At 35.1% G+C, this 72,089-nt stretch overlaps 4 protein-coding genes and 2 pseudogenes across 5 annotated transcripts; 2 read left to right on the plus strand and 4 right to left on the minus strand.

The window, feature by feature from the left end:
- Positions 1 to 19,373: 19,373 nt before the first annotated feature.
- Positions 19,374 to 21,062, plus strand: LOC122278385 (glycine-rich cell wall structural protein 1-like). Its single transcript, XM_043088580.1, has 2 exons — positions 19,374 to 20,556; positions 20,683 to 21,062. Exons 1-2 carry the CDS (start codon positions 19,374 to 19,376, stop codon positions 21,060 to 21,062), a joined length of 1,563 nt encoding a protein of 520 aa, XP_042944514.1.
- Positions 21,063 to 21,660: 598 nt separating this feature from the next.
- LOC122278243 lies at positions 21,661 to 24,529 on the minus strand (annotated as a pseudogene).
- Positions 24,530 to 25,903: 1,374 nt separating this feature from the next.
- On the plus strand, positions 25,904 to 29,395 carry LOC122279688 (aminomethyltransferase, mitochondrial-like). Its single transcript, XM_043090465.1, has 4 exons — positions 25,904 to 26,188; positions 26,504 to 27,082; positions 28,062 to 28,180; positions 28,669 to 29,395. The coding sequence occupies exons 2-4, from the start codon at positions 26,522 to 26,524 to the stop codon at positions 29,213 to 29,215; spliced, it is 1,227 nt and encodes a 408-aa protein (XP_042946399.1). The 5' UTR covers positions 25,904 to 26,188; positions 26,504 to 26,521; the 3' UTR covers positions 29,216 to 29,395.
- Positions 29,396 to 30,794: 1,399 nt separating this feature from the next.
- On the minus strand, positions 30,795 to 32,290 carry LOC122280154 (probable F-box protein At4g22030). Its single transcript, XM_043091157.1, has one exon. It carries the CDS (start codon positions 32,258 to 32,260, stop codon positions 30,938 to 30,940), a length of 1,323 nt encoding a protein of 440 aa, XP_042947091.1. The 5' UTR covers positions 32,261 to 32,290; the 3' UTR covers positions 30,795 to 30,937.
- Positions 32,291 to 34,474: 2,184 nt separating this feature from the next.
- On the minus strand, positions 34,475 to 44,099 carry LOC122278386 (annotated as a pseudogene).
- Positions 44,100 to 46,982: 2,883 nt separating this feature from the next.
- Positions 46,983 to 53,754, minus strand: LOC122279752 (aspartic proteinase-like). Of its 2 annotated transcripts, none has more exons than XM_043090560.1 (14): positions 53,591 to 53,754; positions 52,323 to 52,700; positions 52,170 to 52,230; positions 51,499 to 51,593; positions 51,298 to 51,410; positions 51,038 to 51,206; positions 50,854 to 50,893; positions 50,654 to 50,718; positions 50,012 to 50,125; positions 49,816 to 49,880; positions 48,532 to 48,688; positions 48,325 to 48,444; positions 47,405 to 47,493; positions 46,983 to 47,252 (listed from the first exon to the last, which is right to left on the minus strand). In XM_043090560.1, the coding sequence occupies exons 2-14, from the start codon at positions 52,692 to 52,694 to the stop codon at positions 47,168 to 47,170; spliced, it is 1,545 nt and encodes a 514-aa protein (XP_042946494.1). In that variant the 5' UTR covers positions 52,695 to 52,700; positions 53,591 to 53,754; the 3' UTR covers positions 46,983 to 47,167. The 2 variants fall into 2 exon arrangements, with proteins under 2 accessions (XP_042946494.1, XP_042946493.1); XM_043090559.1 differs by having other exon boundaries at positions 53,587 to 53,754.
- Positions 53,755 to 72,089: the final 18,335 nt, after the last annotated feature.

Raw genomic sequence — 72,089 nt, forward strand, 5'->3', positions numbered from 1 at the left:
CATCACAAAATGTTTCAATATTTTTATTAACAAACTCTTTTCCCCTATCATTTCGGATACTTGAAATAGTATAGCCCTTTTCATTTTGAATTCTCTTGCATAACTTGGTAAAGGCATTATGTGCCTCATCTTTATGAGTAAGAAAGATGACCCAAGTATATCTAAGGAAATCATCAACAATAACAAATGCATAATATTTTCCTCCTAGACTTGCAACTCTATTTGGTCCAAAAAGATCCATGTGTATCAGTTGCAATGGTCTAGTAGTGGAAATATGTTTCTTAGTTTTAAAAGAAGTTTTTGTTTGTTTACCAAATTGACATGCATCACAAATTGTGTCTTTAAGAAAATATGTTTTTGGTAAACCTCTCACAAGATCATTTTTTGAAAGTTTGGAAATAAGTTCCATGTTGGTATGACCTAATCTTCTATGCCATAACCAACTAGTTTCATTTTGAGCTGAAAAGCAATTGTATCTTGTGAGGTAATTTCTTCAAAATCAATTGTATAAACATTATTGTTTCTAAAAGCAATAAAACAAATATTACAATCATGATCATTCAAAATAATGCATTTATCCATTTTAAAAGTAACTGTAAATCCTTTATCACATAATTGACTTATGCTCAAAAGATTATGTTTTAAAGCTTCAACAAGTAGAACATCTTCAATTATGAGAGAAAATTCATTACCAATTTTACCTATTCCCACGATCTTTCCTTTCGAGTTATCTCCAAATGTCACGTGTCCTTCTTCTTTAGATCTAAGATCAAAGAACTTAGTCTTATCTCCCGTCATGTGTCTTGAACATCCACTATCTAAAAACCATTTGTTTTTGCTTGTGGAAGACTTCATGCATACCTATAAAAACAATTAAAATGATTTTTCTTGGTACCCAAGTTCTTTGGGTCCTTTATTTATTAGTATTAGAAGAAATAAGATTTTTAGGTACCCATATGACCCTAATAGTCATTGTATGATTTCTTCTAAGAGGACAAGTATGATAATTATGACCATTTCTATTACAAAAATTGCAAATAGCATGTGACATATATGAAAAACTTGAATGATTATAATAATATCCCTTTTTGACAAAATTATTTTTATGAAAGGAATTTTGAATATTCGTCTTTGATGTAGAATGATTATCAAAGAAATTTTTATAAGATTTGTATTTTTGTTTTGGCATATATCTCAAACCTGCCTTGTCAAAAACACATCTTTGACTATCAAGAAGTTTTTCAAAATTTCTTTTTCCATTTGTAAAGTTTTCAACAATATTTTCTAAATCGATTTTCTTCTTATTCAATTCAAGATTTTCATCTTTCAAAATGAAACTTTCTTTTCTTAAAATTTCAATTTCGTTTGTTAAAGAAGAATTTTTCTTTCTCAAAGCAGTATACTTGATATCCAATTTTTCAAATTCCTCATATACCTCTTTTAAAACATTTTGCAACTCTTCATATGAAGGATCTTCAATATTATCAAGATTTGTTATTTCAATGTTATCTTTAGCCATAAGACAAAGATTTGCTGATTCTCTATTACTTGCTTCACTATCTGAACTACTTGAATCATCATCCCATGTAGCTTTCATTGCTTTCTTGCCCTTGTTTCGATCTTTCTTTAGCAGAGGACAATCTAGTTTGATATGACCAGATTTATTGCATTTATAACAAATTAAAGTGTCATTTTTACCTGAATCTTTCTTGGAAAACTTTTTGAAAGATTTCCTTGGATGAGTTCTATTTTTCTTCAAGAACCTCTGAATTCTTCTTGTTATCATCGCAACTTCTTCATCTTTATCTTCATTTTCCTCATCTTCATCACTTTCACTTTCATGAGGAACAGCTTTAAGTGCTAAGCTCTTCTTTGGCTTTCCTTCTTCTTCTCATCTTTTCAATGTGTACTTATGGGTGATAAGTAACCCGATGAGTTCATTGACTTCAAGTTTCTTGAGGTCTCTAGCTTCAAGAATTGCTGTCACTTTTGATTCCCAGCGTTTTGGTTGAGAGTTGAGAATTTTTCTTACTATCTCCACCTTGGAATAAACTTTGCCAAGAGCTGTCAAGCTGTTTATGATGTTAGTAAAACGAGTGTGCATACTAGAAATAGATTCATCATCATTCATCTTAAACATTTCATATTCATGAGTAAGAATATAAATTTTTGATTCCTTGACTTGCCAAGTTCCTTCATAAGTAACTTCCAAGTTATCCCAAATTTCTTTTGCCGTAGCACAAGTCATTATTCTATTAAACTCATTTCCATTGAGAACATTAAATAATAAATTCATAGCAGTTAAATTCAAAGTATAAAATCTATCGTATTCACGATCAAACTCTTCTTCTTTCTTTTTGACCTTTACTCCATCAACCACTTTTGTTGGAATATAAGGTCCATTTACAATACATTTCCAGATTTCTCGACCTTGAGCCTGAAGGAATATTCTCATTCTAACTTTCCAGAATGAGTAATTATCTCCACAAAAGAGTGGAGGTCGACTGCTAGATTGACCTTCACCAAACGAAGCTGAAATGTTAGCTATAAGATCTTAACTCAAAAGATAGTTAGTCTTATAATAGAGCTCTTAGCTCTGATACCAATTGTTGCCCAGATGACTAACACAAGAGGGGGGGTGAATTGAGTTGTATTAAAAAAAATAACAATTATAAATCAAATATATAATATAAAATATAAACAAAATATGAAATAACAATAAATATAAATAGTAAGGGTAAGAGAGAAGCAAACTCAGTATATTAACGAGGTTCGGCCCCACTGCCTACGTCCTCGCCTCAAGCTACCCCTTGAGGATTCCCAAATTCACTATTCAACCTCTTTCAGGTGGAGATAGAAACCTATTACACCTTTGACCAACACTGCTACAAAGGATCCGTGTAGAACACCCTCTACACTTGCAATCACCTTACACGTGGTGATTCAACTATTCCCCGTGTAGAATACTTTCTACACGCACAAGGGTTATACACACCCTTTTTCTGATACAAAAGCTGATAGTGGGTAGGTTATCAGAAAACACTCCTCAATGAGTGAAATAAGAACAATACAGCGCAAACTATATCTTTCAAAATGAACAAGGATTAATACTCAATGTTTAGAGAAGAGAGAATGAAAACTTTGAATGAATGTTGTATGCTCTTGGTGTCGTGAATGTGAAACTCTCAAATGATCTATTTATAAGCATATGAGACTTCATATTCAAATTTAAAAAGATTCACATGTCAAAGACAACATCATTCACTTTTTCAAAAAATTCAAATAAAAGGTTCTTCTTTTTCAATTGTCAAAGACAACATCATTTACTTTTTCAAAAAAATCAAACCTAATCTTTTACTTTTGACATATGACAAAATGAGCACACTTTCCTTTTTAAAAAATTCAAACCTAATCTTTTACTTTTTGTATATGACAAAATGAGCACACTTTACTTTTCAAATATTTCAAACAAAATCATCTACCGTTTGTATAAGTCTAAAAAAGCATCAATCACTTTTGAAAATATTCAAATAAAACATGCACATGTGAAAGATGACAATCAATCATCTTTAATATTTTCAAAGTTCAACCCTTTAATCAAGGCATGCACATGCAAAAGATGATAATCAATCATCTTTCAAAATTTTCAAATTTAATTTTCAAAAATATTCATGCACATGTAGAAAATGTATTTTAATGCTTTATGATAAAATATTAATTTTGAGCATTAATCCTAATTTCGAATTTTAAGAGATTTACAACATCACTCTATGACTTTAATGTGAACTTGTTTCCTTCTTGCTCATGCTTGGTTCTTTGATGTGCTTGATTCTATTGTGTGAACAACTTGAACTTGAAACTCCTTTATTCTTTGAATTCATTTGTTATCATCAAAATCTATGTGTAGATTTATAATCATATGAAACTTGAAACCTTGAGTTCAACAGTTTGCATATACATGAGGCCATTGCATATATATCATCACAGCCTCATGATCATTAATTCCCATTTGTTAAGGATTATGATCTCTCTATCTCTACCTCTAATCATGGCGAACACATTCCTGCTCTATTAAGGAACTTCGCCCATCATATATGTCACATGGTTACCATTCCCCCCTCCACAACCCCCCCCCCCCCCCCCCCCAAAAAAAAAGAATCTAATATTTTTTAGCAAGAGGCATGTATTGAAGAATGAATCACAGCAGTGCACCAATAAAGGAAAGGAAGTTGCGATCACATGAAGATTGTCAATTCTGCTGCTAGCATTCCCTTTTGTAATTCTGTTAATTTTTTTGCCTTTCATTTGCTGAGTAGTATATAGAGGGCATTACTGTCTTTCCACAGATTGAGTTAGTTAGAATATTCTTTCATTATTGTGTATATATACACGCACTGTTTCATTGCCAGATAACAGACAATACACAAGGAGGTACTCCTCGAGCACATCTAGATAGTGATTATGATGAAGAATCCACTGAATCCATGGCTCTCACCAAACGTTAGTACCAACAATTGATTGCCCTTTTTCATTCCAAGGACACCAGCTCAGCCATGGCCTCACTAACCATAGCTCAGCCCTCTCCTTCACCCTCAAATAATCAAGATAGTTCCTTAGGAGTTTCTGGTATGGCCACTTGCTTTTCTACTCACACACAACACTCTTCACAACCACACACCTCTCCTTGGATAATTGACACTGGTGCAATAGATCACATGATCTGTTGTACCTCTCTTTTCACATCTATAATAGCCACTGTTTCCTATCATGTCAAATTACCTAATGGAGAAGTTGTCCCAGTTACCCATATTGGTGTAGTAAGACTTTTTGACCATTTAGTTCTCAAGCATATCCTATGTGTCCGGCCTTCATTTCATTTTAATTTATTGTCTGCCAAGAAACTTTCCCAAGACAATTTCCGCTGCCTAATATTTCTGTCAAAATCTTGTTTTCTTCAGGACTTAGCATCTTGGACAACGATTGGGATGGGTAAAGTTAAAGGTGGTCTTTATAATCTCCTCACCTTCAGCTCTAGTTGCTGCTTTGCCCAATTTCCTTTAACCAGATTCTTCCACCTCTGCCTCTGCCACTCACAGATTCCATCTCTGATTTATGGCATTATCGACTTGGCCATACTTCCTTTTCAAGATTTGCTTTAATTACTGATCCCATTGTAAGCATCCATTTGAAATTCCATAATCATATACCTTGTTTTATTTGTCCTTTAGCAAAACAACATTGTTTGTCTTTTTCATCATCACAACATTCCTCTCTACATGCTTTTGATATTATCCACTATGATATATGGCATCCAAACTCTATTGTTGCAAGTGACGGATCTTCTCACTATCCTTGATGATTATTCTCAAACAACATGGGTTTACATGCTTAAAAATAAATCTAACACTAGGTCTTGGGTTGTCTCTTTTTGCAACTTAATTGAAACCCAATTCAACTCTAAAGTAAAGATCCTTAGGAGTGACATTGGCTCTGAGTTTCAAATGAGAGATTTCTTTCAAAATAAAGGAATTATTCATCAAAAGAGTTGTGTAGAGACTCCCCAACAAAATGGAAGAGTAGAAAGAAAAACACCAATACATCATGAATGTAGCTTGAGCATTGAAATTCCAGTCACGCATCCCCCTTACATTCTGGATTGACTGTGTTCTCACAACAGTCTATCTCATCAATCAAACCCCCACCCATTTTTAACAAAATAAAACCCCTTATGATATTTTACTCAATGTTCCACTAAAGTACAACCATTTAAAAGTCTTCGAATGCCTTGCTTATGCTTCTACATTATCTCATGGGAGAAAAAAGTTTGATCCTCGAGGCAAAGCATGTATATTCTTAGGCTATCATTTTGGTGTGTATATAAATTACTTGACCTCCAAGCTGGGCAAGTATTTTTGTCATGAGATGTCCACTTCCATGAATCTATCTTCTCATTCCAACTCACTCATTCTTCTCCCTCTACTACTTCCCTATCTTCTCCATCCCATACCTTGTCAAACTTGCCACATTCTATACTAGCTTCTAATTCATCACCTTCACCACCACCTACCACCATCATTCCAGACAGCCCTCCATCCACTCACCTTGATTCCTCTTCATCTCCCATTGTTTCTCCATCACCACCATCATCTTCTATTCCCAATCCACCACCCCTTCCTACCTTTTCTCCCATCCTACCTCACAGGTCAACTAGAATTCGAAGTGCACATCAGTATCTACAAGATTTTATCGTCAAAAATTGCACTAACTGCACCCATTTTGCACCCATTCTAGAGTTGAACAAGCAGCTACTATCCTCTTCAGGTAAGCCCTTTTCACTGCATGACACTCTTTCATATCATGTTTTTTCACCACCATATCAAGCCTTTTCAGCCACCATCTCCTCACATATTGAACCCAAGACCTACAAACAAGCCCTTAGGGACCCAGGATGGTGCAAAGCAATGGATATTAAGTTGGCTGCCTTGGAGGCAAACAATACCTGGCAACTCACTGACTTACCCCCTAGGAAAATTCCTATTGATTGCAAGTACATCTATAAGATCAAATACAATTCTGATGGGACTATTGAAAGATTGAAGGCACGGTTAGTAGCTAAAGGCTACACTCAACTTGAAGGGGTAGACTATCAAAAGACATTCTCTCATGTTGTAAAATTGGTCACCATGAGATGTCTTCTTGCAATTGTATCAGTTAAAGGCTAGTTTTTACATCACTTTGAAGTAAACAATGCCTTCTTACAAGGGGATCTACATGAAGAAATTTATATGACCAAACCACCTGGTTACACCAAAGGCTCTCCCAACCAAGTTTGCAAGTTACTCAAGAATTTGTATGGCCTCAAGCAAGCATCAAGGTAATGGTATTCAAAACTCTCCATTGTTTTGGATTGACTTAGGCTTCTCCCAATCAAAGGCTGATTATAGCCTTTTCACACAAGAAGCACATGGCATCTTTGTTGCCATCCTTGTGTATGTGGATGACATACTAGTGGCCAGCAATGACCTCAACTCTGTCCATGCCCTGAAGTCCCTTTTACACAGCAAATTTAAGATTAAGGACCTAGGCCAACTATGGTACTTTCTTGGCATTGAAATTGCCAGATCCTCCAAAGGGACTTATCTCTGTCAACGTAAGTATACACTGGGCATTTTAGTAGACTCAGGCAATCTCGGTAGCAACATAGCTAAGGTTCCCATGGAACAAAATCTCAAATTGACTTAGTCTACTGGCATTCCACTATCTGATCCAAGTGTTTACAAACACATGATTGGTTGACTTTTATATCTCACTATATCTTGACCTGACATTAGTTTTAGTGTCCAAACTCTAAGCTAGTTCATGGCCACTCCAACTGATGCTCATCTCCTGGCAACGTAGAAAGTGCTTTGTTACCTCAAAGCTGCCCCTGGTCAAGGTCTTTTCCTTCCTAGTTCATCATCATTTCAACTTGAGGCCTACTGCAAATCTAACTGGGCTTCCTGCCTAGATACCAGATGATCTGTTAGTGGCTATTGTGTGTTTCTTGGCTCTTCCTTAATCTCTTGGAAGTCCAAAAAGCAGGCTGTTTTTTCCTGATCCTCGGCAGAAGCAAGATATTGTTCAATGGCAACTACCTATTTCGAATTGACATGGCTCAGATTCATCTTGTTTGCTCTTCAAGTTCACCATCCATAAGCTGCTCTGCTACACTGTGATAACCAATCTGTCATACACATTGTTGCAAATTCCATATTTCATGAACGAACTAAACATATCGAGCTTGACTACCATTTAATTAGAGACAAAATTCAAGATGGCAGCATCTGCACTCGTTATGTTTCCAGCTCTGATCAGGTAATGACAATAGTTTTGTCATCTAAATTCCTCCATCTTCATTTATCCAAGATGAGAGTCGTAAATCTTTACGCTCCATCTTGCGGGGGGGGGGGGGGGGGGGGGGGGGGGGGGGGTTATTGAAGAATGAATCACAGTAGTGCACCAATAAAGGAAAGGAAGTTGCGATGACATGAAAATTGTCAATTCTGCTACTAGCATTCCTTTTTGTAATTCTGTTAATTTTTTTGCCTTTTATTTGCTGAGTTGTATATAGAGGGCATTACTGTCTTTCCATAGATAGAATTAGTTTGAATATTCTTTCATTATTGTACATATATACACGCAAGATAACAGACAATACATAAGGAATCTTTCCTCTGCAAATTCTTCTTCCTCTGTATTTTTTTTCTTTGCAATTCCCTCTGTTACAGCATGCGCAGAGCAGCTAGCTAGCTAGCTAGCGGTCATTTTTTAATTTGGACGTATAGTAAGCTGGTTTCTTTTGTCTTTTTGTATAGGCTGCATCGAGAGGTATCAATATTTGGTTTCATGAGCATATATATATATATGTATATATAGAGTACTGGAGTAGTACTTATAGTTTGAAGACCATGTCATAAATTTCTCACCTGCTGCATGGACGCAGTACTCATGTAATCTGGGAATATGCATGCAGGTCAGAAATCAATTTCATGCTCAATATAAGATGACCAAATGGTAAAATGAAAACGAATTAATTAAACTGGAGTCAGATTGATCATGATTTCACGAAATACTGCATGCATGGACGCGCCAATATGCATGGTTTTTGTTTATTTCTATTAATATTATTTAGTACGCGCGGTACATGCAGGCGCCTTAATAATTAATTAATTTGTTGTCAATTTAGAATTAGCTGCATGCATTCCATGCACCTAAAATTAGTAATAATCGAGCGTTACAAAATTAGTATCATCATAAATGCATTTTTTTCCTATTTGCAGTAATGAAATTAAGTAGCTGTCAACATATTAATTATGAAAGAGAAGAGTTACAGTTACAAAAAAATTATATAAAATTAAATTTATAAATTTATATATATGAACATGATATGATACGTTAAATCTATTTTATAATAATAAAACACTTTCAAAATCTTATATATATCACGTCAAATTACGTCAACTTGAAAATTTAATTTTATAAAATTATTTTGTAAGTAAAGCATTTGTCAATTATAAAATACTAAACGATTGAAAATTCTTGTATATTATTTATTTATTTATTTATTTTGAGTTCTGAGTTTTTTTTTTTCCTGGTTACTATGACTCCCCGCTTGCCGCCGCGATGGTGCGTGCCCTGTAAGACTCAATGATCGGAAAAAGAATTTAAAGTGGTTGAATTTTTTTTCCCCCCTCTAAAAAAAGCCAAAGAATATGAGCAAATCCAGGTTGCTCATCAACATGGAATTATGGGTCTCAGCTTTTTCACTAGTGGCAGCTGGCTCCATTTGCTGTGGAAGCGCGGATTATAGATTACAGTACTATGTCCTGCAAATTTAAGACCTTCACAACCGTCACCTTTCCTGATCACTTTGATCAGTTCCCAAATTCCTATATATTCTCCCCTTCCGAACCTCGTTTCTCATCATATATCTTTGGTACGTACGTACGTAGTATATATCTCGATCAGTAATGAAGGCTTCTAAGCTTCTTTTGGTGGTGCTTCTCGGTGTAGTACTTATTTGCACCAGTACTACTCATGCAAGGCATCTTACGAGTCAAAATGATGCGCCATATAATGAGGAGAAAGCATTCTTCCACAGCTCCCCTAGTTATGGTGGTGGGCTAGGTGGCGGAGCTGGTGGAGGGTTTGGTGGGGGTTCTGGCTTGGGTGGAGGTGGAGGTGGAGGGTTTGGTGGAGGTGGTGGTGGTGGTGGTGGCGGATCAATAGGTGGTGGCTCAGTTTTTGGAGGTGGAGCTGGAAGTGGTTTTGGGTCCGGAGTTGGAGGGCTAGGGGGTGGAGGTGGTGGAGGATTTGGCGGTAGCAATGGTAGCGACTTTGTTGGTGGTGGGCCTAGCGGTGGCTATGGTGGAGGAGCTGGTGGTGGAATTGGGGGAGGATTGCCTTAAGATCAGTTCAAGACCTTATATATATAATCCCCCCACCATTATTATTAATACTGCTAGCTGGTACTGATCATGTCAAGTTGTAAGGATGCTGAGATCGAGCTTGTTTATGTACAAGCCAGCAGCTAGTCATGACCTATTTCATGATCATCTGATTCTAGCAGTGATATAAGGAATATTAATAATCACGAGGAAATAAGTGAAATTCTCTTATTTCCCCTGTAATTTTTCTTTTCAATTGATGAACATTATTAAATGTCTATTAATAAGGCATTGTTTGATTCAAATAAATAAGCTTGCATCCCATGATATATGTATTCTGAATTATAAATGCTGTTCCGTACAAATAATATAATATACGAGACATTAACCCAATTAAGCGTTAAACAAAGAATATTCACTTCTCATGATCGATTTGCTTTGGAAATTAACATGGAATTATGATAGGAATTAAAGCAAATGGTGAGACATGCAGGTTAATTAATATGCATGCCGTGCATGAGTACTACTTATAAAATGCCATGCATGGTACGTACTGAGACAATTAGCTAGCTAGCTATCTATGTTCATGCATATGTATATAGATTATGAAATAGGTGATATATATAAATATAAATATCTATATAACGTCATATATAGATAATGATATATATATATATATACCAATTAAGGCCGTTCAATAATATTGCCTGAATTAAATATACCATCAGTACTACATAAAAGGCCGTTAAGAACAAGAGACATGCAAACAGCATGCATGCAGAACGTTTATATGTTCTTAATAAATTTCTTAATTATTAAGCTGATCATGACATGCATAAATGCGAATCATATATATATATATATATATATTCACATATAATTATTTGGTCACGATGACCATGCATAGATCACCAGGCCATTAATTTAGACCATGTTGAATTAATGATCAATATATATGATATATATGTATGTATGCATGGTATCGGAAATTAAGAATGAATGGAATGCCTTTATTATATATAACATGATGAATATATTCCCCGCGGGGACAGATCTAGAAGAAGACGTACCAAATTAACCACCCCACAATAAAAGTTTGAAGAACCAAAATTCTCAAATCTGTGATGCACACATGATATTGCATATTTGGCCAACTTGCTTTAGTCGTCACGAGTATGGCTGGGGGTAGTTGAAACTAATTGAAAGCCGCCGCTCGATCGGTGCATGCATGTATGGGAAGAAAGGACTGGAAATGATCTCATTAATTGAAGTACTAGTGCAATATACACACACACACACACATATATATATATATATAGAGCTGGTGGTTCGATCAATCAATCAAATTATTAGACTATATATATTTGAATAATTAATTAAAAAAATATTTCTTGCATTTAAAATACATGACGTACATGATGACTAGCTAGCTAGCTAGATTCGTCACTATCTTCTGGAACCTTATATTATATATATATATATATATATATATATATATATTTATATAGATATACCAGCATTTAATTTAGCTTCATTAAGGTTTTATGGGGCACTATAACGATTAATTAATGGTTCATGTAATATTGTCCCCAACTATCAGTTTACTAATTATATTGTTTCCTTTTTCGCATGATCGATCGATGTTTCTGTACATGCACAAATAGATCAAACTACGTACTTTGTAAATTAGTGCTAGAAATTTCTTTTGTATGTACGTCGATCTGTCTTGATCATTGGTCTAATCGATCGAGCTAGCTTCGTGACTACGTACGTACGTACGTAGCACTAATTAATTTGTTCACATTATTTAAATAAATAATCCGTGCTTATAATAATATACTTTCATTAATTAGAGTACTACTGGATCGCATGTACTGCGTGTGATCATCAGGTGATATATAATACGTATACAAATTCTTATCGACTAGATATTAATTGCATATATATGTGTGTGTGTGTATATCCTCTGTCGATCTTTGATATTGATCATAGCTTGCTACAGTAGTATTACCCGAACCAAAACTAGGTAATATTACAACGAAAATTTAGTAAATGCAAGACATGATTTTATTTTCAGATTTTCTGTCTTCAGACGTAGTACTATCTGATATTCTACATCGATTTTGATACGAAATATTGAGTGATAAAACAAAGTATTAATTTAAACAAAAGGGATTTCTAAAGTTAATTTGCGAAAAGAAATTCTCAAATAAAAAAAAAATTCTAAAACTTCAATCCATTGGAGTACTAGATTATATATGTGTGTGTGTGTAGGAAAATGCTAGGAGAGTCTTGTTTTAACTTTTTGGTTAAGAACAAATTAAATATATGTAAGCTTGCACTATATACACATGATCATGAGATGAAAATCCTATTGAACTGATCATTACATGATTATACAAGTAAATGTCTCTAATTAATTACAATAATTGTTTTGAAATTCATTAATAGAATGGTTTTTTGTCACATTAATATTTGATTTTTTCACTTTCAAGTTTTTAGTAAAACTCTAACTACAGCTATGCAAGGGGAGAGTGCCCCTTTTGATGTACTCATGATATCCATTCAAGCAATGTAATTACATATAATTACATGTTGAGCAAGTGTCATGTAATCTATTTGAAAAAGAGTAGAGTCTACTATTAAAAAAATATTATTTTTTATGTAAAACTCCCCATTTACTTTTTGTTTTAAATAAAAAAAAATATGACATTTACATACTCTATAATTACAAATATAATTTCTCCTTTCATTATTAAACCTAATAGTTAATGCCTGAATCCCATAAATGCATATATGCATTTGGGAAATGCTACACAACTTCCCAACATACCACACTCCACTTTTTTTTTAATTTTTTAATATTTTTTTAATATATTTTTTTGAATTTATTCTTTTTAAATTAATTTAATTCTTTTATTCATTATTTATATATTAAATATTTAATAAAAAATAAAATAATAAAAATTAAAAAAATGTGGAGTGTGGTGTGTTGGAAGGTTGTAAAGATTTTTTCTATGCATTTATATATAATAGGAGCCTTATCCAGCAGAATCTTTCAAATTAATTAAAAAGATTTCAGCTTTTTGGTGGGTGCAGCTGGCTAGGGTTTCGGAAAATATACCGATCGATGCTAGCTACTGCTTTCTAAAGGTTAAATCAAAGAGGAAATATATTTACAAGTCTAGCTTATAATTTTGTATAAGAAAAATTTAATTACAAGCATAATTATATATTAATATATGTACATCAATTTAATACGATTGATTAAAAAATAAATTTTTTTAAAAATAATTAATTTAAATTTTAAATATAAAAAAAATCAGTATTGATATGTATATTAATATACGACTTTACTTATACATGAAAAAACTCTTTTGTATACCTTCAACGTATCGCCAATGTAAAAGCTTCTGATTACATGCATCATGTACGCGCGCTAAAAAGTAATTGGCACTTTGTGTTTTTTAAAATTATAATAAATCCTACTATATATATATATATATATATATATATATATATAAGTGGTGTGTTAACAAAATTCCTCAAACAATATGAAGAACAGAAAGTCCTAGAATAATTTGCATCTTGATTGTAAGCATAGGCGACAAGTCGATACTAGGAGTTGCTAAAGTGGGAGTAGTTGTAGTATTAATTATCCATTAATAGATCGGAGCACGCACGTACGTGGGATATTGCCTAAAGCTAGCTGTTTGGGTGCGTTACGTTTATGGGACAAACCACAAAGACAAGATTAGAAAGATCAAATAAAAAATAAAAATAAAAATAAAAAAAAAATCTTCAAAACCACAAGAAATTAATGTACCTTTTCAAAGTTTTGTGGCATTATTCAACTTTTTATTCTCTATATATATATATATATTCGCCATTCGATCCGTACACGGCACTCGTTTAAGATCAATTAAATATCTAATTATTAATACCAATTTATAAAAATCATGTATACCATTCCAATAATGGAGTTTCTTATAAGAGAATAACTAATGAATTAATCAAGCATGATCTCGTCAACAAGATTGAATTGATTAATTGAAATTAATTAACTGAAACTAATCTGAGTATAAATATAGCTTAATGATAAGCTTGAACTCGATCGAATAGAAATTAAACGAGAAAAACTTACTATTGTACTTACTTTCTATACCGGATTTTTTGTCACCCTTATATTAGAATCAGTGATCATGATTAGTACTAATCGCATTACCCCCTTTTTTTTGATAAAAAAAAAAAAAAAAAAAAAAAAAAAAAAAAAAAAAAAAAAAAACATACACTTTATCATCTCAAACTATCGTACGTTACTTGTAATATGATTACTAAACTATCAATTAAAGTTTTCACTTCTTAGAAACTTCTCAAGTGTGAAATGTCATTTAAACCTGCAGCCAGCCAGCCAGCCACCGAAAGTTTCTAACAGTAAATATTGACCAATATTTCTGCACCGAAATAAACCTCCTCTTGGTCAAGAAGTGTGGGTGTTTTATCCCCCATGGCTTCTCCTATAAAATGAGATCATTTATTGAAAATTAAATTCATCCTCACTGAGGTGAGCGATCAAGCAGAGGGTTGAGGGTGAAATTTAGGTTTTGGAGAAACCCAGAACAGAGGGCCATTTTGAGATAGAGAATTGTTTATGAGTGTTTGTAATTTTATACAAATATATTGAAAATACTGAGTTTCCGCTTCAGTAGACGTAGGCAAGTTGCCAAACCACTTAAATATTGTCTCTCTATCGTTTTGAGTGATTATTTGGATAGGCTAGAGGCGCAACAATTGATATCAGAGTTTTGGTTTCGTACTGTCCAGAAAAATCAAGTTGATCAAAATCAACTTTTGACCACACTATGATGTTCCTCGCATCAAAATGAATCCATTGCCACAAACGGCATAAAAAACGGATGCCGGAGGAGCCCGTACACGCCCCTCGAAGTTGAAGAGTGCACATATGCACTTTAGTCGCACCAGAGGAAGAAGATGAGTGGGAAACAAGCTCCCACGCACCTCACTCACGGCGGGAGGAAGAAGACGCATGGGAGACACGCTCTCACGCGCCCCCACATGCATCCCAGGTTGCAGACACATTTTAGGCATGCGCTCACGCGCCTACATGCGCCCTAACAAGATTTGGCGCGTGATAAACACGCGCCTCACGCGCTCCATACGCACAGCCCCAATGCGTGTACTGCACGTGTTAGATGATCTAGACCGTCCATTTTGAGATCGATTTTAGGCTAGATCTAAGCCATTTGGAGTCTGATTTCAACGATCAAATAGTGCTTTCCAACTATTTGGATCATTCCGGACTCATCTATACGATAAGAATATTGAGATTCGTCATCAGTACTTTCGATCTGAACTGTTCAGAGTTGCAGATCATTTTGGGCTAGATCTACGCCAGTTGGAGTTCAATTGCGATGATCAAATAGTGCTGACAAACTATTTGGATCATTCCGGACTCATCTGTATGGTTGGAATATTGAGATTCGTCATCGGTACTTTCGATCTGAACCGTGCATAAGTTGCAGATCATTTTGGACTTAAGCTACGGTAGTTGGAGTTCAGTTACGATGATTAAATAGTGCTGACAAACTATTTGGATCATTTTGAACTCATCCGTATGGTGGGAATGTTGAGATTCGCTATCGGTACTTTCGATCTGGACCGTTCAAATTTCAGATCAGTTGTGGGCTTGATCAAAGCCATTTGTAGTCCAATTATGATGATCAAATAGTGCTGAAAACTATTTGGATCATTCTGAACTCATTCGTATGGTGGAAATGTTGAGATTCGCCATCGGTACTAGTGATATGGACCGTTCATACTTCAGATCAATTGTGGGCTTGATCGTAGCTAGTTGGAGTCGTGACAGACTCATTTGTTTAGGGCTTGATCGCAGCCAGCTGGAGTCATGACGGACTCATATGTTTTGGGCTTGATCTCAGCCAGTTGGAGTCGTGCCAGACTCATTGGTTTTGGGCTTGATGTCAATCAGTTGGAGTTCAATATTGCCGAACTCAGTTCGTTTGGGCTTGATTTAAGCTAGTTGGGATCGTGAAGTTCGAGGAGCAAACTTTAGATCATTGGACAATGCTAATTAACTTGTTATATCAGCAGATTTTGGCAGTCATACAACTCATGAAGCACATGTTATTAAGAGGAGAACCGCAACAGATCTCATTGTGACTTTCTTTGAAAAGCCAGTTGTAAATAACAAAGTGCAGATGAAGAAACAGTTCAACTTCAGAAAATGCAGAATGTACTATTGTTGCCCAATAGTATTTGGCATTGTAGTCAAAAGGTTGGGAGGTCATGAGAATGACTATGAGTAATTTTGCAAAGAAGACAAAATTGAAATTTCTTGATGTAAGAGATCTTATCCTAAATGAAGAGGTGCTTAGAAGAGATTCTGACAAGATCTTGAGTTTGTTGGTCCTGAATGTTGATAATCAAGGCAGAAGCTTAGATTAGTCAAAGTATAGGCAAGTCAAGATCTGGATAACAGATGATTCGCTAGGAATTGTGATAAGATGAGCCACAAGAAACTGCTAAAATCAGGAGAAAACTGAGAATTATGTTGTGAATATGATGACTGAAGTCGTATTTCTTGCATTGCACAATACTGTTAAAGACAGCTTGAAGACAACAGTCATTCAGGTGTGTTTTCTCAAAAGGGCGTGGATGGTTACGAATAATTCATTGGTCTTGGCTCGTGGTAATGGTCGTGTGAATTAGATGAGGAAGTAAAAGGAACTCAGTTTTACTTTTCCTCATCTAAACTTGGTGAAATCTCCATAGATTACGACATGAAGCAAATGTGTGAGAGATGGGAACAAAATGTCAGATGTTTCAGGGATATCTACACCTAAAGTTGATGATTGCATGACTGTCAAGACGATCAGACCTCCATGGTGGTTACTACTTTAAACTATATCCTGCTGAATGAAGGTAGTGAACTACATTATGAAGAAAAATCTTGCAAGAATAGAGATTATGCAAGTCGAAGTTAGCAGAGACTGCACACAAGATGGGCACACCGATTGAAGACAGGATATGTTAGTAGCAGGATGAGAAGTCAGTCGTCCAAATCAGAGATGGAGACCTCAACAACAGGTCCAAATCAGAGATGGAGACTTCAGCAACAGGTTCTCTGATATGTGTCAAGGTTTGTGCGAGACCATTGATTTCCAGTGCAGTGGGAGATGTGTTTCCCTATATAGACGTGTTGATTAAGGGCATTGTACATGATGAATTAAAGTTATGCATCACTTTAGTTAGTCTTCTAACTTGAAGACATGAGCTGTAAAATTATAAAGATGATAAGGGATCATGCTGGAGATAGAGGATATCATGTTGAGAACCAGTCTCCAAGTTGGAGATTGGTGTAATTATAGGATTATGGAGCTTGGTTTTGAAAGCTGTAAAGGCACCAGGCAAATTGTTCACTCGGTTGTAACTCAAGCAAAGCTCAGTTTGTTCAAGGTGTACATGAGTGCGAATTCATGGACTCGAGCAAAAGAAGAATCCTAGAGAATTAAGATTGTGCAATAAAGTACTTGTAAATCTCTTCTGAAGAAAATCCCTTGCAAGCTCTATGGATGTAGACGATGCTGATGTATTTGAAGATGCATTTGGATAAGCATCTGGACATCCATTTGAAGACGTACCTGCAGATGCATTTGATAGCGGAAATCTCTCATGGCTAACAAGTATTCTAATGAAGGAGTGCAATCATTTGAATAATGCAACCGTTTGTAGCATCCTAGTATGACACACTTGGGTGGAGGGGGTGATTATTGGAAACCTCCCAAGTGTGAAATGCCATTTGAACTTGAAGCTAGCCAACCACCCACCGAAAGTTTATAGCAGCAAATATTGACCAATATTTCTACACCGAAAGAACCCTCCTCTTGGTCAAGAAGTGTGGGTGTTTTGTCCTCCATAGCTTCTCCTATAAAAGTAGATCATTTGCTGAAGATTAAATTCATCCTCACTGCGGTGAGCGATCAAATAGAGGGTTGAGGGTGAAATTTAGGTTCTGAGAAAACCCAGAACAGAGGGCCATTTTGAGAGATAGAGAGTTGTTTTATGAGTATTTGTAATTTTGTACAAACATATTAAAAATACTGAGTTTCCATTTCAGTGAACGTAGGCAAGTTGCCGGACCACTTAAATATTGTCTCTCTATCGTCTTGTGTAGGGGTGAGAATCGGCCAATCCGAACCGACCAAACCGACCGGACCGAATTGGGTTCAGTTCAATTTTAGGAGTACCGAACTCATTTAGTCCGGTCCTGGTCCAGGGGTTTTCCACCCTGTATCGGATCGAATGAAAAAAAAAAAATATAATTTATATAAATAATTTTATAAATTAATTATATAATTTTTTACTTATACTAATATTTATAATTATATACTAATACTAATAGTCTAATATGGTATTAAAAAAAATAGTCTAATATTATAATATACTATAGTTATACTTATACTAATATAGATTATATAGTTATATTAAATACTATAAGTAATACTAATACTAATATATAGCTAAATCACTATAAGTAACTATAAGTGTATAACTATATATATTTATATATCACTTTGCCCTCCCTAAACCACCACCCTGCACACATTATTTTTTAATTTGATTCCTTATTTAAAATCCAACCTTTAAAATCATGCTAGCTAATTGCTACATCACCTATTTTTTGTTTATTGTAATAGTCAAATATTAACAAATATTAATCTATATATATATATATATATATATAAGGGTGTATCGAAACGTATTTTTCAAGATGAAAGGTTTAAGTGACATGACATTTATTAGTTTTAATTAACGTCACAATATTATTACAAATATTTACAAAGTAAATTATATATTAATCTCCTGAGTTTTTTCTTTTTATACGAGGTGTATATAATCTATAGATCATTAATTAGTGCTAAAATGACGAAAAGAGGCCGGATACATCAGAATAATTAGCACAGCCGTAATTAATTAATTAAGTTGGCCGTGATGTTCCATATATAGGAAAGTTGAGAATACTATTGTATGAACCATAGCCGTGTCGGACTCCACATAGATTATGAATTATGAAATTTGGATTGATTTCTCGATGTTTATTAATTGTTAATGTTGAGATTTTTGCAGCATATATAACGGTTCTCTCTTTCTCTAGGAATATGTTGTCACCTACTCCACCTTCTGATCTATGAGCTGGTAGATTATAATAATGTTAGTATAAGTGTCATTACATTATTGCGATAGTTGACCACACAAGACATTATCTTGACCTTTTTTTTTTTTTATTACTTGGATCGATGCATTATATAACACAACACTATATAAAGAGGGATATCAGAGACAAGGAGTGGAAGCACGTACGTAGGTTTGGGTTGCACTAACCCTTGCTTGTTCAAAGAGAGAGCCATGGCCATGGGTGAAAACTCTAAATTTGATCTCTATGTAGCATTTTTTTTTGTGAGTATTGCTTTCACTTTGAGTGTTAATGCTGGCCATGGAGGAGATGCTGAAGCAAGCAACTTTGGGGGTCCTCATGGGTGGAGGTATGATAATGGTGACAATACTGATGATTGTTCTTTTGAAAGTTGGAGGAGATGTGAGAGTTTCTTTGGAAGGGGTGCTAGAAGTTTTGGCGTGGGGAGTAATGGAGTGAGTCATAGTGGAGAAGGAGGGTCTAGTAATGGTGGAGGCCATGAAGGCAATGGTGGTAGTGCTGCTAAAGGAAGTGGGTCAAGTCACAATGAAGTTTATGGAGTTGGTGGTGGTATAAATGTTAGTGGTGGTGTTGGGAGAGGAGGAGGTGGTGGAGGGGGAGAAGGTGGAGGCCTTGGAGTAAGTTTAGGATATGGAGTTGGAGTAGGTGCAGGTGTTGATTTTGGTGGTGGTAAGGATGGAGGGAGTGAAGGTTCTGGAGGAGGAGGTGGTGGAGGTGGTGGTGGTGAGGGTGAAGGATCAGGTCATGGTAATGGATATGGCTCAGGTGGAGGGGTAGGAGGCGGTGGAGGGGGTGGTGGCGGTGGAGGTGGTGTTGGGGGTGAAGGATCAGGTCATGGTAGTGGATACGGCTCGGGTGTAGAGATAGGGATAGGAGGTGTTGGAGGAGGAGGTGGTGGCGGTGGTGGAGAAGGTGGAGGCCTTGGAGGAAGTTTAGGACATGGAGGTGGATCTGGTGCAGGTGCTGGTTTCAGTGGTGGTAAGGATGAAGGGAGTGGAGGTTTTGGAGGAGGAGGTGGTGGTGGTGGTGGTGGGGGTGAAGGATCAGGTCATGGTAATGGATATGGCTCAGGTGGAGGGGTAGGAGGCGGTGGATGGGGTGGTGGCGGTGGCGGTGGAGGTGGTGTTGGGGGTGAAGGATTAGGTCGTGGTAATGGATACGGCTCGGGTGTAGGGATAGGGATAGGAGGTGGTGGTGGCGGTGGTGGAGAAGGTGGAGGCCTTGGAGGAAGTTTAGGACATGGAGGTGGATCCGGTGCAGGTGCCGGTTTCAGTGGTGGTAAGGATGAAGGGAGTGGAGGTTTTGGAGGAGGAGGTGGTGGAGGTGGTGGTGGTGGGGGTGAAGGATCAGGTCATGGCAATGGATATGGTTCAGGTGCAGGGGTAGGGATAGGAGCTGTTGGAGGAGAAGGAGGAGGAGGAGGAGGAGGAGGTGGTGGTGGTGAAGGTGGTACTAGGGGTGAAGGATTGGGCCATGGTAATGGATATGGCTCGAGTGCAGGAATAGGGATAGGAGGCATTGGAGGAGGTGGTGGTGGCGGTGGTAGTGGTAGTTTTGGTGGAGGGTCTGGATATGGTAGTGGTTTTGGTTTTGGTGTAGGTGTTGGTGGAATTGGAGGAGGAGGTGGTGGTGGGGGTGGTGAACGAGAGGGATATGGACATGGTGAGGGTGGTGGCTTTGGTGTTGATGGGGGTGCAACAGTTGGTTCTAATGGTGATAGGGGTGGCAAAGGGGTAGGCACAGAACAAGGTGCTGGCAAAGGCTACAGTGGCACTAATGGGATGGGCATAGGATTCGGAATGGGCATTGGATTTGGGTTTGGCATTGGAGGAGGTGGCGGAGCTGATGATACCAATGACAATGGTAATGGTGATCCCTAGAAAATCCTTAACATGGGATGCTTTTCCAAAATGCTTCAAAAGAACCTATGCTTTGTAGTAATTTAAAATACGAAATTATAATGCCGATCATCTCTATGTCCCAAGAACAATATGAATTCCAGCTTCTTGTTTCAAAATAAATGTTACTAATTATTTCTTCCATTGAAATTCTATAAACTCAGCTTTGGGGTTCTTCCATCAAATCCAAAAACTACTGATATTGTTGCCTAAATCATGACAATGAACTTGTGATCACTGCTATTATTAATTGGTCGTGAGAGTAGTTTGTTTCGTCGCTAGTCGTTTCCCAATTCTATTTGTAAATGGAGAGAAGCATGCATGAACTCGGGAATTGGAGTGATCTAAACTTGGTGCTAAGATCTACTAAATGAATAGAAGTGAACAATACAAGGTCATACGAAAATCATTCAGTACAAGTAACAATTACGGTAGCTCTGCAGTAATACAAGCTTGTACAAAATATTATATCTATGGTGAACTTATATACTGGCAGAAAGGACTGTGCTACACCTGGTCTTTGGAAAGAAAATTAGAGTAGCTCTACATCTACTTATAAGACGATGTGGAGAACACACTCTTTACGCCATTGACATGACATGATTTAATTTATTAGAGATTTGAATTTTAAATTTCTCTTACAAATCAAGTACACACCGGCTTACAAATAGAATTTTCCAGAAAATTATGATTGGCAAATTTACAATTTCAATTGGAAACAGAGGCACGACATGAGTTCCTAGGAAAAAGGAAAATACTGTTTAACTATACTCTAGGCCACTGGGGACTCACAACCTGCACAAGCCAATCAATTCATCAACTTCACATTCGATGTATTCAATAACAAACAGCATAATTGATTTTGAAGCACAAAATAGAAATTTGAGGGAGATTGAAATGAAGATAAGGTCTGTAATCCTCCAGAAAGCAACTTCTAATATTATGAACAAAACCAGGAGATGGATTAGTGACATAGAGAACCATTTATGTCTTGATATTTCTCAAAGACAGTAGACTTAAATGGCATTGTTGATCTTTTCCATCTGTTCATCGAAAAATCAGTAACAGAAAGCTAACCTCAAGTGTAGTAAACACTAATCTCATTCTGCTAGCAACAATTGAGGGTTCCTCTGCTTGTCCCTCTACTGCCATTTGCTCTAGTTGAAGAGTCTTTACTGGAAGCCTTCATTAATCATACGAAATAATTAGCTAAAAGATGTGCGGAGATTTTAGTGCTTGACATTTGAACATAGGTCAACACTGCTTGAAAGCAAGATTTAAATCCCCAGAAGGAATTAAACACGTATTTTCACAGCATGAACAAATCAGATATATTAATTAATGATTCAGGCTGTTGGGAAGTTAGCAGAGTTACAATACACAAGGCAAAAAATATCAAAGAGGCAGGTTTAAGTGCAAATGTAATAAAAACATTCAAGTAACTAGTAGGTAAGTAGTATTGTCATATTTGAGAAGAATGGTAACTCAAGTTTCATTGACAAAGATGGCAGGCTTCATCCATTACCGAAATCTGACTGCCTTCATATTACCATACAAACACACGTGAAAATACTCTTGCAACTAAAATAAAAACTTAACATGCTAAAAGCACCTCACCGTGCCATTCTCCTCATAAAGTACGCATTTGCTATAATGGCACAAAAGCCTTTCCACTGAAGCCTTACTTCACCTGACACTGAAGGTGTAGCTGACCATCTAACAATAGTGGGCTGCGGTGTACACAAGATGGTGATGAATATAATACTCAACCACAGAATGCACTCATCAACCTGTATTGTGAATTAGAGAAAAAAATGAGATTATAATTCTCAAACCATTTAGCAGATGTAGCGACCACCAAAAATCATACCAAATATTGCCAACCCCCCATCACAGAGGGTGTAGTTTGCATCTAGCATACAAGCTCATGATCAAGTTTGTAAATGACAACTGCTTCTATGGTCTACATTCTACAGAGATGAACCTATTTGCTTCAGATAAGACTGACTAAAAGCTACTGCAAACTTCTCAGCCATAATCATCGGAAGATAATGCAAATTGTAAAAGTAATTATGCTCAAGAGTTACACAATGACAAATAATTCAGGCTGAACCATGTAGAAGTAACTTACCTCTTCTGAGATAATTTTAGATTTCAAGCTAATCGTTCCACCATAATTTTGCATTGCTTCTATTTCAACACCAGATTCCTTCCTATCATTAAGTTCTTCTTAATCCTTCATCGGTACAGCCCAGTGCATAGGCATTCACCCCGGCATGGATAAACTCCTGGTACAATTAACTAAACCCTTTATTCCGAACAAGACAATAGACTATTGTAATAAACAACAGAGCAATACAATAAATATACTTCTAAGTTGTCACCTCCTCCGCGGTCAACAGCCATCTTGTAGCGCTTAAACAGACTGATTGCTATGTGGCGTGATGATAGGTACTCATCATCATCCTCTGAAATTGAATTGTGCAACCGACACTACAATACATTATACAATGCTAATTGTATCAAGCGTGTAAATAAGACCACATAACTTACAGGGGGAAAAAGAAATCAGTTCAGCCAGAGTACCAGCCATCTCTTTGATGCTACATGGTGCGATACATGATGGGTCTCAAGTTGATCACGGCCTTTCAAAGAAAATGAGGAATTATGCAGTGCATCGCTACACGGATTCCATAATAGGCTGGGAAAGATTGAAGTACCATTAACCGAGGAATTGACATGGGTAATTTTGCATGAAGATGCTTCGTGAATTGTCATAGCCCGCGGAGCATACGGCATCAACATGGTTGGACCATGATAGTTATCACTCTCGAAAAATAAACTGAAGCACAGAGACCAAACCATAAGGTGAAAGAGAAGCGTAAACATTAATCAAATACCAAAACGAGTTCAATATATCGATAATATCAAACAGATTCCAAAGGTAAACGATTCCCATTATAGGGAAATTGCTATGTGATCCAAGTATGACATTCAACTCCTTTCGGCGTCTCTTTACTTAATTCAGGAATATGATACTGAAATACCAGAAGAGGAAAGAATGAACAAAGACGTTATATTTCTACTTGCCCAGTTCACCAATATTGAAATAACAACCGGGTTACATCTTACGAGATAAAGAAAACCTGAAACTAAAATAAGTATACAAAAATAGAAAACACAGGAGGCAAATATGACTTGCCTTGTTAGAATTTAAAACTCATTTGTAAAGTAAAAAGGCACCGAAGCAAAGCAGTCAAGAACCTTCGACTACCAAAGAGAAAGATTGAGACAGAGCGAGGGATCAAATAAGCAGTAGAAAAATTGAGTTGTGGCACTTCAGCCAAACCAGCGATTTTTCCAATGGCTCTGGGAATTCTTTGGCCCCTGGCAGCCCGGCTACGATTTGTTTCCTAGGGCACTGACAATCCCATTGCCTAAGTTTAAAATGGAATTTTAACGTGGTCTTTTGGTCATAAAATAGATTTCTAATTAGATTAGTTTATATGTTACTATCTATCTTAAAATTTAAATAATAATATAATATTATATATTTTAATAATATTTAATAATTTTTTGTAATATTTTATAAATATATTTCATATATTAATTAATAATTTTATATTGTAAAACGTATAACAATTATTGATAAATTATACAGAACGATTAAAAAATAAAAATAAAAATTGACATAGAGATTTAATATGATTAAGTGATGTGCCAAAATTCACATAAAATAAACAGCGTGAATTTATTATAAGTCAATTAAAATTACATAATATGTATTTATATTAACTTTAGCGGTATGAAAGTATTTAAAAAAATTATAAAAATACCAACGTACCGTACTGCAGGATTTTAATTTGAACTTGCATTGGCAATGACTACGCTCTATTAGGCAGATGAGCTTTCCTATGGACTAGAACCCGGATCCGTCAGCCTCGGCCCAAACTAAGGACCATATGTAACGAACCCATATGACTGTCCTTATCGATCAGGCCCAACATCCCCCCATCCTCCGGCATCATTATTTATCATATTGTACCAACTCAATATATATCGTATTTTTAAAGTGAGGTTAAATATGAGTTATTTAAATTGAAATTAGGGCTTATGATTTCAAGAAAATCATATTTTAGGCCTTTTAAAATATAATATATCTATAATATATATTTATATTATCTCTATTCCATAATAATGTTCTTAAATGAAATATGTTTTGATTACAAAAGAATTTTACAAAAAATAAACTTATAAATTGACTTGATTTGATATGATATAAAATTATTTTGATTATAAAATAAATTTAACGTATCTCATAAAATTACATCAGTTTATAAATTTATTTTTATAAAATTCTTTTGTGAAATTTGTAGTACTCTTCCTAAATTTGACTTACTCTTTATTTTCATGAGAATCAAATATGTTTTTAAATTATCTGTGCCACATTTATTGCCCCATCTTTTATAACTTAACATATTAGAAAAATTCAAACTTAAAGGCTTCATCAGCCATATATATTTTGGTTGCCATACAAAACCACCTACCACGATCTCACATAATAATAGCCAAAATCAAGCTGCCACTGGCAATAGCTCTTCAACATTTTAAGCAATATCTCAAGCAACTTGAGTAGTTCTTCTGTCAGCCATTCTGATCTCCTCAATTTGGGTCCCCCAAGTGTGCAAATTGACATTAATCTTGTATATTATAAATTAACTTCTAATGGATTATTTCCCAATGAAAACACTTGAAATAATTATTTAAAAAAAAAAATAGACAACCTCGGATCGGATAAAATCAGGAGACCCCGCGGGAAGCCGGGGGAGGGGGGGATCATGATGAGGTAAGGTAGTTTGGTAGCGCTACGACCACTCGCTAACGATCGGGTTTCGTTGGCTGTCACCGTCTGAAAGAGAAACCCTTTCCTCCACCCACTATGCCTCTCCATTTACCCACCAACCCTCCCAATATTTTCCTGACACGCCCACACATATATAAGATACACAGACACACCTATATATAAAAGGCAGTTTTTTTATTTCGTATTTAGATTCGGTTGGTCTAGAGATAACAGAGGACGACGAAGAGAACCCATCCCTGTGACTGTAAGTGCTTTCCCAGTGTTTCTCTTTCGTTCTTTCTTTGAAATTCAGTGTCATCTGGGTTTGTACCTTGTTTCTTTGTTTGTGATTTGGAGATCTATGTGATTGATTGCTTCCTGAAATAAGGTTGATTGATTGCTTCCTGAAATAAGGTTGTGGAGAAACACTATTTAGATCTAGATTCGAGATGATAGGTTGAGTTTCTGTGTGTGATTTGGAGATATATGTGAGCTTTCGTTTCTGTTTAGAAGCCATTGTCATTTCATTAGAGACACTTCTGATGTCTATCTGTGTCTAAAACTTCCTCTTATTCATCAGATATTCTCTGCTAAGAAGATGAGAGGAGGGGGTTTGTGGCAACTTGGGCAATCATTAACACGTCATCTTGCTCAGGCTGATAAGAAGACTGTTGCTCGTCGATACCTTTCTGCAGAAGCAGAACTAAAAAAGACAGTTCTTCATGACTTCCATGTTGCTAATGGCGGGAAGATGGTGCCCTTTGCTGGGTGGAGCATGCCCATTCAATACAAGGACTCAATCATGGATTCTACTCTGAATTGTAGGCAGAATGGTAGCCTTTTTGATGTCTCCCATATGTGTGGGCTGAGCCTCAAGGGAAAGGATTGCATACCTTTCCTTGAAAAGCTTGTCATTGCTGATGTTGCTGCTCTTGCCCCTGGAACCGGGACGCTAACTGTCTTTACAAATGAGAAGGGAGGAGCAATTGATGATTCAGTGATAACCAAGGTGAAGGATGATCACATATACCTGGTCGTCAATGCAGGGTGTAGGGATAAGGATCTGGCTCACATTGAGGAGCATATGAAGGCATTCAAGGCCAAAGGTGGGGATGTCTCATGGCACATCCATGATGAGAGGTCACTTCTAGCTCTCCAGGTCAATCCTAGATTTCCCTTTCGATGTTTTCCCATGTCTAAGTTTTTCCTCGGATTAATTATTTTCTTACCTTGGAATATGCATGTCAGCTGCTGAAATTTTAATGCTTTTTATATAGGTCCCAGAAAAATGCAAAGACTTGTTCTTTATTTTATTTTTTTTGTATACACTGAAGTTCTTTAGGCTACGCAGGTTGAGCTCTTGGCTAGAATTGTACCACCATGTACATTTGTAACTTCACAATGGAAGGCCCAAGCTGTATGGCCTGTACTCCAAAATGACTATTCAATTATACAATTGGAGTCCCATAAGAACTATATAAAGAGGAAGAAATTTTCATTCCCAAATAATATGAGATCCCATACACCACCTACTTTTATTCTTATTATATGGGATATCACAGTCTCCCCCCTTGAATTCCTGACGTCCTCGTTAGGCCAGTCCATTGTAGGTGGTACAGCTTAAATCCCACATTTCTGGTTAGAATAGACCCTAATACTATTTATAACGTCTCAATGGAAGGTCTAAGCCACATAGCCTATACTCCAAAAAGACTAGTCAATTATATAATTGGAGTCACATTATAACCTTATAAAGAGCAAAACCTTCTCCTTCCCAAGCAATATGAGATTCCATATACTACATACCCTTATTTTTATCTATCCTTATCATATGGAGTGTCACAACATTGTTCTTACTTTATGCTTTGTGCCTGCAATACACGAGTTTTTCCTTTGTTCCTTCCTTTTCAAGAAAGTTTTTTAATTACACTAACTCAGAGATAATAGACTAGATGTTCAATTAAAACTTTGATTATATTTCTGTGTAAGTCATTCAAACCGTATTGCATTGATTGTTGGAAATAAATGTGCTAATACTTGCACTATGACGAAAAGATAATGCTGCTTTAGCTAGTTTAGTATACCATTAAATGACATGCATAATTTACAAATAGTTTTCCTTGTTTTTTCTGGTGCAGGGTCCATTGGCTGGCCCAGTTCTTCAGCACCTGACAAAAGAAGACTTGAGCAAGGTATACTTTGGGCAGTTCCATATGTTGGATATCAATGGAGTGCACTGCTTTCTAACTAGGACAGGGTATGTTTCTCTTTTATTTCTTTTTCTCTAGTCCAAAATTAGGAAAATTTCACTTTTCATGGTGAGAGTCTAAATGCTAAGTCCTTTCTGAATTTTTAGTCGGTGGACAGTTCAGTCTTACATCAACTTAATTATAAGGCCTGTGTGCATTTTCTGTTCACTGAGAACAGGAGGGAAGTATGATTAACTTTTCCTGTCTCCATTCGTTAGACATTACAACAAAGCAGTGTTAAATCCAAGCTTTAAAGGAACTTATATTCATAGAAGTGGATTTATTATGACGTTTTCTGTCTTATTACAACACAAAAACCGATAAAAAAAAGAAAAAAAGAAAAAAAGAATCCAAGCTTATCAATAACACAGGGGTGTATCCAACGCTCGGATTCCCACCCCCCCCCCCCCCCCCCCCCAAAAAAAATTATAAAGGAAGAAAAAAAGAAGTGCTGCTTGATGGTTGATTAGCCTTTCCTCTTCTCGGAGATTTTCAGGTATACTGGTGAAGATGGTTTTGAAATCTCTGTTCCGTCAGAGCATGCGGTGGATCTTGCCAAAGCAATCTTGGAGAAATCAGAAGGGAAGGTAAGGTTGACCGGTCTGGGAGCTAGAGACAGTCTCCGACTTGAAGCTGGGCTCTGTTTATATGGTAACGATATGGAACAACATGTAACTCCTGTTGAGGCAGGACTCACATGGGCCATAGGAAAGAGAAGAAGAGCTGAAGGTGGTTTTCTAGGTGCCGAGGTGATACTTAAGCAACTTGAAGAGGGTCCATCAGTCAGGCGTGTTGGGTTTTTCTCTTCAGGGCCACCTCCCAGAAGCCACAGTGAGATTCAGGATGATAAAGGAAAGGGCATTGGGGAAGTCACCAGTGGAGGATTTAGCCCCTGCCTTAAGAAGAATATAGCAATGGGGTATGTGATATCTGGGTCACACAAGGCAGGCACCAAAGTTAAGATTGTAATTCGAGGAAAGTCCTATGATGGGGTTGTCACAAAAATGCCATTTGTACCAACAAAATACTACAAGCCATCCTAATTCATCTGTGGTATGTCAACTTCAGAATTTTCTGATCCATTCCTTTCCGACATCTTTTTGATACTTGATAAACTAGACTTATTGTCTATTCCAACTTCCAATTACTATCGGCACGAAGTACGATGTGGAATGTCATATTATGTATTGTTCATTTCATTATGAAGTCCATACTTGCTAGAATGATTTGCAGGCCATACGTAGTGAACCCTTTAATTACTGAAGACAGGGCTCTTCCAACAAGAATTATGTCATAAAGTTAAAAACAAGAAAAATGATAGACTACCTACTCTTTTACAATTTGTTTACAACTTTAGATTAAAGAAATATATTTTTTAAATTTTAATTTGACTTTTGTTTGATTTGATTTGATTGATTTAAATATTAAAAGAATATTATATTATTAAGAGTAGTAAATGGATGGTGAACCGGTTGTAAGGGTATCACTTCTCTAAAAACAATCGTAACTAGAGATAGAAGATATAGCATTCCCACTGGTTTACCATCAGTTTACTACTTAATTACCAATAAAAAATACATTTCAGAATTATAAAATGATTTTTATGGTACCGTTTGGTCTTTCTTTCTATTATTTTTTTTTATTATATATTAGTTAAGTTGTGAAAGGATTGTACGCCAATTGGTGGAGTGTCATTATTCTTTGGTGGAGGAATATTAGATGCAGTCGGCAAATGCAAGGGGGATGCAAACGATTGTATTGAATAAAAAAAAGTTATAAAAATAATTTTTTTTTTATATAGGTCCTATATTAATTCACTTTTTTTAAAGTGACTGTACACCGCTTGCACAACCACGACTGTAAATATTATTTCTCTCTTTGGTGAAACGATATGCGCGGTTTCGTGGACATGGACGTGGGCAAAAAGATACAGCTTGTGACTCTGGTAAAACGATACGGCGGTGGCAAATATTGGGTATCGGTTAATAACCGGTTCGAACCGATTAAATTCGGAACAGTTTTGAAAATATCCGATTCCCACCCGCACTTTAACCCCCCAATACGGCGTAAAACCATATTCAGGACAAATCAGACGCATTTAAACGGAAATTGTCATGACAAGATTTTGTCCTAATTTGTGTCATTTTAAACGGCAAGAAAATAATCGTCGTAATATTTCAATTAAAATATTTTCTTGATTTGATATGTGAATGAGGAATGAATGGTACCACGTACGTTGTATAGTAATTATTGCTTGGGTGTTGACCATGCCGATAGAGGATCATTTTCATTGAAAATATCAGAATATATATACGAGTCTACGACGATCACGACAATCGTACAGAGTTTTCAATTGAGCTGACTTTCGATTCCAGGGCCAATTCCAGCTATTACTTTCAAGACAAAACAACACCTAAAAAAAAGTCTAACACGGTCGTCCAATATAAGATTCTAAGCCATATTCAGTATTCACCTAATCGATATATAAATTTCTTTGTTCAATTCAAGAACTAGTCTCTGAATGATCAACCGCGTTCGTCGATGTCATGTTAGTGTTGCCCGTAACTTGACTATTCAACAACTTATAAAGGGTTGAATTCAAGAATATATTTTATACGCAGGAAACTAAGAAAATTGCATTCTTTTTGCACTAGTAGCTATTTTACAAAGATTTTGTTGTAAGAATATTGTTTTAGGACGAGTGGAACTTAAGAACTTTGATACCATGTTAAATTAATATGATAATATTATGCATGGAATCCTAACTAAAAAAGCTTGCTAGCGAATTCATCCATGGCAGTTCCATCATTACGGAAAGAAGCTGACTTTCTTGCTAGATCTCTGAGCTGTGACAAGCTTCTTCCCAGTTGCAGAGTCACCTTCGTTTCAAACAACTCTCCGTTTTCTCTTCTCTCCAAGTATTTTTCCTCAAGTGCGGCTTCGATTGTTTCTTTCAATAGCCGGAAAAAGCTACCGGCGTTTCTATACATCTCAAACACCATCCCAACTTGCCCACCATGCTGGATAGTATTGACAATGGTAGCTAGCGCCCCAGCATTCAACGCTACTACTGCAGCCCATGCCACATTACCAACGCAAGCCGAGCCGACGGCCGCAATGCCTGTGAGTAATGGACCTGAGATGGCCAAGATCTTGTTGATCTTCAACACCAGGTTTCCCAGCCTTTCATAGTCCTCACTGTCCTTACTCTCCACCACCTCCATGATCTCTCGCATTTCTGCTTCAAGTTCCTCACTCCACCCATTTGTCTCTAGCTGTTTCCCTTCATGTGATTCGTTTCCCTTTTGGATGATCAGTTGATGGGAAGGCCACCAAGCAGTTGGCTCAAACTTTGCAGGGAATTTGTCAAGCATTGCTCCTAGCAATGGAAGTGGGTAGGCTTTGTCAAGGGCCAAAACCCTTTCCATCACGTCCTCCACATCTTCTTGAGTTGGAGTCCCAAGAGCGAGCATAGTTTGGATTTGGCTCCGGAGCTGCTTGAAGAATCTTGTAGCATTGCGTTGTTCCTCTGCAAGCTGTGAAGGCTGAATCTTGTTCATCACAAGCAACATCCCCGAGGCTGCAGCATACAAGAGAGTGGCCGACAATTTCAGAGCCAAAAGGGGCATTCCGGAGCCACCAATCGCTGCAGCACCAACCATGGCTGCGGCAGTAAGGGTTATCATGTTGATGGAGTTCAGAAGAAGGGTGTTCCAGTTGTCACGCTGCTGTCCAACGTTGGTATGCATTTCCACTCTGTCAGCCACGGCCTCTAAGATGGCATAGATCAGTTGGGTGGCGGCCAAAGTGTTGGAGTTGCGTGATTCAACATCATTGGCAGTCGGTGTGGAAGTGAGGACGTTGATGTTTTCTTTTGGGACCCTGTTTGTGCACACGGCGACCCTTGTGTTCATTTCGTCAACCAGCTTTCTCGTTGCTATTTTGGGAACCGAGAAACGAACTTTTGGAAGCTTTGAGGCGTGAATAGCAGCATTAAGTTTCATGGAACAACAATATGAAGACCAAGAAGAAGAAGAAGAAGATGATGATGAAGGTAATAGCAAAGTTGAAGCCTTTAAGGAAGCCATTGGATTGAGCAGGGTTTTCTCTCAGGTTTTTCGAAGCAGGTTGAGAATGCCGGTGTATAGAGGCTCTCTGAGTCCTATTTATGCTCTCCAAAACGATAGATGTACGTAAAGAAAGGGTCAGATCATACAGCAAAAAAATAGAAAAAAATAAAAATTAAATAAATACAGATGGACTGACTAGGTGACTGGACTCAGCCCTATTGGCTGACCAACCTGACCGATTCCCTTTCCATAAATTTTCCTACCTCGTGTTTGGTCTTTCATGCGACGTGGTAAAACCTGCATTAACCTAATACAAATACAAATTTTCGTTAAGTACTACAAACCAGGTCATGCATGCTGGGTTTATTTCTTTTATTTTGTTGCGTGTCATGCAATGTGTGTATATATATATAGTTAGATAGAAGGTCAATATCTCCCAAGTCCAAAGCATTATGACTCTTTCGCACCTACGTACAACTCAACCACTCTTTCTTATATATTATAGCTAAATTCTAGATGTGGCAATGTATTGGATTAACCAGAAATTTGATACGATATGATCAATAAGCATATTTGAATTTGATAGATCAAAACGGATTTACTCGATAAAACACAATCAATAAACACGTCTATTGTGGATCAACCCACAAAATTATAACTTGTATAACACGAATAAATTATATTTTCAGATTTTATAAATGATTAGATTTATATGTCTTAATATATAATTTCATTTTATGAAAATATTGATTTTCTTATATCACTCATAATTGTTTATTTTTTATTTTTTATTATTTTTCTTATCAAATATGTAATATATGAATAATAAGTATAAAATCTCAATTAGTTTAGGAAGAATAAAAACAAAAAATTTAAAAATAATTTAAAAAAGTAAAAATAAATGTGGTGTCATGTAGGGATGATAATCAATAACAAAGTTCAAAAAATAAATATAAGAATCAACTTAACCCATTTATATACAAAACAGGTAACAAGTTAATTCAATAAAATTTAATTACTAAACAGGTTACGCTTTTTAGATCGAGTCACTTGTTATTTATATAGGTCGTGTTATAATTTTAGGACTTAACTCATTTAATTAAATAGGTCATGTTTAGGTTGACTCATATAGTTTAATGCTCAGGACTTGACACGATATATATGAACATGTACTCGCGAACACAAATTGCCATACCTACTAAAATCAGAATATTGTTATGATCATCAAATATACGACATACGTACTGGCCTGGATATGGATCATATCGAGAAATAGTACTCTAACAGGAGGCAGAAAAATCAAACTTAAAGAAGTGTCATAAAAAACTATATAGCTTAACGTGCTGGGACTATCTTCGTAGTTCCATGAGGTTTGCCCTTGGGACAAAATGTTATCAAGTTAAAAAAAATTTAACTTTTGTCACCTTCTTAATTGAATGGTTTGGTTCTTAATAATTCATATCAGCTAAAAAAGCAATACGGTCTGAAAAGAAAATGAAATTAATTAAAAATTAAACTAGAACTAAAAAATATGAAAGGAAGTTTATGGGTGGCTGCATCAACCCTTTCTGAATATATATGGTGTGAAATTATTACTTGTTTTAAAATTTTAAAATAATAAAAAATGACAAATTAAGCTCAATATGTGTAATATTTAATTAAATAGAATAAAGTACACGTAGATTCCGGACTTAAAATCAAGACTCTTATGATATTATGTGAAATCATCAATTATCTCAAAAGATTAAAGTAAAAGAAAATGACAGATTTAATCTATTATATTTGTATCAACAAGAACACAATCATCTCATAGGGGAAGGGATCCGTTAATCTTTCTAAAGGAAAAAAAATGAGACCTCGTAATTTCTAATGGTTCCAATTGATTACTTTTTATTTTTTTTACTTATAAAAAATGGTACATTTTAATTTTATTAAAATTTAAAATTTAAATTAATGAACCGAAGCCACACATATTGCCTTTGTTCGTGATGTGCCCAAGTCCTGATTATATTTCTCTGTTTTCCGGTCAAATGTGGATTTAACATCCTGATTTTACTCCTTTTTTTTTTTCCCATTTCCTCGCAGAGCCATATTTCTTTCTGTAACATTTGAACTACTCAAAAGCATGTGATAACTTATACATATTTCCATTACAATCTACCATTTCTGCTCCCGTGGCAGTCTTCTTTCCACAGATTTTTGAGAGAACATGAGCTGTGTACGTAATTCACTGTCTGCAGTCTGTAGCTTTAGTTTGAAGTCTTTGTGTGGACTGCAACACTTGGCCTGGTTGCTGTCCTCCTTAGTTCAATAGCGAAACCAGAATGGGGTCCTTTTCACTGAAAAGTGTATTGCTATTGAGTGTGGTGAGCAGCGTCAAGCCCAGGAAGACCAGAACAGAGAGAGTTATGCGACCTTTCACCTCTTTTGCGTACTCCACAGAGGCTAGAGCAAGAAAAGTCAACGCGAATGAATTATAAGCCCACCATGCAACGTTGAATCTCCTCAAGGATTTCTTGAAAAGGGCTGGGCTTCAAGCCTGTACACGAACAAATGAGAGATGATTAGTGTAAGAATAATAAAGTACAGAATAGACAATAGTAAAAATAATAATTTTTTTATTTTTATTTTTTAAGAGTTGGTAGCCATATATCTAATAGTTATTCCATTTTAAGTTTATTAAAAAATTCTCACTTGTGGTTGAGGAAAATCGTAGTTATAGAACCAGCCTCTAAGAGTTAACAGATACAAAAATAAAAAGACTCCCCCAATGCAACCCAAACAACTAAAGAAAAAAACCACAAACCAACCTAAACAAGCTTATAAAAAACAACATAAAAAACCAACAGGCCTAAGAAGGAACTAAACAAGCCTAAAAAACCAGCACACAACCAACCAAAAAATCAAGTACTAACCCAGTTAAATACGAAAAGAAGGAAGGCCCAGAGAATCAATCCGGACGATGGCTTTTAAAAGCCGAGGACTTCTTTGAATGCTATCATAAATTTCCGTCCTCCCCCTTTCTCCTTCATGTGCTAAAAAATCCACCCAAAATTTGCTTCTTGGAATTAGTGTTCAACCATGTAATTCATTCTCCTCAATTCCTCACATAAATCGTCTCAAAAATCTCAGAGATACCACAACATACACATCCCTTTACGAATCGAGTCGATGACAATTTTAGAGTCGCTTTCGATAATAATATTATTCATATGAAGCCGTTTACAAAGCTGAATACATTCCACAATGGCCTTTAATTCCGCACTATTATTAGTGCCATGTCTGTAATGAGTAGAGAAAGCCCCTTTTACGAAGCCATGACTATCTCTTATTATGCTACCACCTCCTGTATTGTCGGGATTCCCTCGACAACTCTCATCGCAATTAAGCTTAAACCATCCCTCGGGGGGCTTAGACCAATTTACTATTTTTCCTGGTTTATAAACAATGTTATAACATTGTAACTGAAAATTCTCAAAAAATAGCTCTATCATGTTCCGAGAATTTTTAGACTGAGCAAAGATTATCACCCGGCAATTTATTCCATACATGAATAGCTTGCCAAACTTGATCAGCATTTTCAGACTTCCCCTCCATTCTCACTTTACATCTTCTCTTCCAAAGGCACCACATAATTAAATAAGGAATTAAACCAATCAACGTTCCCTTGATGGAAGACTTCTTGGCATAATTAAACCAATGCAAAACTCTGATTTTCCAATACCAATGATGTGTCAAAGGGACCCCCATTTCTGTGCTAGCAAACAACCAAACTTGAACTACAACCTCACCCCAGGAGAAAATATGGTCGATACTTTCCGTTTGACGTCTCGAGCAACAATCACAAGCGAAAGCTAACAGCCCATAACTCGAGAATAACTGCCCTTTAATCCAAGTCGCCTCCCAAGCTGTAGAAGCAGAAAAATTACCATAAGGAGAAGGCTTCCAGACAATTATATCCAAGCCCTTTTTTCCAATAGAAACATGTTGTATATTTTCTGCCACCATGTTAGCATCAACTAAATCCCTTAACAGATCCATATTCCAAGAGTTATTTATCCAACAATCACTAATACGTAAGTTCAAATTAGCAATATCTTGAACTCTAGCGGAGAGCAATCCTGAAGATAACCATCTATTAAACCAGAAAGAAGCATTACCACCCCTGACCAACACCTTCACAATATCCATTACTTCTGATAAGACGAAAATAATATATTTCCAAAAACAGGAATCCATGAATTGCCTGTTTTGTGCTAAAACATGTGTTTTACGGGAATACTTGGATTGGAAAAAATCAGTCCACAAATTATTGATAGAAATAAGACGAAAAGCAAACTTCATTTGAAGCGACTTTTGCACCTCTTTAAAATCCCAAATACGCAAACCAGCTTCCTTTGTAGGCTTGCACACTTTTTTCCTTGACAGCCAATGTAACTTCTTTTATTGTCCTTCTACCCCCATAAAAAATTAGCAAGAAGAGAATTTATACAGGAAAACCCACTTTAAGAGAGAGAAATATCTGAGTAGAAAGAGAATCTTCCAACTTATGCCTTTTAATTGCCATACTGATGGTGTACACATGCCCTCTATTTATAGGTTGGGCTAAAGACCCTTTAACAGAGTTAGATTTGAACTATTCCTCCCATCAAGGGATCCTCTATTTATATTCATTACTAGTTGTTCAAAATGAACTCTTAATCCCCTAGTTTAAATTTAAATTTAAACTTCTTAACAGATAAAATCTTATCTTCTTAACAGATAAAAATCTTATCAAAACTTGATAGGCAAGAGGGTCACTCTGAATAGAATTTTAACATTCTCCCACTTGACCCTCATGTCACACAAGTTTCTATATAGGGTGATTAGAAAACTAATATGGCCAAACATTGTTTATTTCAACTAGTTATAGAACACCCCCACTCAAATAAAGAATATTATACACAATCATGATGGTAAAGCTTTTATAAAGCTAAGCCATCCCTTCCATGTATCACATGTACAATATCCCTTAAATAAGTACCATATGAGCAAATAACTTTATCGATTAACTTCCAATACGTCATTCAGGTCCTACTTTACATAATCCTCGTGGATAAAAATAATATGCACAAAACAACTTTATTCTCTAAAATAAAATAAATATTGTATGTCTATAGACCAAATAAAGAGAAACTAAACATAAAATAAGTTGACAAATCTCATATTTTCCACATGACCTTTGAAATGTAGTACTGGTAAGCCTTTGGTCATGGGATCTGCAATCATCAACTTAGTACTTATATGCTCAATAAATAACTCATTCCTTTTAATGCTCTCTCTAACACTGAGGTACTTGATGTCTATATGCTTCTGCTAATGCTTTTATTGTTTTTGGAGAATAAAACTGCAGCAGTATTATCATAGAAAATCTTTAGGAGGCTCTCTACTAAATTAACAATCTTAAGACCACTAAGAAAATTCCTCAACCATAATGCATGTGTAGTAGCTTCATAGCATATTATGAATTCTGCCTCCAAAGTAGACGTAGCAACAATAGTTTGCTTACAACTCTCCCGAGATATAGCGCCCCAGCAAGTAGAAAAATATATCCTGAAGTAGATTTTCTGGTGCCTACAAATCTAGCAAAATCTGAGTCTGAATAACCAACCACATCTAATCGGTCAATGTGTCTATAGGTCAATCTGTAATACTTGATTCCTTGTAAATACCGTAGAACTTTAATGACCAAATCCTGGGTTACTTTGATATAGACTCAATAATCCCACTGCAAAGCCAATGTCAGGTCTAGTGCAGACTTGTGCATATATTAGGCTTCTTATTGCAAATGCATGCATTATCCCTTTCATCTGCTCTTGCTCCTGCTCCAATGCATTTTAAGGGCATTGGATTTTACTAAATGCATCCCTTTTGACAATAGGTGCCATCGAAGCCTTACAGCTCTTCATGTTGAATCTCTCCAAAACTCTTTCAAGGTAGGCCATTTGAGACAATCTCAAAATTTTTTGTTCCCTGTTTCTGTGAATCTCTATGCCAATGACATAAGAGGTTTCACCTAAATCCTTCATTTCAAAGTTTTGAGAAAGAAACTGCTTGGTGTCATAAAGCAAGTCTAAATCACTACTTGCAAACAAAATATCATCTACATATAAGAATAAGAAAATAAATTTACTCCCACTTACCTTTAAGGTATATGCATTGATCAACAAGGTTCTCAATAAATCTAAATGAGTTAATAACCTTGTTAAACTTTATATACCACTGGCGGGAGGCCTATTTAAGTCTATATATGGATTTCTTTAATTTGCAAACTTTCTGACTGCTTTCTTTAAAACCCTCAGGTTGTAACATACATACCTCATAGTCAAGATCCCCATTTAAGAATATTGTTTTCACATCCATCTTATGTAATTATAGATCAAAATGAGATACTAATGCCATGACTATTCTAAATGAATCCTTCTTAGAAACTAGAGAGAAAGTTTCATGGTAGTCAATGTATTCCTTTTGAGTAAATCCTTTAGCTATAAGTCTGGTTTTACGTTGTTCAACATTACCAGAAGCATCCATTTTGGTTTTATAAACTCTGTTCCATTAGGTAAGTCAACGAGATCCCAGACTTGATTTTTAGCCATGGATTCCATCTCATCTTTCATGGCATCATACCAAGATGTGGAATTATCTCCACTCATGGCCTCTGAAAACGATCTTAGATCTTCCTTGGGTCCAACATAGTTAGATTCTTGAAGGTAAACCATATAGTCATTAGAAAATGTTGGCCTCCTTACTCTTGAAGATCTCCTTAATACTACTTCCTCTATAGTTTGTAAACTAGGAGTAGGTTCTGCTTGAACCTGTTCTTCATGAGTAGACTGTTCTTGAAATAATTGTTGTTCAGAGTAATCAATTTGATCTTCTCTTAGCATAATCATACGTCCTTCATATGAAGGAGTTTTAATCTGCTCTTGTGCTTCTTCAAATTATAACTTACGGGGATAAGCACTCCCACTAGGTTCAGCATCCTCAAGGAATTTGACATTTCTGCTCTCAACAATTCTAGGACTATTTAAAGGATAATAAAACTTGAAACCTTTGGAATTTACCGGATAGCCAATGAAAAAACCACTTATTGTTCTTGGGTCCAATTTCTTTATGTGAGGATTACAAATCCTCATTTCAATAGGACAACCCCATACATGTAAATGACTCAAACTTGGTTTTCATCCAGTCCATAACTTAAAAGGTGTTGTAGAGACAACCTTGGATGGAACTCTGTTCAAGATATACACATAGTTTTCAAGGCTTCATTTCACAAGAATAATGGTAGTTTAGAATTACTAATCATGCTTCTTACCATATCCATAAACGTGCAATTCTTCCTTTCAACTACACCATTTTGTTGTGATGTGCCAAGCATTGTGTAATGTGCAATAATGCCCTCTTCTTTGAGGAATTTTGCAAATGGACCCATCATTTGTCCATTTTCTGTGTACATACCATAATACTCACCTTCCCTATTAGATTTTACGATCTTGATTTTATTTTCCTTTTATTTATCTACTTCAAATTTATAGGTTTTGAAAACATCTAGTGCTTCAACCTTTTCATTTTGAAGGTAGAGATACATATACCTTGTATGGTCATCAATGAAGGAAATAAAATATCTTTGACCATTTAGACAGGGAGTAGGGAAAGGTCCACAGATATCAGTGTGTATGATTTTTAAAATACTTGAACTCCTTGTGGCACCTTTAGTGGTCTTGTTGGTCTGCTTTCCTTTTATGCAGTACACACAAGTCCTAAAATCAGTAAAATCAAGAGTTTGTAAAATTCAATCATTCACCAACCTTTTAATTCTTTCTATGGAGATATGTCCCAATCTCCTATGCCAGAACATGAATGGGTTCTCATTTATGATGCTCCATTTAATACCAACATCAATATGCAAGGATAAATAATTATTCTTAAAATTGGGATCTAACTCAAATTTAAATAAACCATCAACTTTTATTCCACCACCAATGTAAACATTATTCTTAAAAATGCTGAAAGTAGAATTAACCAATCTAAACTCAAAGTCAATCTCAATCAACTTTGAAATTGAACCAAATTTCTAGAAAAATTAGGAATAAAAAATACATTTTCAAGGTCTAAAACAAAACTAGTTTTTAAAAACAATCTAAAGATCCTAACAGCCTCTACTTGTGAACGCATCTTATTTCCTGAATAGACATAATGTTTATTTGGTTTCAACTTCTTTGTTTTGAGAAATCCCTGCATGGTATTAACAATATGGATTGTAAAACTAGAATCAATCCACCATATGTTTCGGGGAGCTTCTACAAAAAATGATTCATGACACCCTAGAGATAGGAGATCACCTTCTTTTTAAGCCATCTTTTAAACTTTTGGCAATCTTTCTTCATATGCCTTTTCTTTTTACAAAAGAAACAAGAATCCTTATTGCCATTTTTCTTAAATGACACCTTATGCTTATGCAGTTAAGCATCCTTGTCTTTATTGGTCTTTTCATTAGTACGAATGGCCATATGAACACTTTCAAGCCTCTCATTTTTCAATCTCTCCTCTTTTTGAACACACATGGTTAATAATTTATTAACTGACCATTTATCCTTACGTGTATTGTAAGATATTTTGAAAGGACTATATTCAAAAGAGAGAGAATTCAGAATGAAATGTACCAAGAATGACTCAAAGATCTCCATCTTTAGGAACTTAAGTTGAGCTAGTTGCAATGTCCCTCATTGGCATCATGTGCTCACGCACACCTTTAGTACTATCGAAAGTCTTACTTGATAGTCTCTTCATAAGGGTGTTGGCTAAAATCTTGTCAGAGTGAACAAATTATTCCTCAATAACCTTCAGGAATGCTTTAGCCTTATCAGTTTCAGGGATAGAACCCCGAATGCTCTTATTGATGTGAGATTTCATAAACAACAAACATAAGTGATTAGATCGCTCTTACCGTTCTTTTTTAGAAATCTGTGCTGGCATACTTGATTCCGTGAGGGTGGATGGTTCGATCAAGCTTTAAGCACCCCAATTTTAGAAGAATATTCTCTTTCCAAACAGAGAAATTATCACTATTTAGCATTGGAATACGAATAATATCATCAAAATGTGAAGTGGGAAATGTTAAAGCTACAATAACCAAGAAAAACTTTAATGCTATGAATTTTAACATTATTTAAATCAACCAATGTCAATTTAACCAATAGTAAATTTTAACCAACTATAAATAGTGGTTGCATCACATAAAAATTTACTAAATATCTAAATAATAAGACTTGAATAATTCAATGTTAATGAATAAATTCTCCATACCTTTTGGGCATGGGAAAATCTACCACCAACATGAAATCATCTATCTTTTTCTAATTAAACCACAAAATAATAACCTCCATTTTGGGCCAGGTCACTAAAATAATGATTTAATAACAACACAAATGCTAATATATCTTTATGAAGTTAAAATTTTATATGATTATCGTTATAAATTAGGATGTTTTGGCTACTCCCAAAATACTCCGATAATTGGCCTTATATAATTATTTTTCAATAGATAAGGATGCTTTGGCTACTCCCAAAATATTTCAAATAATAATAACCTCTAGCATCTTACCATAGGAAAAAGAATATATATTGATCCACCAAAAATTAATACAATTAACAAACAATCCAAAAACAAGCTTAGGAATAAAACTTTTTTTTTTGAAAATAATAAAATATTATTTAAATTCCTTTAAATTGGGCTAGTCAAAATTATTTTGTGTGGATCAATACTTACTAAACATATAGCTTATTCCGAAAGTTGGCCTCTATAGTGTGCCTTTTAATAAGGGCAAATCTTTCTTAAAAGCCAAAAGCCTAATAAGGCCAAGAAAATTTAAAAGGCCGAAAGGCCTAATAAGTCATTAAAAGCCTAATAAGGCCAAAATTGATAGAAAACCAAAACAAACTAAAAGTAAATCCGTAGTTGAGGTTCATATTTTTTTTTTTTTTAATATAAACAATGCCAATCAATGCTTTAAATTTTATCGTAGAAATGAATAATATTATTAAGTAAGTTTCTAAGAAAGATTCTTCTTTCTTAAACAGAACTTCAAGGTTTTTAATAAAGTTTGAAGGGTCACAATGATCCCACTTAAGTTTCAATCTCTTAGACAAAACCATCTTAAACTGTACGCATTCATGCTCCCACAGTAAAAAGCCATAAAATTTCTTATATCAAACCAAATTTGATCTCACAAAGAAAACACGATAATATTATATTTTCATGCTCAAACAAGAAAATACATATATCTCAAAAATCTGAATCAACAGGCATGAAGGTAGCTCTGATACCACATGTCCGAATAATAAAGCACATAATAGATAGCAATGAAAATAATAAATTGCATACCTCTTGTGATGATGATTCAATATTTGAGCAAGAGCCTAAAGAAAACCCACTTAAAGAGAAAGAAATATCTGAGTAGGAAGAGAATCTTCTGGCATATGCCTTTTGATTGCCGTACTAGTGGTGTACACATGCCCTTTATTTATAGGCTAGGCTAGGCTAGGGACCCTCTAACAGAGTTAGACTTGAACTATTCCTCCCATCAAAGAATAGGCTAGTGCTTATCCATTACTAATTGTTCAAAATGAAACTCCTAATCTCTTAGTTTAAATTTAAATTTAAACTTCTTAATAGATAAAATCTTATCAAAATTTGATAGGTAAGAATGTCACTCTAAATAGAACTCTAACAGATTAACTCTAACAGATTAGTTCCTGTATCTGCCAATTTTATGTCTTTTCATTAAAATTTGAATTTCTGACCAATCACGTTAGATAAATATACATATTTGTGTACATAATCGCTTACAACCATATTTTTTCATCAAATAATAATGAAAGTATAATGATTGAAAGGATGATAGATAGCATTTTGCAATGCTAATTTATGAAAAAGGATCGAACTTACCAAAGACATGAAGAGGAATAGAGTGAGAAAGAAGAGCAACTTTGATGGTGTATCAAAAGCTCCTGAAATGGAGCTCCAAGCTAAACTTGCCATGCTTGGTGTGGCAAAGAACAAGATCAAGAAAGCCGGCTGCAGCATTACCGGAAAATGATTCCCACCGGATACACGCTGATACAGCGTAACAAAGAGTACAAAATAATGTGCCATGCATGCCTAATGAGAACATTAAAATCGCACTCTCTTTCCATCCCATCTGTGCGGCTGCTCGGGCACCTACCAAGTTTCCCAACACCGAGAAATGGCTTGTTGGATTTGCCATCTTTGACAGAAACCGCTTCTCAGTCGTGAGCCACTGTCCGTATATCTTTGCGTCGAGCACGATGACAGGAACTGAGAAAACAAACCAAAGAACTTGGTAGGTAGCATTCTCTGGACTGATTAATGGCGATGACTGAAGCATGAGAAGCCATGAAAACCAAGGAACATAAAAGAAGTTCACTCCTACATGGTGCAAAAACTCTGCCTTCACCATGGGAAAGTGAAAGAAGCATCTCAGAATGTATAGAGTGAGAGTTAGCAGAGTTAGAAGCGCAAGACACCATAGGAAAAGAAAAACTGTTGAAGGCAGCTTGTGGATTACATGCAGGGGTGCTTGTTGAGTGTCACTTGCAGAGTCACTTAACATCTTCCATGGTAAAGCTTGGGCACCAGGAGAGAGGCTTATTCTGTAGTAGCTTGCATGCAGCCTGGTCAAGATGGATGGTTGGGATGGCTTGGCAACATCATTAATGGGGTGGCCATGGCTATGAGCTGATCCTTGGCTGGTAACGATGGAAGCATCATGAATTACAACCTCAATTATGACCTCATTAGGACCATAAAATTAGAAGTGAGTAGCTTTCGGGTGATAAGATGACATGCATTTCACATATATATAGAAGGGTGCATGTTTATATATGTGAGCAGATGATTGAGCGTGAGACACCAAGTACAGTACTTGAAAACTGAGTCAGCTTCGAGTGTGGAAACCACTACATGTCCGGACACTTGGAATTAAGGCCTATATTATTTTCCTAGTAATTAAGAAAAATAAAAGGTCCATTATTTTTCTATTTCTTCATGGTCAAGGTCGAGAGGAAATTCCCATTTTGCTTTCTGGTATATAATAAACGTTGGAATCTTCATGTGTGAGTAGCGTGATTAATGAGTCAACACCACTTGCACTATATATATATGTACCAGTACCGTATTAGTGCGAATAATGGGTAAGAATTAAGTAACATTGTCACGCTAATTAATTCATGTATCCATGCACTGATGATTTGATCTTTTGGGATTAATGTTGTAATACAGCTTAGTGACAAATTAAGGTGGTTGTTTTAATAGGTTTCGAGAGTGGTGTTGGATCCTACTCTCTAATTCAGTGGAGCTAGCTAGCCCTTTGATTAATTGGTAAAATGATAATAGAATTGCAATTTGGAAATAGAATAGGACTTATCATATTGATCGATGGAATAACTCTCAAAGTATTATGGGATTAGGAAAAGTTCTACATATTATATTGTCATTTTACTCTCATCCTACTATGATGAGGTGGCATTGTCCATCAACTTTTAGATTTTTTCTTTAAAAAATTAAAGGATATTGATTCAAGAGCGATGAGAGTATCACATTTTATAAACTGAAATAAGATCAATAAGATATGAGTATGGTTTATAGTATTACTATTATCGAAACCTTTAAATTCGAGTGATTGAACATTAAAGACCATAGGGTTTGTACCTTATTTCCAAAAAAAAAAAAAATGATCCAAGTTATTGGTTTGCAAGCTTTTATTTTTCACGAGTTTTAAAGATTAATCAAGCAATTGAAGAAACTTGAATCTTTACGTCAAAGGAGAGGATGGGTGAAACCCAATTACTAAAGAAATATAGGAAACAAGAAAGCGCCAATAATGTAGCGTACTACTATCTTTTTAAATAATTTCAACTGATCATCAGTCCGATTGGAGCATCTATGCATGGGCGACGTACACCAATCTAGATAGATAGGCGCGACATTAGTCTCCACCATGTATAGGAAAAGAAATAATAGTTCAATACTACTTGAGGTACTGCTAACACTGAGCATAAAATTCTTGGAGTTTGTTAGTTCAAGTCAGGGCTTACGACCAAAACCATTAGAAAAAAAGCACCATATCCACGTCTGCCATATATAATGTCGCAAACCAAGTGGAGAGAGAGAGAGAGAGAGAGAGAGAGAGAGAGAGAGAGAGAGAGAGAGAGAGCTTTTCATGGTGGGCTAGGAGCATTTTTTTTCTTTTTTCTTTTTTTATGAATCAATGGAATCTTGTGCTTTACCAAAGAACACTACATTTGAGGTGCAAGTTGAGGTTATCAAGCACTGACTAATTAGGTATTCGGTAAGCTTGCTATTTTTTCCGCAATAACAAAATAGGGTGCTATTTTTATTCTTTGGCAAAATAACACATTTTTGAGGTTATTAAGCACATCCCATTTAGGTAGGAAAAATATAGTTGCAAGCACAATTGTGCACTAATCTGTGTACCAATGTGATGTGATTGATCAAAAAATAGATTTTATTAAAAAAAGTGTTAATTTAAATCTTCAATATAAATAAATCAGTATTGGTGCACAGATTAGTGCTCAACTGTGCTTGTATGTAGCAAAACTCATTTAGGTATTAAGTTGGCCCACAAATGTAGCCGCAAAAGCGAACTACCTTGCTCGGCAAGAGAAAAGTGGGCCATTTTCATGCTGGTTAATTAATTAGGGATGTTTTCAAGAGACTGAATGCAATCTCATTAGATGATGGTGTGAACTCTTTATAAGTGAAACGTATAATTTTTTTTTAATTCAACACATCTTTTTATGTTAAATCTATAACTTTTTTTTAACTTTTTATAAATATATTAATTCATCTTAATATTCAAACACATCTAAACTTATATTAAGTGAATTCCACAAAACTCACTCCAACATCTCAACTTCCTGTTATTCATAAATAACTCAATTCATCTCAGTTCAATTCAACATCTAGACGTAAGCTGATTGAAGCATTATCTACCCACTGGTCTTCATTTCTGGTATCTATATATATCCTATCATTTTTTAGTAGATATATAGGATCATCTATGTGCATATGAAGAGGAGCTAGTACGTTTATGGTTCGACTCTTTTTAGCGCTTGATTCATCATGGTTTTTGTTAAGAGCTTTGAACCGATTGAGTCCCCATTCCCAAGCACTGAATACATCGACATCTACCAATTAAAGACAGTTTAACCACCAAATACTCACTTCAACTCAGAATTGCCACCACGCTAAAAGCATGCACATTTGAAGAGCCAAATTAATTACCCGCTGATGTTGGGACCAAAATGTCAAGCTTTGATTCCTTAGAAATTGTGCGCTTCCGTAAAACCTAATTTCTGCAATTTATTCACACACTTCCGCAGACAATAAGTGAAAACTTTCCATCACCTAGACACCATTGATCTGCTAATAGACATTTCCGAGAGGATTGTAAACCTAGCTTGTGCGCGCTACACAAAATCTTAGCATGAAGCGTGATCGTTTCGATTGACCCAGGCTTGAATGAAATGGTGGCCCTGTTCCAGCGTAAGATGAAAGGCAACTTACTGCTGAGAGGCAAGAAACCAAAACTTGGTAGCAACATTCTACACAAGCACGGGAAGCTCTCTGAGGGGCATTTTAAAGTCCGAACCAGCAAAATAACAGAAGAAACTCCTCAGCCCTCATTTTGCACATTTTTGTATTCTTATTTTCATTACACATTAGTAAAATATTCAAATACACGTAACAAATATATACAAGCAGCTTAACTTCCACCATTGCACTTTGTCAAGTTTATGAAGGTGAACAGGAATAGATAAGGATGATGGAATGGAGTAGCTTCTTTATACTGCCTCTGCAAATCCAACTCTCAGTTTGCCGGAATCAAAGACGGTATGGTAGCGACCCATGAAGACATCACCCAGGATCCTGCATTGCACAATTGCCCTTTATAGTGAGAATCATCAAACCAGAAGTATCACCATGAGCAGATGCTCGAATATGGAATGTTGACACAATAGGTATAAAGGGAAAAAAAAAAAAAAAAAAATGGGTGGAGTTAGACATAAATGGAAATATACCAGAGAGGTCCACGAGGAGGAGGCACATCCAAAGCAATAAAGCCGCTGATGCACTGAGCAGCAGGACCCTCGCCCACCTTGAGTATATACTGAAAGTGAAGACAGCATTCACAAAAGTTGATATCAGAAAGATGACATTCTAGTACTCATGTATTCATGAAATGATAGCGTAAGGGTCAAATCCAAGTTGAATTTGAATGTGAAACAAAATGCATGATCGCAGTTGCTTAGAGAAAAAAAAAATGCCTGGTATCAATTGGCATCTTATTGGGACAATGGATACAAAGCAATCTTAAATAACATATACAACTATTTGTTTGCCTCTTGCTTGCCTGATTTTTGCTTCTGTTGCCGTTATCTAGTTTACTACATAAATAGAACCGTTGATAGGTAAAAAAAACTAAGAAGCAATTAGTCACCATTTTTAAAGTTTTTGAACTCTTACAATTAGTAAGTGTTTTCCAATAAAATTATTAGCTTAAAACGCTCAAATATGACCAAAGATACGGGGTCTAAGAAACATTAATACTAGATTCTTACTAGATGGTATATCAATAACAAGATGGCATCGCTTTGGACAAGTCCTCATGACAAACGTGTGATTGAAAGCTAGTTACCCAAAAGAAGCATTCTTTTAGGGCAAACAAATTATCTTGGCAATGATGGGTTGAGCCAATACCTTGGTTCAAAAGTCAAGAAAGCCTGTTCTGTGCTAGAAACATAATATCAAGGTCACAAATGCAAGACTGAAAAGAAGAAGAAGAAGAAGAAGAACAATAACAACTATGCTATCGAGTAGAATGCCTCATATTATTGTTGAGATTCATCTTTATCAAACCATATGAATGTGTAAAACACTACCTAATTAAAAAACCAATTCAGAATCCAACTAAATTGCAAGAGTTGGGATGACATCTTACCTCCTCAGGAGCAAGGTGGAAAATCTTTCCGCCAATTGTGAAGGAAACACTAGGCATGGAAGAAATATGTCCACAGTCCACAGCAGACTCTCCCATTGGACTTGGCATCCGATCACAAAGCTGTGGGATCATCAGACGTGTGTCAAGCAAGCATGAGCAGCAAAGTCCTCATGGTATATTGAATGCAGTAGTATAGGCATAATTCACCTCATTTACATAGTCTAATATTCGATCTAGTGTTTGATTCTGCTTTAGCTGGTTTTGCATCCAAGCAACAGCCATCTCACAAGCAGGGCACATAGCATTACGAATTCCACTAGAAACTTTGCTGCTGCTCTCATCCACTACAGTCTCAATGCCCATACTGTGCAAAGCCATTCACAAACCAACAGGTTCATCATCTAACAATCAAGTCCAGGTAAGTATTATAAATAAATAAATAAAATCAAAATGTGTATGAATTTTACCCCAAACAAAATGAAAAAAAGAAAACCAGGAATAACCATAAGCATCGCAAGAGCGTAACAAAAATACAAGAACTATGTCAACAGAATCTTTTGTGCTCAGAATATACCTTAGTTTTTAATCATTATTTTATAAACATAGAAAATGGCCCCTACAAAAAAATTTATAATTTCTCTATCCTCTTATAAAATTTTAATATACTTAGAAATGTTTCTTCAAATTTTTTCTTATAGTCTTAAAATTTTGTATAATTCCTATATATTATTTATTTTCAAGAGTGTGATCTCACCAAAATTAAATCAAAACTAAATTTAGGAGAAATAATACACTTATTAATATGGATTCCAAAGTTTTTTATTATACAATATTAGGTAATACAATATTAGGCTTCTTAATTTGGAATCCAAAGTAAAAATACAAGAAAAATCATTTAAGGTTGATGATCTATATGGAAAATAGTTGAGAGGTTTTATCCTCTATACTTCATTGAGCAAGAAAAATCTTATATAAAGTCTCTATTATAGTATTATATGCTTAATGTGACATGAAAATATCTAGAGTTTACATGAAACTTAATAAACTAGCTTATATATATACTAGAATGAAAGATGACATTCTAAAAGATCACTTGATAGTTTATACGAAATAAATAAATTTTAAATATTTTATTATAAAAATAATAATAGATGAATATTATTTTATGAAACATTATTGTCAAAAATTTGAAACATATATTAAAATGTTTTATTTTTAGAGTTTTATTTTTTCGTGTATATTGCAAATTACCGAGATCTAATTTTACATATATTTATATGTTTTTATGATTTTTAAATTTCAATGTGTCGCACACTAGAAAATTTGGCCCCCATCAGAAAAATTCCTGGTTCCGCCACTGAACATGGGTACCACCAAAAGTGCACGATGCAGCAGGTAACAGGTAATGGAATTAAAATTATCAATAGGGATAATTATAAAAGCATTGCAGAGAATATTGAAAAGCCAAAAGATTATAAGAATTGATTCGACCTAACACCACGGGAACCATCAAAGGAGCACAAGCCAATCTGGGAGCAGATCTTCTTTGGGTTTTCCTGTTATATAGAAATATGAAAGCTGGAAATCAGTTCAATAGTGGAATAACAGGAATATTCTGCAAAGAGGTACATAAATTTTATCTGATAGGGAAACATAAATCGGAACATAATAAAACGCAAGTATTTACCTCGGCTAAAAGCAAATCAATAATGGTTTGTCCATACTGCTCGACAATTGCCTTGCACTGCTGACTAACAACTCCAGAGGCTCCTATTGCATGATTTATCATGGTAATCACAGTCTGCAAGAAAAACCACCATATATTTGATGCAGAAGAGCACGTATAATAATACAAGCCTTTAGGACAGCAAAATTGATGTTTAAAATGCCAGAAACGTATGGGCTATATAAAAAACGTTTCATTAATACAGGTCAGCGAAATAATGTATTAATCATAGCTTACTGAAGCATATCACAAGCATGATGCTGTATATATCAATCGTAGCTCACTTTTGATGGTTGCCACAATAGCAGGTTGGTTAAAGGATGCATGGACAAGAACATATTAATGGAATGTCTCAGTTGTTTCTTATTCTCATTTCAGTTTTGTTCCATCTTGAATTTAAAAGGTATTACCATCCCACACCAAAACAGATTAAAAAAAGAAGAAGAAGAGGAGAAGAAGAAGAAGGAGGAGCTTTCAATTTTAGCCCCAACCAAAGTTCAACCCAAAAATGACTTTGAAGAGCAGAAATCAATAACCATACAACATACATGGGATGGATAAACGCTAAATCAAAGTTGCTTAAAGCATTACGAAGATGCATACCGTTGGACCTGCCAGCAGGGAAGTGCCAGAATCTGCAATGGCGGAACAACCTCCAGCACAATATCCTGCATGGCAGTATTATAAAGTAGACCCACAAAATCAACAGATACAATCATGTGATATTTAAATCTTCCTTGGTTTCTAAATATGCTCTTGTCTTCCTCATTAAGAACTGTACTAGGTATCATGAATGAACGTACCGGTTGGTTTATCATCTATAAGAACATCTCCCATGTCAAACTATCAAAAGGAAATGTCAGTGATCAAAAGGAGAAGATAATTTTTTTTTTTTTGATAAGTAAGAGAACAAAAGGAGAAGATAATTAAGGGGAAAAGAGAGAAAATTTTGAACATTTCACAAGATAAAGCTTCTGGACAACCTACCAGCCAATAACCTTTCTGTTTCACAGGAACATATGTGTGCTTGCCCTTGTAATGATTTTTATCTACCCCACCAAAGACGATTTCACCCCCTTCTTCTTCCTCTGCATTACGGTTGAGCCAGAATGAAAATACCGGTTCTTGGACAAGACCTTGTTCAACCATGTTGTCCCTGTAAGGCAGGCATGTGCCTCATCATACAGGCAATATTCAGAAAAAGTTTTCAGCAGAAAACTGAACAAACTAGAAATGGGCATGTATACCACACAGGAATAGCATTTCCAACTGCAATCTCTTGAAATCCGAGTCCTAGTATACCATCAAATTTTCCCATTAAAAATGTGAGACTAGGCTCTCTGGTTGCCTCAATAAAATCCTGAAGGGATCAAAAGCATTTAGTACAATTACAGTCTATCAAACTACTATCATACAAATTCATGTAGAGGGAAACATGCTCAAGGGACCTGATTCATTACAACTCGGTCCCCAACTTTGACATTGTCACAGCTAAAGAAACCAGATATTGCACCAGTACCATATTGGATAGCAGCAGATGTCCCTGCAATATAGACAATACCAGGTATATCAGACAAGGAAACAAGATTGCAACTTCCACATTTAAAATTTTCCCAATACACACCTTGCAACTGTGTATCATGAAGTGGACATTGCAACTAAAATCACAGAAATACTGTTCTGCGTGTTATAATATCAAATTAATGCTCATCAAGATCACGGTTCTCCATCCCAGCAAGAGAAAAAGCACCGCTTATGGTACTAAAATATCTTACAAAATAATGTTGGTACTACCTTATACGGTTACACGAGGAACAAAAAAAAAAAAAAAAAAAAAATGAAAAAGAACCTCACCCTACATCAGTGGACCAACCTCGATGTATGTCAACCTTCACATCACCCTCCCATGGAACTCAATAAATATGAAAATAAAATAATTTAACTTGTAAAATTCATAAATTAATTCATCACTGGACCAAATTCGATGTAATATCAACCTTCACATCACCCTCCCATGGAGTTATAGTAAAAGTTAGAATAAATTAATTTAATTTGTACAGAGCTCAAAATTATTTTAACCCAAAATGAGTGAGTCTAAGGTGCAGATGCAACAACTAACCATTCTTCCTGTAGGTACTCGATTCGCTTGACTTGTACTTAGCATGAAAAAAACAAGCCACCTGCACCCAATAATGCAAAAACGTGAATAAAAATTTCGATACAGACAAAAAGTTCTAGTTGACAATCATTCACCGCTAACATAGAAGCTCACCGAGAAATAGCACTTAGCTGATGGGACCCACAGATTAGCGCTGCCAGTGTCGAAAATTACAGTGAAATTTTGAGGGGGAGTGCCAATGCCAATTTCACCATAGTACTGAGCATCCAAGTAGTTCTTTAACAAAACAATGTCTGCGTCCTCAGAGTCACCGAGATTATTAGGGAAACGATACTTCCTAATAGAAGCTTTCAAAGAGATTGCGTCCTTGGACTCGAGCTGTGAAGCAAGCCGATTGTTCTTGTCCAATTTCATCTTTTTCAGCCCAATTCTAACAAAGCCGTTGTTGGAAGCAGAGGTGACCAGAGAAAACAACAGGGTCAAGAGGAACACAGACAACAGGACTGCTTTCATGTTAGATCCCATGCTTACCTATTGGTCCAAAGTTAAAAAACTCAAAAGTTCAGGAAAATCCTGGACAAGCTGTGCACACGCACGCATAAACATGAGGGTTAAAAACCTTTTGAGGAAGCGTGGGTGGTTAAGAAAGAATATATATATATATATATATAAAGGTGTTTGGTTACTAATAAATGGTAGTAGACAATGAGACGAGGCATTTAACCTGATACTGCCATAGTTAAAGGTCAGCAACATATTTGAGCTAGACATGCTAACATTTTAGCTTTGTCACAGGTCAATTTTGGATTCTTGGAACGAGAATAGAAAAGAGATACTATGAATTCATTCTAAATACATTTCTATCATTCCAGCAATATTCTGTGCAGCCAAACAAACAGACATGGGGACAGATCAAGCATAATGCCTGCTTATTTAATGCTCGGAAAGTGTAGGGGCGAAAGTCATCAACACATTAAATTAAAAAAGAAAAAAGTTTTGCAGATAATAAAAACAAATATAAAAAAAGTCCGAAGTATAGGTTAATTCAAAAAGTTTTCATGAAACAACAGCGTTTGCATATGATACCGCTCAAGCAACAATGTAAAATAAAACTCAAATCTTCGTTTAACTTGATTGTCCGTCATTATCTCACCAACAAACCAGGCTGATAAGGAAAAGTGTCGCAAATAAGCCCTACAGCTACAAGAACAACCACCTTCAAACAGAAATGGCTAACTTAAATGTAAATTCTACAAACACAAAATGAACACATCGATCAACACTGAATCAAAAACCGAAAACGTTGATTTTCATGCAAGAAACCAAAATCAAACAACCGGCAATCACAAATACCCAAAATTAAAGAACACAATAAATGGAGAAAAGAGACATTAACAGATAAAAAGGAAGAACTTACTCACAGAATAGCATATGCATAGGAGAGGGAAGTTGAAGAGCAAACTACAAAGCAAGACGAAGAGAGAATTTAAATCTAGGAAGAGAACCGGTGGGTCTCCTATAGTCCCATCACTGAGGCTTTTTTCTGCAACGGATAGAACGATGCCGACCGTTAAAGCTTTTAATAGAGATGGAATTCTAACCGTGGATTCGGGCGATTGAGAAATGGACCGAAAAAAGTATAATCCTGTGCTTGCATATTTATAGTTACCAAATCTGCACTTGCGTGTTAAGGCCGTCGATCGTGGATAAAATGAAGTATGAAACTATCATGGAGATGCGTGAGATGAGTGAGGAATGAGGATGAAGTAGCGTTGGGACTTGGCGGGAAAAAAGACGCGGGGGATAGAGTGTTGGCGCTGTACGGAAGGCTCACGTGGCAACGAAGCATGCAGTTTCGCAAGCTTTGCACGCGACACTTCCCTCCCTATCTGCGTAGCCGTCGAAGTATGGCGGGCAGTCTTGTCCAAACATGCATTGGACAATTTTTTGTTTTTGACAAATTAAATTAGAATAAATCAATTAGCTTATAAAAAAATAAAACAAAATAAATTAAAACTAGGCTTGGCGTACGTGTGGCATTGTATAGGCTGGAGCTGAGTAAAACTCAATAATTAATTATTCTGAATGACCCACTAGCTGCTACTGCCACTACATGAGTGCAGTCCCACCATAGCTAAACCTCAAAGGCAAGAAACCAATAGTGATCATCATTTAATTAAGGGTTGGTTTTGATGATGAACGATGATATGGGTCAGGCAAAATGGGACGAAGTAGTTGCCCAGAAGCAAACTCCCAATAACTTGGGATCGATATTGATATACAGCGATGATCGATCAGAATTATTGATGCAAGGTAGGTCCAGCTGAAGGGTTCTCCTCCAGTGCAAGAAAGCTTACGTACGATATTTGAACCTTGAAAGGGCAAATGGTAGTCTAGCTTGTCAGCTGACTGCAGAACTATATATGCTCGTAAATAAATAATACAATTTGACAAGTACTCGTTTGAAATCAGCTTAATTAAACTATATGATCTAGTTCCACTCGATTCGTTTATTAAATAAGAGGTTAAAAGATACAAAATAATGTTTGATTATTAAATGATACAACTCGAGTTCGACTCATATAACTTTATTTTTGTTATTTTTTATAGTATTATTTATATAGTTTATAATGAGAATATTTAAAAATAACAGAGGAAATCATATTCTACTACTAAATATGTTACATGAATCCTTATAAATATAAGAAAAATAATATTTGTAATCATAAATCGAGTATGCAAGTACGGCATACTCATTTTAATCAATAAAAAAAGAGTGAATATGAAAGTCATATAAAAAAATTAAATTTCCAATAAAAAGCAGGCAGCACTTGCACAATCTGACCATGACTGTGTCTAACATTACTCTAAATATAATCATTGATATAGTTATATATAAAATTTATAAAGATAATAAAAAATCAAAGTTTATTTGTCTTGATTTATAAATTAAGTTCTAAATTTTTTTTTTATTTTGTCTGAATGAAGTATACATTTCACGAACATGTTCGAACTCGCTCGAACATTAAATGAATTGTTTATTAAAATTCAACTCAATAAAAAGATCGAACAAAATTTATATTCGAATAAAAATTAAACGAATAAGGTTTGACCACCACCATTTGCTTGAACTTGACTTGTTTATATCCGGACAGCATAACGTCCTAATTATAAATTATAGCCAAGGTGTTTCAATTTCTAGGTTTATGACTTTTATATATTTTCCAATATATTTTTTGTGTTTATCAAAGTTCTCGTTAGTACACATGTATATCAGTGTGTGTACGTGTGTGTATATATATACGTGTGTGTGTGTTTATTTTGGGATTTCTCTCTGATAATTAAAAAAACTAGGAACCAGTTTTTGTCTTTTATTGCTTGTCATTTTTTCAGTTTTCTAATTTATTGGGCTTTCTAAATTATTTTGATTTTAAAAGCCATTTTATGCTTATATTTTTATGATATTTTGATATTATATATATATATAGGAGGTGGAGAGGTTCAAACCTGGTCATTCCCATTTAGAAACTAGGCCTTATGGCATTGAGAAAAATTTCAAACCGGTTCATCTACTCTTCTCCAAATAACAGCTATTTAATGAGAAAATGCCACATATGAGTCCCATTTTATCAATAGTACTATAACCGCACCATAGACTAATCTTCAATCCCACCAGAAATGCTTCTCCCCCCCTTATCCAAGCAATCCTTGCTTTGTGGACCCTCCTCCTTCCCTCACCCGCGGCCCTCCCCTCACCATTGGTGTTGTCCGATTCCTACCCTCACACCGACGTTGACCCTCCCCCTTCTGGACGGAAACCCACAACCTCTCACCCCCCCCCCCTCCCCCTCCTTGCACGACCTTCTACAAAGATCTTTACCTCCCTCTCGCGACAATGGCAAGAAAACCAACATAACTCTTTGCCTACCCTCAAGCCCCCCTTAGTTGTGACCCTCCCCTGTCTCTCTTGAAGTTGAGTGAATGACTTCAAATTGGTATATTATCTTCCAACTATGGTCACTAATGACGTAACCCCTCGAAGTCGTGACACTCCAAGGGTAGATTTGGTGCTGTTTGCTTCTCTGGTATACCCTTTTACCATTTAATTTTCAACTAATGGTTTGATTGTATATGATATTTAAAGCCTAAATTCCTCATATGTCATCATGGTGGAAGAGATTGAAAAACGTGTGGGCTTGGTGGGCAACGGATGGATGAAGTAATGGATTTTTTTATACTCTAGTTTTTTTGTTCAAATGGTGATGATCTGAATTGGATTTGTGATTATTTGATGCAATTTTGGGTCTATGATTTGAGTTGGTTTATGTAATTGAGGGAACGATGTGAATATTGGGCGGCGAACAACGAAGAAAGACAATCAAATTTTGGAATTATCAAGTGCTTTAGTTTTATGTTCTTTAGTGTAGATTTGTTGATGTGGTGCCCTTTGATTGGGGGATGTGAAACTCCCAAAATAGTTGGACCGTTCCAAAGAGGAACTATATGGCATTTGATCCAAAAGATCTTGGAAAATCATTATTTTTTTTTAATTTATCATCTTATAATGATCATAGTGGCTGACATATATGGAGGCACCATGTAATATGCCATGTATCAACTTTCAACTTTCGATGTTTTGATATGCAAGCATGGCGGATTCTAAAAACACGTAACAATTTTTTTCTTACCAAAAAAAAAAAAAAAAAAACTAGTCGGAGATGGAAAAACTTAATTACAAGTTTTGTCGGCCAATTCAAAGATTTAACTGTAGAAATTCAAAGATAATTTGTAAAATTTAAATCTTCATAATTCTTTTCATAAATTATCGTGAAAACCTACAGATCGATTCTGTAACGCCAATCAATCCTTAAAAAGTTTTGTTCCCAACGTGCACGTAATGTCAAGCCAATATTAATTAATCTCTTAATTAAGGATTATAAGTGTGACGCCCCCAAATTCCGTTTGGGATCGGACGGACATTTGAACGTCGAGACATGCAACACAAGATTACCTGCCCCCGTTCATGACATATAAGATGCAATAATCCTAACATGCATCTAACATTATGCAATATTCGCAGCGGATAAATTTTTTCTTTAGCAATACTTCACAAATATTCATATTTGTGTTTCTATCTTCTTGTATATGTTTTATGTACTCCATTTTATTTCTTTCAGGGATTTTCATATATATGACATGATCCAATGACTCATATAAATATGCATTTAATCATGCATATCCAAACTCTCAGTAATCTTCAAGTTAATAAAAACCTCAAGGAGTTCTACTGGTCTAGGACTAACTTACTTCTTTATAATCGCAACAATCAGTCATCTTCCTAGGTGGTACTTTGATAACTGATCAGTTAATAACTTAAACTTGAAACTTTCTCTCTTATGATTGTCATAACTCTTCTATCCATCATAAGTTATCAATTATTCTAACTCTAAATGATTTGTTCCTAATGTTCATATAAATCCTCAAGACCAAGATTTTACTCTCCATATAATAGTCTTCAAAAGAAGATCGATCTATGTATCCATAAAGATAGTGCTTTGCCAGAAATCATTTACTGGCGGCGTGGTAATACTATTATCATAAATGAATCCTACTAAGGCTAAAGTTTCTCCTAATCAAATTACTCTTCCAAACACAATTTCTATCGTATTCTCAGAATCAAAACAATTCTCCAAATATGTGGAATACCATTTATCAATCCTACATATCCTTTCTCATATTACTAAAAGGTATTCTATATCTACATTGGTATGAACAATAATACTTCTAATGAAAATTGTTATTCTTACCACTAGGGTAACAATTTAGCTTCCAAGCTGAATTCTCAAGCACCACAATTAATAGAAACAATGACTCGTTTGAATCAAATAATGTATAATTTACCAACCCCAATGACTTGACCTACTCCAAAATAACAATAATGCAATACTACCATCAATTGCAATCAGATCGACGTTAACTATGTTTACCTCAACTAATTCTTCATCCATCGGGAAATTCTGATCTTCTTGATTGTTATCTCCCTTAGGATTTCGAGGTATTCTATCACGAGTCATGTGTCCCTTCTTGAAACACACGAGTATATATATTAAAACCACATACTACCCTTCATACCTTAAGAAATTCAAGCCTACTGACGACTAAAATTTCAAGCCTAATGTTTGGTGCATTTCCTAAGGACATGTGGATTTACTCCCAGAGACGTATTGCTCTGATACCACCCTGTGACGCCCCCAAATTCCGTTTGGGATCGGACGGACATTTGAAGCGTCGAGACATGCAACACAAGGTTACCTGCCCCCGTTCATGACATATAAGATGCAATAATCCTAACATGCATCTAACATTATGCAATATTCGCAGCGGATAAATTTTTTCTTTAGCAATACTATGCACCAAATTGAAAATATTCCAAATGTTTAAAACATACTTCATACATAAACACCCATTGAGTAGATCACAACACTAGTCCAAAATGGTTATGATCCAAAAAATACTAAAGATGCAACTCCATTGTACAAGTAGTAATTTACGTTAACTACTATATTAACATTGACGTCGCACCGTCGCTTAGTCAACTATGTCTAGTTGATCAGCTCCTGATTCTCCTTCAGGTCCTGTAACAAGATCTACCATTCGGGGGGAATGGTAGTTGGGACTACCAAAGTGAGATTTGATTACAAATCTCAGTAAGTTAATAAAAAACTTCCACACAAGCTAATGATGCATGGATGACAGTAAAAGTATAAATGCATAATCAAATTCATAAGTAATTAAAGCATAACTTAGCGTACAACATAACATAATTGACATAGCTTAAATTGAATCATGAACTGAACTTGACTTGACATGAACTTGATCTGAAACTTGACTTAGCATGAACTTGCTCTGAAACTTGAATTAACATGAAAAATACATACTCCACAGTTGTTGTGGCCCCATGTATTATACGTGTAAATACATACTCCACAGTTGTTGTGGCCCCATGTATTCTACACAAACTTGACTTAACATTAAAAATACATACTCCACTGTTGTTGTGGCCCCATGTATTCTACACAAACTTAACTTAACATGAAAAATACATACTCCACAATTGTTGTGGCCCCATGTATTTTACGCATCACAATTGTAGTTAAATACATACTCCACAGTTGTTGTGGCCCCATGTATTCTACACAAACTTGACTTAACATTTAAAAATACATACTCCACAGTTGTTGTGGCCCCATGTATTCTACACAAACTTGACTTAACATGAAAAATACATACTCCACAGTTGTTGTGGCCCCATGTATTTTACGCATCACAATTGTAGTTAAATACATACTCCACAGTTGTTGTGGCCCCATGTATTCTACAAAACATAATGTACTCAAGATGAAACGTGACTAGAATACAAAAGGACTGAAGTCCTGACGTAACATAACGTGACTTGAACATAACTTAGAATACATGACCAACTTGAGATAGAAACATTTCGTAACATGGCATAACATATAATAGACAACATATTTAACATGACATACTTGCAACAGTGAATATTACATGCCTTGACTTACATGTAATGGATGACATACTTAGCATGACGTACTTGTAATGTACAGTAATATATAACAGAATATATTATGTAACAGATAAAAATTGATGACAGAATAAATTCTGTATAATAGATAATTACATGATAACTTGACATGGCATGACACATATGATAACATACATACATACACTGTAGTTCTTTTACTTAGCACACATACACAGTAGACTGTTAGTAAGTTAAAAGCTAACTTACCTCGATCTCCGCGTTTCTTATAAAACTTCAAGTGCGATCACGAGGAACTGTAATTAGTAATTCTAAAAGTTAGAACTAAATCACTAATAATTTGAAATATGGAAAATACTAACTTAAAGAGTAAAATTTTCATTTTACTCTCTACATGTGGAAAAATGACCGTTTTACCCATAACTTAAGGATTTTGCATACTAACTCTAAAAGTTTCTAAAATTTACATTCCTCATGTAAATTTTATCCTAAACTTAAATATCAACTCAGAAAAATTTAAAACAAAACACAACTATGAAAAACACACTATGGTTGAAACATCCATAGGCCATTTCCCTTTATTTTTGTTGCAATTCCTTCCAACTTCAAAACTCATGCTTAAACTAAAATAATTTTGCAACAAACATCTTCCAATCCTAAGTTCAAAACCATACTTAAAACATCCATTTAGAAAAAGCTAATAATCAACACCAAACTTTTTTGTAAAAAGATCCAAGCACTTGAATCACAAGTTTTGACCTTAAATCAAAACATCTCCAAGAATTTCAAAAATCAAATCTTACTTCTAACATATTCATAATATCATCCTAACATCAACCATGCTTTAAATCATCAAACTAAAGTCACCAAAATCACAAAATAAAATTTGGAGTTTTTGGTTTTACACTTAGTCCAAAAACAGAAACTTTTTCCTCAACTAATTTTGATAAATCTCTTGATCTATGACTTATAAATATATGATCTTCAAACCAAACCATTACATGGTTTAAAAAGATGTCCTAAAACATATACAAGCTTCTAATTCAAGATCACATAGTTAGAAATTAACCAAAACATAAATTTAGCCAAGAATATCCACACTTTGGCTTATTTGAATATCTCTTTGCATAAAATTTCATATCTTTGAAACTAACATCAAATATCTTCAAAACAATAATATAACATGTATATAAGATACTTAGTATCCTCCAATAAAATTATTGAAGTCATTAGAATAGGTTTAGACCACCAAAGAGTTAAACTTTCTCAAAACAGAAACTGTTTTTTCCTCTTCCAGTTTCTAAGTTTCTAAATCTAAGAAAATCTTTCATCAAAACCTTTAATCATGCAAAAATCCTCAACCAATAGTCATATATACATGTTAACAATACTCCATAAAAATTTCGGACCAATATCTATCCATTAGCTTGGTCAAAAACTCCAAACTATAACATACTCTCCAGATTCACGCCCAGAATGACCTTTCCATGGTTAAAAATACTTTTTACCGACCAAATGATCATGGAATGATACGAAAAATATATCTACGGAAACTAGACTCAAAGAGGAACAACTTATATGAAGGAGACTTTATGATAAAACACTTACAAAAGCTTCGAAATGGGTGTGCAAAAGAACTCCTAAAAGCTGTCCGAGAGAGAGTGTTTGGTATTCTTTCAATGGAAAGCATAAATGAAGATAATTTCGTGGGGAGGGGTGGCTGGAGATATTTGTGGATAAGATATGGAAGAGATGAGGCTGGAGTGAGAGTTAAGTGTAGGACTCTCTTACCCGAAGTGAGAGTTAAGTGTAGGACTCTCTTACCAGAGTGAGAGTGGAGTGTAGGACTCTCTTACCTAATAATATCTACAAAATCAACTCAAGATATTTTTACCCAATAATATCCACGAAATTAGCTTAAAATATTTTCTAAATGTGGAGTAGACTTGGAAGAGTAAGGTGGTTAAAATCTTTCCATGTGTATTTTAAATCTATGTTCTTAAGATATTTTCCAAATGTGTATTTTGCTTAGGTGTCATGATCTCACACCTTGATTTCCTTCACAATTCTATCTAATAGTTTCTCTTTGTACTAAGTATCTAATACTAGTTATTATGTATGGTTAAGATCTTGCCAAGTATCCAAATAAAATTTCGCTAACCTAATTTGGACATTTCACACTGTGATTTTGAAAACACAGCGTTTAGTACGTTTACCGAGATTACTATTCACTCCAAAAATAAACGTAATAAACTTAGTACTGAAAAATCCTAAATATTCAATTAAGCCTAGTGGTGTTGACTATAATGTATTCTGACACTTCTAACTATCTCAAATAATTAAAATCGCATTTCTGGCACCATAGTGAGTGATAACACTAACTATGTTGACAGGCTAAAACCTATGCGATTAGTCGATTCGTGTAAACTTACAGAATTTTCACAAGGTTCTTAAGGTAAAAAGAAATTCCACAATTGAATTTCTAGCGAGCTGTTACAATCTCCCCTCCTAAAAAAAAGATTTCGTCCTCGAAATCGAAGTAAGTAAGAAATAGCAATTTAATGAGGAGGTGTTGCTTACCAACCTACTGTCTATCCCGTATATATTTGCCTTTGAGATTATGTCATTCCTTAACTCTCTTACTTTAATCAATAATTAGATTATACTTCTTTGCACAAGGTTGGCCAAGTTGTAGCGACATTCTCTCCAAACCTAAAACTTTAAGTAAATAATCTTCCGAAACTCTTCTTTAGAAAAGCATAGGTGATATACTTTAAATGTTCTTGTAAATACTATAGTTAGTAGAGAATTCATTAAAATTAAGCCGTTATCCTCTCTCTCTCTCTCTGTTTTTTTTTTTTTTTAAATCGGTGGCCCTCTGTTTTAGACCAGACAACTCTAATCCGCATGATTTTTATAGGTCTTCTGTAGTTGTCAGGCGCCGCATAGCTACGACACTACTTTGTTCTTCTGTAATTGTCAGGCACCGCAGCTATGATACTACATTGCTCTTGTCTCTTGTAGAGAAATGATTCACGAGAGATGATTCGTCATAATTTTCTCTATAAAAGAATTATTCAGTTCATCTTCTTTCTCATCTCATCTTCTTCACTTTTCTGAAATTAGTCTGCATTCTTACTCTGTAATCTCTTTCTGCTTACTCACTTTGCAATGGCTCAGCAATCTTCTCATTGCCAAAACATGAGGTATTCTGCACCTCGTTCACCAGTTGTTTCTGCTTCTTCCATAGGTGCTATTATGCAATCAAATAATGATCTGACTAATAAGTCAGAAAATGAACTTATCTACGAGCTTGTGAGTCTCGGTACTCGATACTCATCAGCCATTGTCGCATATTCTCAACGACTGCAATCCAGGACTGGTGGGGTTGACAAACTCCACGAGAGTATTTCTATCCTTCAGAGGCTTCTTATGGAATCCAACATGAAGATAGAAGCAGTAAAGCGAGAGAACAGAGATTTAAAATCTTTGTTTAACTCTTCTTTTCGAGTGGCTACTCCTTTAGATAGGAGAGGCATGCAGATTTTTGAAGAGCAAGAACGTTTAAAGATTGAGGCAAAGAGCCTCAAATTTCTGTAATTTTGCTTTATGATAATAAAATAATACTTCACAAATATTCATATTTGTGTTTCTATCTTCTGGTATATGTTTTATGTACTCCATTTTATTTCTTTCAGGGATTTTCATATATATGACATGATCCAATGACTCATATAAATATGCATTTAATCATGCATATCCAAACTCTCAGTAATCTTCAAGTTAATAAAAACCTCAAGGAGTTCTACTGGTCTAGGACTAACTTACTTCTTTATAATCGCAACAATCAGTCATCTTCCTAGGTGGTACTTTGATAACTGATCAGTTAATAACTTAAACTTGAAACTTTCTCTCTTATGATTGTCATAACTCTTCTATCCATCATAAGTTATCAATTATTCTAACTCTAAATGATTTGTTCCTAATGTTCATATAAATCCTCAAGACCAAGATTTTACTCTCCATATAATAGTCTTCAAAAGAAGATCGATCTATGTATCCATAAAGATAGTGCTTTGCCAGAAATCATTTACTGGCGGCGTGGTAATACTATTATCATAAATGAATCCTACTAAGGCTAAAGTTTCTCCTAATCAAATTACTCTTCCAAACACAATTTCTATCGTATTCTCAGAATCAAAACAATTCTCCAAATATGTGGAATACCATTTATCAATCCTACATATCCTTTCTCATATTACTAAAAGGTATTCTATATCTACATTGGTATGAACAATAATACTTCTAATGAAAATTGTTATTCTTACCACTAGGGTAACAATTTAGCTTCCAAGCTGAATTCTCAAGCACCACAATTAATAGAAACAATGACCCGTTTGAATCAAATAATGTATAATTTACCAACCCCAATGACTTGACCTACTCCAAAATAACAATAATGCAATACTACCATCAATTGCAATCAGATCGACGTTAACTATGTTTACCTCAACTAATTCTTCATCCATCGGGAAATTCTGATCCTCTTGATTGTTATCTCCCTTAGGATTTCGAGGTATTCTATCACGAGTCATGTGTCCCTTCTTGAAACACACGAGTATATATATTAAAACCACATACTACCCTTCATACCTTAAGAAATTCAAGCCTACTGACGACTAAAATTTCAAGTCTAATGTTTGGTGCATTTCCTAAGGACATGTGGATTTACTGCCCAGAGACGTATTGCTCTGATACCACCCTGTGACGCCCCCAAATTCCGTTTGGGATCGGACGGACATTTGAAGCGTCGAGACATGCAACACAAGGTTACCTGCCCCCGTTCATGACATATAAGATGCAATAATCCTAACATGCATCTAACATTATGCAATATTCGCAGCGGATAAATTTTTTCTTTAGCAATACTATGCACCAAATTGAAAATATTCCAAATGTTTAAAACATACTTCATACATAAAGACCCATTGAGTAGATCACAACACTAGTCCAAAATGGTTATGATCCAAAAAATACTAAAGATGCAACTCCATTGTACAAGTAGTAATTTACGTTAACTACTATATTAACATTGACGTCGCACCGTCGCTTAGTCAACTGTGTCTAGTTGATCAGCTCCTGATTCTCCTTCAGGTCCTGTAACAAGATCTACCATTCGGGGGGAATGGTAGTTGGGACTACCAAAGTGAGATTTGATTACAAATCTCAGTAAGTTAACAAAAAACTTCCACACAAGCTAATGATGCATGGATGACAGTAAAAGTATAAATGCATAATCAAATTCATAAGTAATTAAAGCATAACTTAGCGTACAACATAACATAATTGACATAGCTTAAATTGAATCATGAACTGAACTTGACTTGACATGAACTTGATCTGAAACTTGACTTAGCATGAACTTGCTCTGAAACTTGAATTAACATGAAAAATACATACTCCACAGTTGTTGTGGCCCCATGTATTATACGTGTAAATACATACTCCACAGTTGTTGTGGCCTCATGTATTCTACACAAACTTGACTTAACATGAAAAATACATACTCCACAGTTGTTGTGGCCCCATATATTTTACGCATCACAATTGTAGTTAAATACATACTCCACAGTTGTTGTGGCCCCATGTATTCTACACAAACTTGACTTAACATTTAAAAATACATACTCCACAGTTGTTGTGGCCCCATGTATTCTACACAAACTTGACTTAACATGAAAAATACATACTCCACAGTTGTTGTGGCCCCATGTATTTTACGCATCACAATTGTAGTTAAATACATACTCCACAGTTGTTGTGGCCCCATGTATTCTACACAAACATAATGTACTCAAGATGAAACGTGACTAGAATACAAAAGGACTGAAGTCCTGACGTAACATAACGTGACTTGAACATAACTTAGAATACATGACCAACTTGAGATAGAAACATTTTGTAAGATGGCATAACATATAATAGACAACATATTTAACATGACATACTTGCAACAGTGAATATTACATGACTTGACTTACATGTAATGGATGACATACTTAGCATGACGTACTTGTAATGTACAGTAATATATAACAGAATATATTATGTAACAGATAAAAATTGATGACAGAATAAATTCTGTATAATAGATAATTACATGATAACTTGACATGGCATGACACATATGATAACATACATACATACACTGTAGTTCTTTTACTTAGCACACATACACAGTAGACTGCTAGTAAGTTAAAAGCTAACTTACCTCGATCTCCGCGTTTCTTATAAAACTTCAAGTGCGATCACGAGGAACTGTAATTAGTAATTCTAAAAGTTAGAACTAAATCACTAATAATTTGAAATATGGAAAATACTAACTTAAAGAGTAAAATTTTCATTTTACTCTCTACATGTGGAAAAATGACCGTTTTACCCATAACTTAAGGATTTTGCATACTAACTCTAAAAGTTTCTAAAATTTACATTCCTCATGTAAATTTTATCCTAAACTTAAATATCAACTCAGAAAAATTTAAAACAAAACACAACTATGAAGAACACACTATGGTTGAAACATCCATAGGCCATTTCCCTTTATTTTTGTTGCAATTCCTTCCAACTTCAAAACTCATGCTTAAACCAAAATAATTTTGCAACAAACATCTTCCAATCCTAAGTTCAAAACCATACTTAAAACATCCATTTAGAAAAAGCTAATAATCAACACCAAACTTTTTTGTAAAAAGATCCAAGCACTTGAATCACAAGTTTTGACCTTAAATCAAAACATCTCCAAGAATTTCAAAAATCAAATCTTACTTCTAACATATTCATAATATCATCCTAACATCAACCATGCTTTAAATCATCAAACTAAAGTCACCAAAATCACAAAATAAAATTTGGAGTTTTTGGTTTTACACTTAGTCCAAAAACAGAAACTTTTTCCTCAACTAGGTTTGATAAGTCTCTTGATCTATGACTTATAAATATATGATCTTCAAACCAAACCATTACATGGTTTAAAAAGATGTCCTAAAACATATACAAGCTTCTAATTCAAGATCACATGGTTAGAAATTAACCAAAACATAAATTTAGCCAAGAATATCCACACTTTGGCTTATTTGAATATCTCTTTGCATAAAATTTCATATCTTTGAAACTAACATCAAATATCTTCAAAACAATAATATAACATGTATATAAGATACTTAGTATCCTCCAATAAAATTATTGAAGTCATTAGAATAGGTTTAGACCACCAAAGAGTTAAACTTTCTCAAAACAGAAACTGTTTTTTCCTCTTCCAGTTTCTAAGTTTCTAAATCTAAGAAAATCTTTCATCAAAACCTTTAATCATGCAAAAACCCTCAACCAATAGTCATATATACATGTTAACAATACTCCATAAAAATTTCGGACCAATATCTATCCATTAGCTTGGTCAAAAACTCCAAACTATAACATACTCTCCAGATTCACGCCCAGAATGACCTTTCCATGGTTAAAAATACTTTTTACCGACCAAATGACCATGGAATGATACGAAAAATACATCTACGGAAACTAGACTCAAAGAGGAACAACTTATATGAAGGAGACTTTATGATAAAACACTTACAAAAGCTTCGAAATGGGTGTGCAAAAGAACTCCTAAAAGCTGTCCGAGAGAGAGTGTTTGGTATTCTTTCAATGGAAAGCATAAATGAAGATAATTTCGTGGGGAGGGATGGCTGGAGATATTTGTGGATAAGATATGGAAGAGATGAGGCTGGAGTGAGAGTTAAGTGTAGGACTCTCTTACCCGAAGTGAGAGTTAAGTGTAGGACTCTCTTACCGGAGTGAGAGTGGAGTGTAGGACTCTCTTACCTAATAATATCTACAAAATCAACTCAAGATATTTTTACCCAATAATATCCACGAAATTAGCTTAAAATATTTTCTAAATGTGGAGTAGACTTGGAAGAGTAAGGTGGTTAAAATCTTTCCATGTGTATTTTAAATCTATGTTCTTAAGATATTTTCCAAATGTGTATTTTGCTTAGGTGTCATGATCTCACACCTTGATTTCCTTCACAATTCCATCTAATGGTTTCTCTTTGTACTAAGTATCTAATACTATTTATTATGTATGGTTAAGATCTTGCCAAGTATCCAAATAAAATTTCGCTAACCTAATTTGGACATTTCACACTGTGATTTTGAAAACACAGCGTTTAATACGTTTACCGAGATTACTATTCACTCCAAAAATAAACGTAATAAACTTAGTACTGAAAAATCCTAAATATTCAATTAAGCCTAGTGGTGTAGACTATAATGTATTATGACACTTCTAACTATCTCAAATAATTAAAATCGCATTTCTGGCACCATAGTGAGTGATAACACTAACTATGTTACAGGCTAAAACCTATGCGATTAGTCGATTCGTGTAAACTTACAGAATTTTCACGAGGTTCTTAAGGTCAAAAGAAATTCCACAATTGAATTTCTAGCGGGCTGTTACAATAAGCCCACGCACAACTACGTGCGATTATGTTAAAAGTCATCTTTAGTCTTTTCATTCATATTATTTATATCTAACTAAAGCCCACCCATCTTATGATGCGTTAATGGTTCCACCTTCCATATATGTTGAAGTCTAAGTACCCGTCAGGGGTGTACAACAACTGTTCATACTGACAGGACCGATGCGGACCGATTATATATATATATATCTCTATATTTTATATATATCATATATATGTATATCTTCATATTTTATATATCTTAAATAAAACGACATCTTTTACATGTAATATTGTTTTTTAAAAATAAATTAGAATGAAATGACGGGCATTATTGAATCAATAGAGGGTTTAATGCCCCCCTTCCATTCTTCTTCTTCTTCTTCTTCTTCTTCTCTCTCTCTCTCTCTCTCTCTCTCTCTCTCTCTCTCTCACACACACACACACACACAACGGTGTATCTCTGATCTCTTTGCCGTCTACAGTGCATTTCTGTCTCATCGCGACACCGAACCATCTCTCTCTCTCATTACACAATCGCGACTTGCACCTCCATTTCTAATTTTCTAACCATTCGCGACTCCGAAGGAACACCGATGACTGACTGGGATCACACCAAAATCGATGTTGCCAGTTTTCTCCCCCTTTGCCAACCAATTTAGGCCAATTTTATCATGTATAGTAGTTGTCGATTCAATTTCAGTTCAATCGGTTTTCACCCCTACTACTTATCAATATTTTCATTGCATTTATCCAAAGAGGGTACCCCATTGAAAAGTGAAAATCAATTGTACAGTAGTTGACTGAATTTCTTAAAATTCACTTTTAAATTTCTAGATCATGATGCATGGAGAGAGATAAATGGGAAGTGCTAGATCAATAAAGAATTTTATAAAACTAAGTTTTTATATTAATTGACATGGCAATAGACATATATATATATATATATATATATATCAAATCTACTTTAAAATAAGAATGCTTCAAGATTTAACGCTGCATATATATCCAGGCACATCAATTTATCATATGTTTTTAAAAGATCCTTTTGTAAATGATCAAGCTTTCTTGAGATGAATATGGTATGTAGATTATACATTAATATGTATCATGATCAATTCAATGTTACCAGTGAGATCTAAATAAATAATAACAACAAATTAATATTATAGGATCGACACTCTATTAATATATCTAGGGACCAATATACATCGGGCCTAAGTGATGAAAAAAGGAAAATAAGACATGGCTGGGATGGTGGCTTATAAATGAATTCAGAATAATTGGGATTTAAACAAAAAGTAAAGGTTGATATATACGTGATCCAAAGCATTTTAATATAAATGATATTTGTAGTTTTAAGGTCATGTGTATGAAGCCCGGCCCACGCATTCCTTTGAAAAAAAAAAGTGAGTAAATTTGGTATTCACATGAAATAAATTATTTTTTAAGAATAATGCTAAATATAGTTCTAAAATGTGCAAGCTCCTAACACTTCTTTGGAAAAAAATTTAGTAAATTTGAGACCCATTTTAAAAAAGAAAATCATTTTTTTCTAAAAGTAATTCTAGATACAATCCTAAGATGTGCAAATTCCATGCACTCCATTTAAAAAAAAATGGATCCACTATTAAAAAAATACTTTTTTCTTATGAGTCCCAGATTTACCGACTTATTCTAAAGATGGTGCGTGAGACTTGTACACCATAATACTATAAATATCATTTCTCATCTAACAATGCAAATAACTAGAGTGCCTAGTTTAAATAGGAAAAAAAGAGATAAAAACGAAACATTTAGAGGGCATGTGGGAACACAAGTATTTTAAAGTATTCTAAGATATTCTCAAGTATTCTCAAATATTTCATTTCCAAATATCACTCAAATACAAAATATTTTTAATTTCAAATTTTCAACATTTTCATTTAATCATTATCTAACCATTATAACTTTTGCAAACTCTAAAATAAAATACAAAAAATATTATAACTTTTTCAAATTTTAAAACAAAATTTATATTGAAACAATTTTTTATTTTTTTTAATATTTTTATTCAACTTTTTCCTTCTCATTTTTCAAAATATAATAAAATATCGTAACTCAAACTATTTTGCTAATATTTATAGATAATTTGAGATATTCTAGATATTTTGGATTCATAGATGAGATGAGATGGTTTTAGATAAAAGATAAAAGTTAAATAAAATATTGTTAGAATATTATGTTTTAATATTCTTATTTTTTTGAGATTTGAAAAAGTTAAATTTTTTATTATATTTTGTGTAAAAATTTAAAAAATTTACAATAATGAGATGAGATGAGATGAAATATTTTTTGAATCTAAAAGGGGACTCAAGTTTAATTTTGTACTGAATATGACTAATATTTTTTTTTCCCTTTTTACGATGGTTCGTGTTTGCTTACAATGAACTCAAAGCATGTCCTTGGTATGTGAATTTGATGATTTAAGTATACGTACATCAATTGTTAATTAACTAGCTATATGTGCCCCCATAGAGAAAACTCATAGAGAAAGTTCATAACTTTGTTATATATATATTATCTAGTACCGTCTCTAGCTAGCTGTCTCTCTCTCTTCGAATTTATAGTACCCTAGGTAACCATGCATGCATAACAATTGTCGTCTATTTTACAAACTCCAACATGAATTCTAGGTATCCTGATCATCCGCTTATCTATTTTACAAAAGTTAACATCTAATGCAATTTTTGTTATTATTACTGTTGTCGTTGTTTTACTTTGGATACCTAATTTCGTACAGAAATATTTGTCAGACCAAATGCATGGTAGTCGGCGGTAGTACTACTGTTGCATATTTGCCATGGTCATGTATATCTTAGATAGATCTTCATCTTCCAGAAACAATAATTTGAACAACGTGGAAATTAGGCACCGGCCGCCAGCAATATTATCTCACTGCAATAAATATCACATGCTCATGTGATGATCATAACCCCGAAATTTCGACGATATACATGCACACACGATGAATCGATGATCTGTATCTTCAAAATCGTATAAATTCAACTTGGAATTCAAACCTCCAGTGTCTCACTGCAATCTCACATGAAATGGCCCCCGAAATTGCTTTGATACACACACACACGCGATTATATGGACCAGAAATTTCTACGCGGAAGAGAATTAATTACCAGGAATATCATGAATTCCTTCACCTTTCCACATGACCGTACTACGTGAGATGACATGAGAAAAAGGAAAGATCTATATTGATAATAATATCCCTTTACCTTTAATTTCTATTTTATTTCCCCACTTGCCTGTTATATCGATATTGGATCAGTACTAGTAGTTGAAAACTTGAAAGAGTTAAAGATCCTTAATTGTACGGTACTGGATGAGGTACGGCATGTTGGACAAATCATGCTCACAAGATGGCTCCTGCACGCTCGGTTTTAATATTCTAACCACGTACGTGAATGATGAATTAATGTGGATCGATGGCCTGGCTAACGTGATGTCAATATTCAAAGGGTGCACGGAAAGTCAAAAAACGTATCCCAGTTGTTCAATTGAAAAACAACAGCTCATATTCACAAACCAAAAACCTTTCTTAGAGTTATATATTTATAGCATTAATTCTTTAGTTGTATGAAGTTGACCTCAGACACCAACCACTTTCATGGTCACATATGTAGCGTGGTTGCCTGGAAGTCCTCTCGTTGGTCCTTCGTACGTCGTACGATTCAGATTGGTCCATTTTTTGCACCTCGTTTACGTGTCAAACAGTGAAGGCCGCATTTCTTGACTAGCTAGACAATATATTTTTCGAATAAACCACGAAACCGTGATATTATC

Source organism: Carya illinoinensis, chromosome 10 (assembly GCF_018687715.1).
Source record: "Carya illinoinensis cultivar Pawnee chromosome 10, C.illinoinensisPawnee_v1, whole genome shotgun sequence".
In the NCBI taxonomy this organism is placed as follows: Eukaryota; Viridiplantae; Streptophyta; class Magnoliopsida; order Fagales; family Juglandaceae; genus Carya; species Carya illinoinensis.

Bases quoted from the DNA above. Each gene is read 5' to 3' on its own strand.
- LOC122278385 (XM_043088580.1), top strand. From the start codon at position 19,374: ATGGCCATGGGTGAAAACTCTAAATTTGATCTCTATGTAGCATTTTTT. The intron at 20,557-20,682 runs GTGCAGGGGTAG...GCTCGAGTGCAG, and splicing joins TGGCAATGGATATGGTTCAG to GAATAGGGATAGGAGGCATT.
- LOC122279688 (XM_043090465.1), top strand. From the start codon at position 26,522: ATGAGAGGAGGGGGTTTGTGGCAACTTGGGCAATCATTAACACGTCAT. The intron at 27,083-28,061 runs GTCAATCCTAGA...TTTCTGGTGCAG, and splicing joins GGTCACTTCTAGCTCTCCAG to GGTCCATTGGCTGGCCCAGT. The intron at 28,181-28,668 runs GTATGTTTCTCT...GGAGATTTTCAG, and splicing joins TGCTTTCTAACTAGGACAGG to GTATACTGGTGAAGATGGTT.
- LOC122280154 (XM_043091157.1), bottom strand. From the start codon at position 32,260: ATGGCTTCCTTAAAGGCTTCAACTTTGCTATTACCTTCATCATCATCT.
- LOC122279752 (XM_043090560.1), bottom strand. From the start codon at position 52,694: ATGGGATCTAACATGAAAGCAGTCCTGTTGTCTGTGTTCCTCTTGACC. The intron at 52,231-52,322 runs GTGAGCTTCTAT...TATTGGGTGCAG, and splicing joins CAGCTAAGTGCTATTTCTCG to GTGGCTTGTTTTTTTCATGC. The intron at 49,881-50,011 runs GTAAATACTTGC...TCTATATAACAG, and splicing joins TTGATTTGCTTTTAGCCGAG to GAAAACCCAAAGAAGATCTG.